At 44.3% G+C, this 72089-nt stretch overlaps 1 long non-coding RNA gene across 2 annotated transcripts; it reads right to left on the bottom strand.

Moving 5' to 3' along the window:
* Positions 1-30043: 30043 nt before the first annotated feature.
* LOC116622701 lies at positions 30044-68413 on the bottom strand. Of its 2 annotated transcripts, none has more exons than XR_004297611.1 (3): positions 68177-68413; positions 30877-31084; positions 30044-30129 (listed from the first exon to the last, which is right to left on the bottom strand). It is a non-coding gene; the product is annotated as an uncharacterized LOC116622701 (long non-coding RNA). The 2 variants fall into 2 exon arrangements; XR_004297612.1 differs by lacking the exon at positions 68177-68413 and adding an exon at positions 64026-64121.
* Between the last annotated feature and the right edge of the window lie 3676 nt (positions 68414-72089).

Genomic DNA, 72089 nt, shown 5'->3' with positions numbered 1-72089 from the left:
TCTTGCAACATCATGAGCATTGGCAATTTATTCCCGTATAGCTCAAAGGTGAACATTCAATTTATACAACATCCCATCTTTCCCAGAAAAAAAAGTTCCTCTCCCATTTAAATCTTTTATAATCTTCTCCCAGTTTCAGCCCTCTCCCCTTACAACTATCACACATGCCGTCAAGGCTGGATTCAGTGTGCTATCCGAGCTTCACGTCTAGGCCAGAAATGCTTGCATTTTCTTCTTCTGGATTCTTGACATCTTTTGACAATACCTACCAGTGACTACTGAAAATGTTCTAGATGGATGCTGGTATGTTCCAAATCTGAACATCAAAGGCATCTCTTCGATCTACTCACTTGTTTCACCTAAATGCATCAGACAAATACAAAAATTATATAAATTTTATGTCACCCAAGGGAAAAAATGCAAAACATTCTAGATAAAAGGAAGTTCTGGTCATTATCAGGCAATTCTGGAAATGTGATAAGACAAGGCCATGTCACATGCCCAGTTTTGGAGAACTAGAGAGGAGCAAATTTGAGCAGAACAGATCTGATTCCAGGCCCAAGATGCTCAGGCAGGAATCCAAGTTAGCTCCCCTAGATCCATAGAAGGCACATTACACAATACTAATAATATTATTAATAACTGAAGACTTTATGTATGATATCTCCCTTCCAGGATTTGTATGTGTTGACATACAATGTGTAAGAGAATATCTTTAAGGAATGAATATCCCTGATGCTGGAATATCGAACACAAAAAACAGCCCAGGAGGCACCCCCGGCACCCTTGAAGCCATGCCACGGTTACATCAGCCACAGTTCTTGACTACAAACAACAGAATCCACTTGGTTAGCTTAGGAGGAAAAAAAGAATTTATTAAAAAGATATTTTAGTTCACATAATCATTGAACTAGCTGAAAAAAAAAACATATTAAGAGTTGAAGCTTCCAGGAATAATGCCCAAAACCACGGAGAACTGATCAGTGGAGAAACCACCTGCTGAGTATAAATGCCTGGAACTGGGATTTACTGTAAGTGCCTCTACCACCAATTCCGCTTGATCTTTGACGAGGGAAAAGCTGTATGCCTATGTAGCATGTGCCAGCAACTCTGAGCCCCACAGCCCCACAGCTGCTGTCTTGTGGTGTCCACATCTGAACTGAAGTTTTATGCTGATGTCTGATGGGCAGAGTCCAGGCCCTATCCTAACACTTCCTGAGCACTCGCTGTATGCCAGACACTGTTCTAGGCTCTTGACAAGAACTAACCCATTGAGGCTTCGCAACAACCCTACGGGATTATTTTCTGATTATTCCTTCTTCTGGATGAGGGAACTGTAGCACATAAAAATTCTATCACTAGTCTAAAGTCATAATCTGTCAGTGACAGAGTTGAGATTTGAACTTGGACAGTCTGGCTCCAGAGCTCAAACTTTCTTAATCTGTTTGTTTTGCGGTTTTTTTTAAGTGATACCTTCACGTGCTCGCATTCTAGCTGCGAGAAAACATGAGTTCTCTTATACATTGGCTCATCCACCCAAATCTAGAAAGTTGTTCAAAAGATGATGGGTAAGCATAAACATAAGAGACAACTACTGCAGATTTCTAAAATAGGTAAGGCTGTTCTTTTTCATGTTAGTATCCCCTGAAAGTTGCTCTCATGGTCATCACTAGAAGCCCATGAATGTGAATATGTACCTATGTGTATGTACTGTTTTTTACACACTGTGACAGTCTCTAAAGACAGGTGCCACTCTTGTCCCCACCCCATGCATTATGTTGCTCCTCTCATCAAAAGGTAGAACATTCTCCCAAGCCCTTTGCATCTGGGCTGACCTTGTGATCATCACTGATCAATGGAATGCAGCAGAGTGAAAATATGCCTAGCCTTTAAAAGGCTGGCACCTTCTACTTTCGCTCTGGGGGAAACCAGTTGCCATGTAAAAAGCTCAACTACCCCTAACCCACCATACAGTGAGGAAGCCCAGACTAGCCACATGGAAAGGGCACATGGGGAACTAAGGAGCCCAGTGGAGAGCATTAAGACCCTGGATATATGTTACCCACAGAACCATCCCATATAGCCCCCCAATCATTCGAACAATCTCTTTGAGACTCCAGACATCCTTGCTCTGACCTGTCCAAATTCTTGATCCAAAGAATCATGAGCAGGTAAAACGGTTAGGGTCTTAAGCCACTAATTCTGGGACAGTTACTCAGTAATAGATAATAGTAATAGATAACTTAGACACTAGCACTGTATCCTCTACTAACTATGTATATAAAGAAACTTTTGCATCTCATTAAGTATTCTTCCATAGCAGTGGTCAGCAAACTCTTTCTTAAAGGGCTATATACTATTTTAGGCTTTGCAGGCCAAGAAGCAAAATTGAGACTATTACGTAAGTGCTTATATAACCATTTAAAGTGTAAAAGCATTCCCAGCTGAAGGACCATAAAAAATCAGGCAGTGCCCCAGATTTGGCCTGTGGGCTACGGTTTGCTGACCCCTGTTCTAAAGCACGATTTTTGATGTTTGCTTTGTACTTCCTCATAGGAACTTCTTGTAACTTATTTAATCAAATCCCTGTTCTTAAGCATTTAGTTTATAACTTTTCACTATTTAGAAGTAAAGCTTCCACATGTGAGGGAAACAAGATGTCCCAGAATGAAGCATGTAGCTATACGGGGGGGTCGGCGGGAGGGGGGGGGGCTGCCCAAAAAACATCATCTATGGGAATGACAGCAGGAAAGGTTTTTATGTGCCTTTTTGTTTTTATAAAAAGAAAAACTTGGAAAGGCTAAAAGAATACATTTTATATCTGGATTTTTACAAATAAAAATGGTTATTATAGTAGGAAAAAAAGTAATGCTTGAATAAACATTGTGAATAATGCATCAATAAATCTTTGTCCATATCCATGGTTATTACCTTCGAATGAATCCCCCAAGCTGGAATTGTTAGGTCAAAAAGGACACACATGATGCCAAAATACCCTCTCAAACCATTAGACTATGTGCAATCCTATCAGCAACACGTAAGAGAGTTCTGCAGCAGGTCATGACTATCTGAAGGGATTGTTTTTAGAAAAACTGTTTGGATTTCATATCCTTGTTTGAGTGTGAGCCTAATAAGTCCCTCCTCCTCCGTCTGGAATGATCTCTTTCTCCTCGGGCTTTGTTAGAATGACCTCATTTGAGTTCTGACTATCACTGAAGGCACGCTCACTGCATCCCTAATAGAGTTTCACAATCCCAGTGCCCGAGAAGGTGCCGGGAGGAGGAGGGCTGCTGGGGATGCTTGCCCCAGCCATTCCCTACCCAAGCACCTCACCCCCCTTCCTCCTTCCACCTCCCAGCAAGAGGTGGCCGACATGGAGCTGTAGCTCCAAGCTCGACAAACAGCCATCTAAGAGCACCTGCTCCTTCCTGCCACTGGGCCAGTGTCTGTCTCTTTTTCTGTCCCCTGGCTTCCCTGTGCTCCCTCTCTTGGCACGTGTTCTCTCAACTCTCAGCCTCCAATGGGCCCCCATGCTGAGCACAGCAGGACAGAGGACACGCGGAACCCTGCTGATGTGGGGCCCCAGACAGGGCAATCAGTCTGAATAGACTCGGCAGGCCTGCAGGCTCTAATCTCGTAACCTGGCTGTCTCACAAAAATTCGCGGCTGCTGACGCCCGTGGCCTCCAGTTATTTTTAAACCATGATAACTGCCATTACCTTTACCTCAAGGGCATGAAAAACAGAGATTTGGCAGAGCTGCCGCTTCTCTACTTCTCCTATCCGTCTCCTCTTCTGGACTGCCCCCTCCACGCTCCCCGCAAACCAGATCCTATACAGTCCTCGAGATACTGTTCTCACGCCACCTTCTCCAGGAAGCCCAGCCTCACCTTCCCCCATCCGTTCAGCTCCTTGGAAGAGCAGGCCTTACAGTCTGTCCATGGCCTTCTCGTCACCTTGGGTTCCCTGGCTTGTCCCGTTCGCTATCATTTTACAGATGTCAGCCTTGTCAGTGCAACCAGATAGTCTCCTTATTGAGAGCATGGAAAAGGATTTCATACTTACCTGTGGCCCTTAAAGCAACTCCAGGCAATGCTGGGCGAATAGCAAGGGGCCCCATCAATGATGCTGACCGATGGGCCATCATTTTAGGATTCCACTGAGATAAACTCCAAACCGCCCGCCCCAGAAGTCCAGAGGTATGATCCATATCCAGCTGCTTGCAACTGGACACCAGTTTTCACTAAGCCTGGAAACAAAGTGGGGAGATGGTAAAATAAGAAAAGTATCAGATTAGGAAGCAAAAAGTCTGACGTCCAGTGTGGATCTCACTCGGGCACATGTGAATTTGAGCTACATCTGTAAAGGGAGGAAAATAATAATACCTTCCATTTCAATAAAGGTTTTTTTCTGACACTCAAATGAAGCACCCTGCTTTATATACATTACTTATCCAATCCACAAACAAATCTGAAAGATAAGCATTATAGTCCCCATTTTACAGATAAGATGATGATGACCTCAAAGTTAAGTAATTTGTCCAACATCACAAACCTAGAAAGTAAGAATTTGAACCCAGGTTTCCTTGATGCAAATTAAAAGAAAATAAGAGGAGAGATATATTTTTCTATTTTTTGTTGAAGTATAATTAACATATAGTGTTATATTAGTTTCAGGTGTACAATATAATGATTCAACAATTCCATACGTTTCTCAGTATTCATCAAGATAAGTGTACTCTTAATATCCATCACCTATTTCACCCATCTCCCACCCACCCACCTCCCCTCAGGTAACCATCAGTTTGTTCTCTGTATTTAAGTGTCTGGGGGGTTTTTTTGTCTCTTTTTTCTTTATTTCTTCATTTGTACTGTTTCTTAACTTCCACATAGGATTGAAATCAAATGTTATTGTCTTTCTCTGACTGATTTATTTCACTCAGCATTACACTCTCTAGCTCTATCCATGCTGCTGCAAATGACAAGATTTCATTCTTTTCTATGGCCATATGCCACATTTTTTTAACTATTCATTTATCAATGGACACTTGGGTTGCTTCCATATCTTGGCTATTATAAATAACACTGCAATAAACATAGGGGTGCATATATTTTTGAATCAGTGTTTTCATTTTCTTTGAGTAAATATCCAGTAATGGGATTACTGGATCATATGGTAATTCTAGTTTTGATTATTTGAGGAACCTCCATACTGTTTTCCACAGTGGCTTCACCAGTTTGCATTCCCACCAACAGTGCAAGAGGATTCCTTTCTCTCCACATCCTCTCCAACACTTGTTGTTTCTTGCCATTTTGATTTTAGCCATTCTGACAGGTGGGAGGTGATATCTGGTTTTGATTTGCATTTCCCTGAGGATAAGTGATGTTGAGCATCTTTTCATGTGTCTGTTGGCCATCTGGATGTCTTCTTTGGAAAATGTCTTTTCAGATTCTCTGCCCCTTTTTAAATTGGATCTCTCCTAGATTATTGTAATCACCTCCTAACTTCTATCCTTGCCCTTCAGGATTGAATTGTAAAATAGTAGCCTTTCAAATATAAGTCAGAACAGGACAGACCTTGGCTCAAAACTCTCCAGTAGCCCCTGACAACGGCCTTCAAGGCTCCACCCAACCTGCCCATTCCTCCTCCCCCTGCCCCTACAATATCCCCCCGACCTCATTTCCTACTCTTCTCCCCCTCGCTTGCTCAGATCCAGACACAGGGACCTCCTTGTCCTTCCTCAAGTGCTCCAAACATCACCCTGCCTGGGGTGCTTGCACATCCTCTCACTACTCCCTGATGGCTCTTCTCCCACATGGATCCACACGACTCACTCCCTTGCCTCCTTCTGGGCTTCAAATGTCTGCTTCTCAGAGGATCTTTCTCTTACTACCCTACTTAAAGTTGCAACAAGCCACTCCTGTTTCCCTGAACTCCCCATACAGCTTCTCTACTTTATTTCTGGCTATTTCACTTAGTATCATCTGACATATAGATTTTTTTTTTCATTTTGAGTATGCCCACATCCCACTCCTGCTCTGCCCTTGAAGGTAAGCATGAGGGCATGGATCTTTTGCCTGTTTTGTCCACTGTATCCCTAATGCCTAGAATGTGCTTGGCATGTAGTAGGTGTTGAATTGATATTTATGGGGTGATTGAAGGAGGCAAAATGCTATTGTCCCCCTAAATCCATTCTTTCCTTCCTTCTGGGCACATGGCCACTCAACTAGTGACTACGTTTTCAGCCACCTTTGCACCTATATGTGGCCATGTTCTTACTAGTGGACTATGAGCAAAAGTTACGTGTACCCCAGTCCCAAGAAACACTATAGGAAAGCCATGCAGGCCCCAAGGAGCAAATATGCTCATACACCATTTCCGGTACAGCCATGGCAAACACAGACATCCCCTTGCAGTCCAAGCCAGGAGAAAAGAACAACTACCCACTAATCCTTACTTTCTCCCCATGTGTTTGAAATGCCATCTTTATCTACATGAATAATGCCCATTATACACTTGGGTTTATTTCTAGACTTCCTTTGTTGCTGCATTGATTTGTCTTCATATTCATGTACCAGTGCTAAAACTATTTCATTATCTGCTATGACTAAGTTCTCCATGCCCTTCATTACACCTTTGTCAAGAGATTCATAACAACGTTTTCCTAAGAAATGCACTTTAGAAACATTCCTTGGGCAGCAGTTTGGAGATGGAGTGGAGGAGGACAAGATTAAAGCTATTACATTAATCCAGATGAGGGATGAGGAGAGGAGTGGTGGCTCCAGGGTAAGAGATTATCCTCCCCCACCTGACCCCCACCCCTCACACCCTGACCCTCACCCCAATAATCTCAGCAATGCTTCCCCAACCCCCAGGCTTTGACACTGTGAAAGTCACTTAGTATGAAGAGACTGGGACAGATTCAAGAGGTATTCAGACATGCAAATGACTTCGCTCCTCCTTGGATGGCAGTGACTAGTGAAACAGAGATGATTCTCAGATTTCTAGCTTTGGCAACTGGTGTCATTCCTGGTATCCACGGAAGGGAAGCAGATTTAGAGAATAACTATAGTGAACTGAGTCTGAGAGTTTGCGGGCTATCCAACAGGCATAGTATCTAGTTGGGGAGAAAATCTGGGGCTTGAGAGTTGGACCTGCCAGTTCTCTCTTGATAATGGAGCATGAATTACAGCTGCCAAAAGAAGATCATTAGAGGAAGGCCTCAAGCACTGTCACCAACTCCCTGGGCTCTGACTGACCAGTAGCATTTCTAACTAGCCCAGAGAGAAAAGCTAGACTGGGTTGCATTGTGTACTCTGAAGCTGGACAAAATATGGAATCTGAATTCAATTATATTGGTAAATCAAATGGAAAGCCTTGAGTCAGCCATGCAAAGCTTAAATTTTATTCTCATTCATATCATGTTCTTATTGTTCCAATGCTCCCAAGCTGGTCCCAAATTTGTTATTGATTTAGTCTATGTGAAAGCTGCTCAGAGTCTTGAAATGAGGCTTGGTTCTTGGGTCATTTCAGCATAAATGACCTTGGAATATTTTTCTGCCTAAAACAGCTAAAGACTTTCTCAACATGTACTGATACAGGAAATCATCATTCATTCCAAGGCTCTGGCCCCAAAATCTTCACAGTTAATCCTTCAACCTAACTTTAGTTTTGGACATATATGTCTCCGTTTCCTCCTTTTTTGCAGGAAACAACATTATCCTATTCAAGTCTAGCATGATGCCTGGTACATGGAAGATAGTCCAAAAATGTTTGTTGGAATGGGCTAAATAAAATATAGATATCAATTCTTATAGTGAAGGGAATGGGAAATAATGGGGCATCAGGGTTGGCGATGACATTTTAATCACAGTATAAGTGGTAAGTAATAGGAATCCCATATGACTCTAATCTATGCCATCCACTATTATGACGATGTATGAATCAAAATACATGGATTATTAGGGTTGTTTTCTCTCTGGCTATAGAACTCTTCATGGAAGGGCAGCTGGCGCCCACTGTAGAAGGTATGTATGGTCAGAAGAAGGAAGTACAGCTCTAATTACTTTGTGATTTCTTTTTTGGAAGAAAAGTATGTTAGGGAAAGATATTGGATTGTCTGGCTGAAACAAACTGTATTGTTTGCTTGTGGGTGTTCACCTGCTATGTTATTCTTCCTTTCTATTATCACAGGTCATTATAAGTTGCCTACCACTCTGGAAAATAGTTGTCCTACCAAGTTCCTCAAATCAGAGCCTCAAAAGACTGAACTGAAGGTATAAGCCCATGCAGAGTAATAATATCAAACACTTAGTGATCACTTACCAAATGTGCCACGCATTGTTCTAAGTGTTTAACATGTATTAGTTTGTTTAATCCTCACAACACCCAATACGGTAGGTGCTGTTACCCTCCTCGCCCCCCATCTTTTACAGATGAGAAACTGAGAGACAGAGCAGTTGAGTAGTTTGTCCAGGCAGCCTGGCTCCAAAGCATGTACTCTCCACCATTATACAGCATGCATCTCCACAAGCAAGGTGCCAAGATGAGGTTTGGATAGGGTTTGGAGTGACTCATACTCACTCCATTTGTCACCGCAAATTCCTCCTCACTCTTCCCAGCCAAGAGTAACATTGGAGAACTGGCTTCCTGCTGGATCAGGAGGCACTTTTGATGCTTGTGTGCTGGGGATTCTGTAAGCCCCTGAGTCCCCTTTTGAATCAATATGGATTATTTGAGTTATTAAGAGCTCGAGGAGGAAACTCCATAGCTTAATGACAGACGAGGACAGAAATAATTTGTTAAAATGCTGAGTCTTCTACCATTTACTTGCCCAGGAAGTTTGTTCTTGTTCCAAGTGCCATCATTTGCAAGGGTTTCGTTTTTTTCTCAACATAATGGGACTTTCTGGTAGCAGCTTGTTACAGAAGACATCCTCCAACTCTAAACTTTCACATTAATTGTGTAAGAGGTGGGATATAAATATGGGTCAACTTGGCTTTACAGAAGGGAAACAGATCCTCTTTTCTCTAGATTATTTGACTTTCCTGAAGCTCTTCCAACAGAAAGCAGGAAGCAAAGGTCACAAATCTGATTTCTATTCTGCATGTGTCACCACCAGGATATCTTTGTTCTGAAGAAGAGCTTTCCACCTTCCCAGAAAGAAGACAAACATGTAAGGATTAGGTTGACTTACTGCAAATGGAATTCTTTACCTCTAAACTTGTGGTTCCCCACCTTTCCATTAAAACAGGTTGGTTAATAATCAAGGTCAACCAGGTCATCTCTTACTCTACAGGCACCAGCATAGCCCCCCAGCTTCTCTCCACAGCTCAAAGCATGGCTGATGGGAGGGGATCCTGCTATTACAGATTCAGACCAGCATTCTTTCCTCCCACCACCCCTTCTCATCAATTTCAAGTTAGACACCATCCCTTCTTAGTTACTCTATTCCCGAGAAGATTGAAGTCAAATGATCTCTTGGGAAATTCCTGACCTGTTAGCTAAGAAGCTGAGGGAGGCCCAGGCCTAAACCCAGAGAGGACAGTGACTCCATACCCTTTGTCACATGTTCTATGCATTCTATTGTAATATCCAAGTATGGCAGTGGGCATCCCACAGTTCTGCTTTAACCTCTAATTGTTCGATTTATTCTCAAAATATATGTTAAGTATCTACTACTATATGGCAGCTGCTATGCTAGGTGCTGAAGAATTGAGGGTGAGAAGACCTGACCCCTGTCCCCACGGAACCAATGGTTATTCCTTATCTTTCCTCCCATCTCAGTATCCCACCCCCTTCTGCCTGAGAGATACCATCATTATTGTCCATCAACTGTCCGCTGTGAGGATCTATTATCTGGAACCTGAAACGAAACAAGAAATGGCTTGGCCAGGTGCAGGGGCACAATTCTAGGACATGACTCTAATTAATGACTTAATTCAATATTTGATATTGGTAGAGTCTTCCTGCTTTGCAAAGATGATCTCTTGTGTCTCTCTTAATGCTTTAATCCTTAGCCAGTAGGTAACATCAGAATAAACCCCCTTGTGGGTTTTTTTGTTTGTTTTTCAGAACATACCATTCTTCGAACTTAACCAAGACAGAGAATCATATTCTGGACATTCTTCCCAGGATTGGCACCCAGTTAGGAATGCTGTTAGGCTTCTATCTTCTTTCATTTAATAAAGGCTCCTGCAGATCTAAGCTACAAGTCTGACCCCATTGGATTAAGAAGAGTGGATTGTATTTTCTGTAGCTCATTTAAGAGAACTGGAACTTGAATCTTTGACCTTCTCTAAGACTACAAGATTGAATTGGATGACTTTATGGAGGTGACTGGGATGAAACTTGACTAAAAGGCTTGTCCCCCACCCCCAACATTGCCTAGAAAATCACACAGCATGTATAGGTTTCCTTCTTTAGACGAGCTAGTACCATGCAAATTTCTAAAGCTGGAAAAGCTAGCTACCATACACCTAATACTCAAATTCTCTTTTTTTTAAATTACCCCTGCTTTCAATAACATCCCCACTGCCCAAGTTTCATGCAACTAAATGGTGGTACGCCATACAATAGAGTACTATGCAGCCATTAAAAATCACATGTAGAAAGGCATTTATCAAGCATGGAAAAATGTTCGGGTATTTCCCCCAGCTCTCCAGTTCTCAATTTTATACTAAGAGTATAAAATTTGCCAAATATTTCGTTCTGGTCACTGTTTCCTGAGCATGTAAACCACACCATTTCCTGTACTGAGTCAAGGTTTATGGTCCTAGTTCTAAGAACTGGTTCATAAGTAATGAACCAGACTATTTCCTGTCAGACCAACAATAAGGAAATAGACTATAATAGTCCATTTCTTTGAGAAGCAGTGAAATGGATGTTTATCCATCTGATGGTCTCAAAGATGCAAACTTCACACTGGCATTTAGAAGACATCTTTTGGGAGGTGACTATTAGTTAATACCTTTGTTTTAGAGCAAGATATAAGCCCTGGCCCATCACTGTACAGCTGGGGTATCCTGAACATGTAACTCAACTCAACCTCTCTGAGGCTCAGTTTCTGCATTGGTAAAATGGGACTATCATAATACTTGCCTCATAGGGTTAGTGGAAAGAGTAAACAAATAGTATGTGAAGAATTTAGTATAGTACTTGCTACTCAGGAAGTTCTCCATAAATGTCAGGTATTATTCAAGCCTCTCTAACTCAATTTTCTCCTCCAGCCTATACTTAAGAAGGGGAAGGGGACAGGGGAGTTGGGAATCTCACCCTCATGAGTAAGAACAGAGCATTGTCACTGTCTGCAAGGAAGTCAAGAGTTAAAGGTCTGCTTTGTGTGATCCTCTGACTTATTTCTCTCATTCAGACCAGCATTCTGTCCTCCCACCACCCCTTCTCATCAATTTCAAGTTATACACCATCCCTTCTTAGTCACTCTATTCCTGAGAAGATTGAAGTAAAATGATCTCTTGGGAGATCATTTTAGTTAAAAGTTCTTTCTCTTTTAAAAAGAGAAAGAAAAGAATACCAAGGATGAAGTTTACTCTTTCCACTAACCCTATGAGGCAAGTATTATGATAGTCCCATTTTACCAATGCAGAAACTGAGCCTCAGAGAGGTTGAGTTGAGTTACATGTTCAGGATACCCCAGCTGTACAGTGATGGGCCAGGGCTTATACCTTGCCCTAAAACAAAGTTATTAACTAATAGTCACCTCCCAAAAGATGTCTCCTAAATGCCAGTGAGAGGGGTTGTCACTTCTCTGTGAGATGTAGTGAGGAAGGGACATCTGGGGGCACTGTTACCTGCTCTGTGCCAAGTCTTAGAGGACTTTTAACTAAAGAATACCAAGGATGGGGGCACCTGAGTGGCTCAGTCAGTTAAGCATCTGACTCTTGGTTTCGGGTCAGGTCATGATCTTAGGGTTGTGGGATCAAATCCCACATTGGGCTCCATGCTCAGCATAGAGTCTGCTTGTCCCTCTCGCTCTGCCCCTCCCCTGCTCGCTCTCTCTTTCTATCTCTATCTCAAATGAATAAATAAATAAATTAAATCTTTTAAAAAGAGAAAGAAAAGAATACCAAGGATGAAGTAAGAGGGAAAGAAGAGAGAACAGCCAGTAGAGACCACAGGGCCTTGGCAGTGGCAGAAAGATATGGGCAATCTGAAGAGGCAGAGATGGGCCTGAGCAGTTGGCCTGGCAATCAGTGGGAGGAGGCCAAAGTAGGCTATCTGGTGCAACTTTTTCCCACTGGGAAGCCAAAACTACTCTTGGACTTGGTAAAATTCCTTGTCCATCGGGCACTTCGGCCAAAAGGGCAAATTTAATTCAAAGAAGTAACAATATAGGGAGAGTCTTTTTTTTGGAGGAAAGTTGTCTGCAGGCGCTGATGCAGAAATGCAGATGGGAGAGAAAATCCAGTGTGTCTGCTCTGAGAGAAAAAGACAGCTGCACCCATAACTCCTCCAAGTCAGACTGAGATCCCTGCTCTAATGGATTACAGAGTGCTCTGGGGCACAAGGGAGGCAGCTCAGGAGTACTCACCAAGAAATGTGAGCCTGTGTAAGGAGCTTCTGCAATCCAGAGCATGATACTGCGGAAGGGAGTGGGAAAGGAGGGGCAAAAATCAACACAAGATTTACAGCAAGAGCATCTCCTTTCCAGCACTGCTGACATGTCCTGGGCTTTTTGCCAGCTCTGACCATCACCTATTCAGAAACCAGAGAGAAAAGCAATTTCCCTCCCTTGGATTCTTGTTGACTTGTTCCTCCTTCTCTCAAAGGAAGGTTTTGCCTTCCTTTGCACTTTCCAAGAAATTACTATCCTGGGCTCAACTGAAAATGAGGATCATCTTATTTCAGCTTGTTTACAAGGAATTTGGGAAAGTCTGAATGATGACAACCCACCCATGACCTGACGGTATGTGGTGTGTATCTCTCTGCCCTGCCCTGTTCTGTGATCTGACTGGGCACCCACTGTGAGTGGCTAAAGGATTAGACTTCCTTCCAGCTGCTCTTAGGTCCACCCTTCTCCTTAAAAGCCCTACATTTCTACTCATGAGATCAAACTCTTTTTCAATTTTTTTTTATTTATTTGAGAGAGAGGGAGAGGGAGGGAGAGAGCACGCTCATGGGGGAGGGAGGTGGTGAGAGGCAGAGGGAGAGGGAGAAGCACACTCCCCATTGAGCGTGGAGCCAAACATGGGGCTCCATCCAAGGACCCTGAGATCATGACCTGAGTGGAAGTCAGACACTTAACCAACTGAGCCACCCAGGTGTGCCAAGATCAGATCTTTTGAAGTCACAAAGATAAAACACTGTCTCATCATGGCCAATTTATATACTTATTCTGAGAATGGAGTCTGGGGAAGGTTCTGCAGGTGCTAGCTGAGCTCTATGCCCACTCACATATTGGACACCAGAGAAGAATATCCTGGGGAAATGGGACATGAGCCCGGTGAGCCTCAGGAGATGGGGAAGAGGGTAAATGGGTGCCAGGTCTACGTGGCAGGATTCATTCATTCAGTCAACATTCAACATATATCAACAGAGCATCCACTACATGCCAAAGGATACAACAAGGAAAAGACGCAGTCCCTCCTGCCAGGACACCACAGTCCACTGAGAGGGAAAGGCAATCAAAAGGTCATTACAATACAGCATGCTCATTGCCACCATGGGAGAAAGCCAATGTGGAATAAAATAACACAGGGGCAGGAAATGACTCCGAGTTGTGGGGTTGAGAGAGGACTTCTGGAAGGAAGGCAGAGCCAGAATTAAGAGATCCATGGCCATCCATAGTGTTTCCCTGGGCTGGATGGCAGAGGATGGAGGGGAAGGGCTGGAAATCAATACCTAAGGTAGCCAGAACTTTATTGGCATGCCACCAAGAACATCCACCTCTCGTTCTTAGCTTTTCTATTCCCTCCAGCTTGCTTGATCTGCCTTCTCCCATCAGATTTGTACACCAAAGAAATAAGCACTATAGACCTCAACGAGAACAGACCAAAGGGCTTTTTAGAAAAGCAACCTCAGTAAAATGTGCCGATTAGTCCCCACGACTCTGAAGAAGCTCCCTGGAAGAGGACAGTGTTCCCCCAGCCGCACCCAGGAGGGAAATTAGGTACAACCGCACATAGACGCTCTTCCCCCCACTTCCCTCTTCTCTCCCCTTTTGTTTTGACCCTTGGGAGAAAAGAGGAAGAGAATTGAGTAGAGGGAGGTAGAGAAAGTATACAAGGGTGAAAATGAAGATAAAGAAATGGTGAGACATGAGCAGTGCTGAGCTATATCCTGCTCACATGCTCACTGAAAATGATCCTCGGGAACTTTCTTAACAGGAATATTTCTCCCTGCTCTCCCAGACCAGAGATAAGGAAGGAAGGTAAAGGCAACACACCTGACCCCAAAGCACTGTGAAGGAGGAGGTGGTTGGTCAAGAAGGTGGCCATGGTCAGCTGTCTCTCTCAAAACCACACATCCTCTCCCCTCCCGCCCCCATCCCTCCTCCTCCCTCCTGCCCTGGTCCAGCTATCTCAGGGGCCTGGAGTTCCCTGCAGTTGCCTCCTTCTCTGACTCTCTTCTGTTCTCTGAGGATGCCTGCAAAGCTGGAGCTGCTCCCCTCCAGCTCCTGCAGAGAGCTAATGGACTTCCTCCTGAGCCTGGGTGGGGCCCGGATGCAGAATCTTGGCCACAGTCCATTTCTCAAAGGCAGCAGGCTCCAGGCTGTCCATTAACAACAGCAGCTAAGATTTCAGAAAGGAGGCTGGTCAGTGTTGTGTGAGACAGAGAAATAAAAGACACACATGATCTCCTTTCTCTTAGCAACAAAAGAGCAACAACAACAATAATCCTCATCCATGAATTCTTTCCCGACAGCCTTCAGCCTCTCTCTGCCTCTGAGTTTCCTTCACACAATTGGTCAACATTTCACAGACACCCTTGTAATATTATCACCCTTTTAAAATAATGATAATGTCTACTAGAGGCCAAACCTTTACACCTAGTGTTTCTATATTTCAAAACCACACAATAAGATTACTATCTCCACTTTACAGATTATAAAACTGAAGCTCAAGTTCATCAAATTGCAAAGCCTGCACTCTTTCTTCTGCTCCGGAATGGCTTATTTCCCCAAGTGTAAGCACACTGAGGGCTTCTTTGAATCCTCTTTAGCATTTAGTAGTGCCCTGGATATAGGAGGTCCTCAAAGCTTTCTGTAGCTCATGAAGAAGTTTGGTTGTAGAGGAAGATGTGATGAGGGTGTAAGTCACAGACACACATCTGCTTTATTATCTGCAAAGCCAGTCTCTCTTCCCAAATGCACGTAGTCATTAGTAGGGGGCTAAATCTAAAGCCTCAATAAAACAGCCAGTTGCTAAACAAAAGCAACTTAGATAAATCTTAGTAGATTTGCATTCTGCACTGACAAGGCATTGAACGCCCCCAAACAGATAGGAGGGGAAAAAGAACGGACGGAGCAGGCACTAAGCCAGAACCGTGTTTCCCAAGCCTTTTCAGGCAATGACATCCCTGTGACCTTGCAGGGATAAGGAAGTCCCCAGTAAATGCCACATGTCCTAAAGACTGTCCATATGCAGCCAAACGAGCTTCACGCTGATGAGCAAGAGACAGAATTTGAGAAAGAGCTACTTCTTATGTATTCCAGTCCCTTCAGTGATCTGAAGAGAAAAATGTGAAAAATAAACAAAGATGAAGGTCGAGCCAATTAACAGAACACAGAGAAGTGGACATAAGGCCCTAGATCCTAACGCTGGCTGGCTTCCCCTCACAACGTTATTTCCTATGAAGACATCCATAAAGAGCCCATGACCAGGTGCAAAAACTGGCCCTTAACCTTGACACAGGCCTTAGCCGCTGGGTCCTCCCGACACAGTGGACCACTGTCCTCCTTGTCTTGAGCTACCATCCTCTGACCTGAACATTCCCTTAGCTTCCATGTCAGAACTGTAGTAGTTTTCCTCAGTAGTTTCCCACACTACCTCCCCCCTACTTGAGGACCCTCCAAAGGGCGCAAGAGAGAGTGACCCAGAGGCCGAAAGCATATGAACCTCTGAGTCAACTGAGCCATTGCTGGTTTTGCCTAATAGGAGGGAGTCCAGACCAGGCCAGGAGGTGAGGTCCTGCAGCCTCAAGATTCACAGCAAGGATCTACCTCCTTTACTTAGAGAAATCAAGTTTGAAATAGTCAACGAGATTATTTTTCCTAAATATTGCCCAACAGATGAAACTATAATCCTTTTCCAACCAAGGGATAAGCTGTGCCTTTCACTGACTTGCAGTGTCTGACCTAAAAGAATGGTCTTGGAATAAGTTGGTAAAAGAAAATCCAGCCTTCACACCTGCCTTGTTTTTATTATTCCCATCCAGCAGTCTGTCTGTTAAGAATGCTCATGATATATGTGGCCTAATTCCTCAGGCACATATCTCCTCCCAGAAGATATCTCAATAAGTGGAGACAAGCTGTGCCTTCCAATAGTTGGAGCGAAAGAAGGAGAAAAGGTTAACAAGAGAAAAGATGGGATCAGGAAAGGGATAGGATAAAGGAGCTCACAGCTCCTGCATGGCCAGCTCCCAAGTGCTGGTGACCATACAGTGACACCCCACCACGCAAGGGCCTCCTGCACGGGACCCCTCTGGCCCTTGCACATCAGACCAAGACGTCTCCCTCATGGACCATGTTGCTATGTTTTCCCCAGACTTCCTCAGAAACTCTTCTGCCATTTCCCATATTTAAATTCCAACTTAATGCAATTTTATTTACTCCTTTCATGACAGTTTAAAATCTCTGCCTTGACACCTTGTCTTGACATAAGCTTCAAGGTAATATGCAGTAATATTTCTGGGATGAGAAGCCCTGAGCTGTGATTAAGTTTGGGTGGTTGAATAATTACCTAAATGAAAGTATCTTTTTTGTTCTGAATCCTGTACAATTCAGAGAGGCTTCTAATAGGCTAAGGGAATGTGCTCCTGGTGATCATTTACATCATTGTCTCCAAATTTGTTTAATCATTCACTCTCATGAGTGAAAAATTTTGAGCATGTGTCTCCAAAATACATCTATATTCACTTATAAATTTTAGACATAAGTCGTTGTCAGTCCATATAGCATGTATTATTAGAGCTCAACTTCTTTCTTATTTTAGATACAAATAAACAGCAATAAAAATTCTGATACATTATTCCTGCAGTACAATAGGTTTTCATGCAGAAGGGATGTTTATACCCCACTTTGGAGGCTAACTACAAAAAGATAGGAGACCACTATGTGATCATCTTTACAGTAATAGTAACATTTCTCTGTCACCTCAGTGGGATCCTGTTCTGAGAGATACATGTACAAGGTTCTCTGAGCTAATAAAAAATGAATTCTCCAGCCTAATCTAATGGGAAGTGCTGTGACGTAAATAACCTCAAATTGTTATCCTAGCCATTAATTTCAACACCCTCTCCTGCCTTTGATTACATGCTTTTCAGAACAATAAAGGTGCAGCAAAATTGACTGGTTTGCTTTCCACCTCCATCCCCTGGTTTACCCCCTTAGGGAAATGCTAATGAGCCAGGACACTTGAGAGACAAAGGAGGACAGCCATAGACCAGGCAGCAGTGTTGAGATCATCACATGATGTCACAGTCATTGTTACCCTCAGACCGTGGAAGAAGTCCACTCTGTCACCAGGACTCATCCATGTCACTGCAGATGTGTCTGTTCATAAAAAGGGACAGGAGTTGAAAAAGCCTGTTTCAGTGAGAAAAGGCAAAAAGTGAGGTGTCAATATCAGCCAAGGTCACCATTCACTGTAGACATACCGTGCCTCTTGGGGGGCACAGGGGGAGAGGGGTTGAGCTGGGTCTGTGGGGCTGCAAAGATGGACAGGACCCAGCCCTGCCCTCAAGGTGCTCACAGTCTGTAAAACCACTAAACTTAAGAAGGAAGGGAGATCCTAAATGTCTTGTGGGCAGGCTCTCTGCTCCCATAGCTAGTTATCTCCCTGTGACCTTGGAGGTAGGCACCACCATACTTGTCCTGCCAAGGGGTAAGGGGGCAACCGCCATATGGACCTTATATAAGCTACACAAACTGTGACCAGGAGGAACTCCTCATACCAATTATTAGAGTATTAAAGAGGTGATACAAACATCCATACTATAAAGTCTTCCTTATCTGAGTAGGGAGAAGAGCAACATCCCAAGGCACTTACAAAGTTAGACTGTTCAAATGCCCATGGAGACCTAGAACAGGGTCAGCCTCCCTTGCTGAAAAGCCTGTAAGCAAATGCCAAATACTACAGAACACTAGGGATTGTGTGAAACTTGTCATTCAAGCCATTTTTCTAATAAAAGCTCCACAGTGTCTTTGGGATCAAAAACAAACAAACAAACAAACAGAGAGTTGGCCAGGCATCAAGAAATACTCAGTCTCTTTGCCTATGAAAGCTCTTGAACATCCTGTCTTCCCTTTCTCGTGCCTGTGACTGCTCAGACCAGGCCTTGTCCTTCCCAATGGACAATGATTAACCTCCCAACAAATATTTACCAAACACTGCCTTGTCACTGTCCTGAGAATATGAAGTGAGCTAAACAGACAAACACCGCCCCCTGCATGGAGCTCACATTAGCATATATACATTATATAAGTGGCAGATGCTGTAAGTGCTATGAAGAACAATAAAGCAGGGAGGGGGAGAGGGAGGGAGCTGACCAGAGGAAGGATTGCCACAGCCTGCAGAGACCCCTGTGGGGATGAGAGTCTAAGGCTGAGGGATGACCCAGGAGTGCAGGAATTGTGGTAATTCGTGTCAAATGGGCTCAAGGACCAAATGCACTCAGGTGCGGTAGTTGTGGTGATGCTGTGTGTGTTGGGAAAAGAGGAGTGGAATAACCTCAAATTGTTATCCTAGCCATTAATTTCAACACCCTCTCCTGCCTTTGATTACATGCTTTTCAGAACAATAAAGGTGCAGCAAAATTGATCGGTTTGCTTTCCACCTCCATCCCCTGGTTTACCCCCTTAAGGAAATGCTAATGAGCAGTGAAGTGGCCAGGACACCTGAGAGTCCACAGGGCAGTCTCAGTTCCCTCCTTATTCCTGGAAGAAAAAAAAAAATATATATATATATATAGAGAGAGAGAGAGAGAGAGAAGCCAAGGGAGAACCATTGTCATTGAAACAACAAAAGAATATGTAAATTACTCACAATTATCACTGTCGATTACCTTAGAGTCATTATTTTTCATGATTTCAGCAATTTCAGCAAATGACAAGTTACTGCACAGAAGCACAGACTTTCCCAGCCTGAGCAATTCATGATGCTCTCTTCCCTCCCCAGCCCAAGTCCACTTTGGACAGCAACCAAGCAGTCCTGGGCTCAACACGCCATCTGGTGGTCAGTGCTGGGAATTCTCTAACCTCCCCCCCCCCCCCCCCCCCCACCCCCAAGACCTTCACTAGTTAACCCTCCCAACCGTTTTATAATCTATTGACTCAGGGGTATGACAAGAATGCTCTCTCCCTCTCTTATCCATCTCTTATCACTAAGAGTGTAGAAATTTCTACCACAAAACATCAAAGGTATTCAACTCTGGATCGCCTTCTCTTGTGTCCAATATTTTCTTAATTCTCTTAGAAAAACTTAGAATTCCATACACAGAAAAATCCCAATTAGAATAAGACCCAACGTCTTTTCCATGGCCATTCTACCTCCCTGACTTCTGTACCCCTTGTTAACCCCAGTCCTTGAAGATGCCCAAGCACATCCCTGCTTAAGGGCCTTTGCCCTGCATTTGCCTCTGTCTGGAATATCCTTCCCCCCACGTCTACACTGACTGCCCCTTACTTCTTTGAGGAATTCTGTCAGTTATCAGCTCCCTTAAAGACATATTCTTGACCACTGAATCCAAAATCTAATCTCTCACTCCAATCTTTTTCTTCAAATCACTTATCACTACTTGACAATTATATATATATAATATATATATATAAATTAGTCATTAGTTTATTGCCTGAATACTCCTATAAGAAAGGAAATTTCTCAAAGGCAGAAACTTTATTCTGTGCACAGGTAAGGACCTGGCACATAATAGGAATTCTCCCCAACTTCCACCCCCCCAAATAATGTAAAATCTATTATCATCGCCAATATGCATAAGATTAATGCCTGCAGCAATAACAAAAGAAGATAAATTTATAGACTTTCAATGTAAATCAGATTTACAAAGAGCCAGTAAAACCCTGAAAATTGCTGAGAAATCCTCTTCAGAATCTTCATATACCTCTTATCCCTTTTTAATTAAAAGTGTTTTCCCTCAGACACTAGCATTAAAAATAGACGTGGTTTAATCTTATTTTTTCTGTTTTGTTTAATCTGTGGCCTGGTACCATCATGGTCTTAGCTATTAATTTCAAATAGCTGTATCCCAGTTGCATTTTGAGATATACATGTCTGGGAGCCTAATCACCAGTAAGTACACTATTTCTATGTGAAAATAGCCCCTTCTGGGTTCCAAATCACCAACTTGCAAATGACATTTTAATTATAACCCATCTGCAAACTGGGAACAGTCTTAAGGTTGCCTTTCACATTTTTAGGATCCCAAGTTAATTTTGCCATGAACTTTTCCACTCTACAGCAAGGAAAAAATTAAATGCCTGTAGCAAAATCAGCAAGGAGGGATATATGTGGCCCGAATACAGTTAGTTCCATTAGGAATGGGATTCAGAAGATCCCATGCTGAGCATGACAACTCTAGACAGCTGTGCCCATGGGAGCAAGCCATTCTTACCTTCAGGGAAGGAACAGAAGGACTCGTAGATGCCTTGGGCTCACACGATAAGGAACTAACTCTGAGACTCGGCATCTCTTGCGCAGCTGGTACTGCACTAACCTCACTCCTAGGCCGGCAACACAGTCAATGAAAAGTGTAGAGCAAGAAAAAAAACCTTCCCAGTTTGCGATCTATTCATCACTTTAGTTTAAAATAGCCTCTCTTCTGTTGTAAAAGTTTTTCTGCATGTAGATCCCCAGGCTTTCTGAGCTCCTCCCTTCCCAATTCACATTAATAAATTTCCAGGAAAAAAAAACAAATTCCCATGTCACACGCTTCCAACACTTTTCTTGAGTATCTGGTGTGTGGCTGGCTCCAGGCAGAGGTCGAGTGTGGTCCCTGCGGTGAGAGGCTGCCGGGCTGGTGGCACACTCAGGGTCCCGAGCAGTGCCTGAGATCGAACGAGTGAGTGGGTGACCAGTTCTGCCCAGGATGTCAGAACACTGGCTACGAAGGATGAGTACAGTTGGACACAGGATCACGAGAAGGAAGAAGTCCAGACAAGAGGAGCACCATAGGCAGAGACATTGTCACACTTCAGATCCTCTGCTATGACTGAAACGTGGAGCAAATATATGTGGATAGCAAAGACCATAATGGGAATGATATCATGGCATGGGAAAGGGGACTCAATCGGCTTGTGTTGAAAACCATGGCCTGGCTTCAGGGTGGAGGAGCCAGTAAATAAGGTTTAGGGTAGAGACGCGAGACTCGCTAATGACAATAGCAGCTAACTGAGTGTTTGCCAGCATGCCGAGTATGTGCTTAATCCTGTCCACAACGCTATGAGGCTGGTACTCTTCATGTCCCCCATTTACAGATAGGAGATTGACACCGAGAGAGTCTTCCTAACATCACACAGCTAGTAGATAGCAGAGCCAGAGTCTGAATGCAGGCAGTCTGACTCCAAAATCCATGCTTTTGTAGTAGTAATCCAGGAAAGGATAATGGTGACCTGGACCTGGATTAGTAGCACCAGGGAGTGCAGCAGGTAGAACAATGCCCCCACTCCAATGTCCTCATCCTAATGCCCAGAACCTGTGAGTTAATTACATGGCAAAGGAAGAGTAAGGTTGCAGATGGAAACTTTGAATTCACCTGAAACTGGGGAGATCCTGCTGGACTCTCTGGATGGGCCCACAGGGTCCTCAACTGTGGAAGAGGGTAGCAGCATAAGAGGACGAGAGAAAGGAATGAGATGATGAGAACAGGGTCCTAGCCTGTGACATTGGTGGATTGGCAGGGGGGAGGAAGGGGCCATGAGCCAAGGAGTGTGGGTGGCCTTTGGAAGGTGGAAAAGGCAAGGAAACAGATTCTCTCCTAGAACCTCCAGAAAAGCAGCTCTGCCAAGACCTTGATTTTAGCCCAGTGAGGCAGATACGTCAGACTTCCAACCTACACAAAGGCAGGATAGCACAGTTGTACTGTTTTAAGTCCCAATTGTGACAGCAGCCGTAGGAGACTAACTCAGGGTTAAAATCACAGCGTTCGGAGAGCCAGTAGATAACCAACGGCCTGCATAGGTTTCCACGATGGTGTAAAAAAGGACATGAACTCGGAAGGCTCCAGTTAGTTCCCGGAATCCGCAGCCACTTAACGGAGTCTTCATCCTCCAAAGCTTAGCGCCTGGCATTTACTCCGTGTTCATCTTTCAGCTCCTGTACCTGATGTCCCTCCTGAGGCCTTTCTATTTGCAGCAACAACCTCCCCAGCCACTCTGCATTTTCTCCTTGCTCCACTCTCCCCTTCCATGTTTACCAAATTCAGAACTTCGGTAGACAACCCCCCCCACCGCGGTCCAAAAAAAGTATCACATAATCTTTGTCTCCTCCTACCTCCTTCCGGCACATTTTTCCTATGTTGTCTCAAGAAATGGACCCAGAACCCTCTTTGATGAGATTTTGTGTAATTAAGAATATAATAACGAGCTGTATAGACAGAGACATCCCCTGGGGGAGCTTCTATCTTTGGGCACCTCTGAGCACTAACAATCAAGTGGGACCTGGTGGGACCCCCTAACCTAGCGAGGGAGCAGGGGAGGAAGGAGGGCTTCGGGAGAAGACTCTGGTATCCATATTGATGTCTGCAGAAAGCCATCTCCCATCACACATCTTAGCTTTTCTGCATTTTGATTTTGCAAGCAGAGAAGTGTCTGACTAAACGGCTATGACCTGAGCTCAGGCAGGCTTGACTGAGAAGGTGCTTACACTTTGACAACATCAGACTCACAGTCACCTGAGATGACCCAGCAAAGGCAAGGAGAGAAGAAAACATAAAGGGGGAGGATACTAGCTTTCTGATATCTAAATGTGTGCTGCTGAGGAAGTAAAAGCTTTTGTGTAATGGAAACAGACATGAAATTTAAGTCACAAATACATTTTGGAAAAAAAGAGTTATCCTGTTTCTTCCACTTGGCTATAAGTTTGTTTTATGTGTATACAGAATGACTGCATCTATTCACAAAGCAGTTATTGAGCTGAGTGCTGTGGCAAATACATCAATGATAGAGTCCCTGACATCACAGGACTTATCATCTGTTTGAGAAAACAAAGCACACAACCTCAAATACCATAATAATAATAGTAGTAGTAGCTTCAATAACTTTTTTTAGCAATTTTCATTTATGGTTTCATCTATGGTTAAACCCCAGAAAGCAGTGCAACAAATAAGTCTGCAAGATTTCAGAGATGGGAAAGAAAGTAGGTCAGACAGGGCCTGGAAGCCTGCATGGAGGAGGGGATATGTGCATTAGACCCTGAAGATGGGAGAGAGAAGTGGAAGGAAATTTTAAACACGTGCAAAACCAGATAAGTAGAATCTTCATGACAAGGCTCGGGGGCTGACAGTGAGTAGACCAGTTTGGCCTGAGTGGAAGTTGGAAGGAGGGATGTGGCCAGATCACAGAGGACTCTCACGCTTCTCAAAAGATGTACTTGTGGGGGGCATCCGAAACCACACATGACCAGGTGCATTTTTCCGAAGTCCCAATTTTCTCTGACACTTTGGAAAGACAAGTTATGTCTTTTAGCAGGTTTTAAATATTACTTTCATAACAATGCAAATGCTAATATAATTTTTTTGCAAATTTCCGTAAGTTTTTAAGATAAAAACAACTCAACTTTGTCACTTGCAGCAGGACCTCAAGCCCCTGAATGTTCATCTTCCTAGACTCGTCCTTCCCACTCACCGCCAACCTCAGTCAATTTGCTAAGTTGAAATCAAGTGTAACCCCTCATTATTTCCCCATCTGACTCCTCTCCACACTGGCTGACGCTGCCCTTCTCTCATCCCACTCAGGTCACTGCCTTTTGTCCCTGGCTGGTCCTGTGCCTCCGTCATTGCTCCCTCTCCTTCCACGCTACTTCAGCCTCTCCTTTCCCCCTTTCTCAGGCTCTAGCTACACCACTCCCACTCCCCCAGCCCACCCCCGGGGTCCCCTGGAAGGCCACACATGCTGTACATACACTGCCTACCTAGTCCACCTGACAAACAGCTCTCCTTTGAGAAAACATTTCCTGCCAGTGTTCTTTGAGCAACCCATCTCTTTACACCTCGCAGTCCTTGCAGGAACCAAAACTTCACTGAGTTCTCCTAAAGGGGATTCATTTCCTTCCGTTTCTGGGATAACTCATCATCCTCCATATTTGGCAGCCCTGTTTCCCAGCTTCCTTGAGAATCGCCACAAATCTGCCAACATCTTATTATCTGAGAAAATATTCAGAGGTAAAAGAGGGCACCATTTTCTTAGATCTTGCATCTTCCAGATGGCCATCCCAAAGCACAAATTGTTTAAGTTGGCTCAATGAACATTATTGACTCACTCTGATGTTTCATGCATTGTTTTAGGCACTAAGGATAAAGGAATGAATGAGACCCCATCCTGCACTGGAGAAATTAACAATTTTGTAAGTATCTCTATTTCAGGCCCATTCCTAGAGCCAGTTCTTAGCAATCAAGGGATCGGGTTCTCACTCTCTCCCTGGATGCACCAGGAAATAGGCCAAGGAGACCCCCAAAGAGAAAGCTCCCCAGCTAATCTAACCACGTGGAGAGAATGCAACATCACCAGCACGTGAGAGGTGGTGGTTTTGCTCTGAAACAGCGGGTCCCTGGGGACATCGCTTCCTCTTTGGGCTGCGAGAGCACCTGCTTTTTACAAGGTCTCTTGCCATACTGGACAGGAACAGCCAGGTATTTAAAATTTAAAAACAGCTTGATTTCTCTGAACAGGGGCCTCTGAATATAAGACTATTAACTTGAGAATTATAATTAAACCTTCCGTATTCCCTTTAGCTCTAGACAGGTTAACGTGGCCGTCCGTCGTTTATGGCCACCCTCGCCTGGGCTGACTTCCGACCCATTGCTCTCCTGTACCTACCCCGCTCCCACCCCTTTAATTATTCTGTTCCCACAGGACAGGGCCAGAGCGATTGCTTTCAAGCATCAGGAGACAAGTTTCTTTCTCCCAGAAATCTTCCTGGACTCGTGTGTCACTCTTCTAGCACTCCACCAAAGGAGGTTTGTCCAAACCAGATATCTTTACCTGACCCTATTTGTCTCTTGTTCACAATTTTTAAGCTCCTAGAATCCCTGTGAGATGTCGGCCAGCTAGAGAAAGCTTATAGAGTTGCTGTCACGGGCTGCAACAAGTTAGCAGCTATGGGCAGAAGCAGGTAGACTGCATCAGTGTCCGCATAACTAAGCAGTAGGCAAAGGGAGGAAAGAGACACTGGAATATGAATCCATGGGTCCAAATCTGGAAAGTTGTAGGAAATACTGGGAATTGGGTCAAAGCGCTAGCGTATTTGTGTCCCTGAGAAAATCTATCAGCCAAGAGGCAACAGTGTTTCTTGAGTTTCATGAGAGAAGTTGCTCCAACAGCTGCCCAAGAGGATCCACCATCTTGGAAGCCAGAAGGACTCCAGTCTTTCTGGTCAACCCCACCACCAGTGTTCAGCAGCACCTCTAAGTGAAAAGAAAAGAGCCTCAGAGTCTTTGCCATTATCATCTGGCCAAATGGCCCATGGACTTCTCCTTAATGCAAACACTGAGTCACTGAGGATGGAAGAGGACAGTCATGGGTCCTGTGTACCTCTTAGAATTCTCTTTCTTTTATTTTGCTAGTAGCTCCCAAATTGATTAATTGATCTTGTAAATCCAACTAGACTAAATTCCCAAAAGGCAAAAAAAAAAAAAAAAGTTTAATTATCTTTTTGTGTCTTCCCCAGCACCTAGAGTCATTCCAGGCACAAGATGGCCTGAGACCCCCTGATGCTACTCCTTGCTTACTTCCCTCTGCACCCGCTTCCCTAACCGACCAGCTCTCATCTGACCCTCAGCCTTCTCAACAAGTTCCTCCACAAGGTCAATACCTGCTTAAAGCGTAAGCACATCCGTACACTTCAGCTGACCCAGGCCCATAGATCGACAGGGCATTATTCTAAACTCGTGTAAACGCTCTTATTATAAACATGAGTTAGTTCTCCACCATGTGTCATCCTGTATTATCCTCCGGTAGCTGCACGCACCTCTGTTCTGCCTCCCAAGGACCCGTCTGGCATGGTGGTAAAGAGCTCTCTGAATTTACGTAGCTAAGTGTCAGCCATATAATAGCCGCCAAGGGGGCATCAACCATTTCACTTCTTGTTCCCCCCTTATTGTCTAAGGCAATGAGAGATGTCTGATACATAGATACTGACTGATTGAACAGCTTCCCCAGAGTGGCTGCATCCTGCCAGGGCTGGTAAAAGCATTTCTGCTCAAGAATTCTGATGGAAATGCTTTGTTATGGCCGCTGTTTAGGATCAAGTTTTGAAACATCATCTCGTGGCCCTCCTCTGTTGTCTCCAGAGTTACATTACATATTCTTCTAAACAAAGAAAGAATCCCCAGAGCTGTTCCAGTTGCTAAACGCAGCACGGCTGCTTCGATGGGTCAGCAGCTCACCGTGCCGCGGGGCCGGCAGCGTTCACTCAGCGGGGCCATGACCAGACACCCCGCAGCACCCCCCAGAGGCGCCGCTGCTGCTTGGGGACATGCCTCGCAGCCTGGAGTGTCCACAGCCTGATGCTGCTGACGTGCAGAAGAGCTGCTTTATTCCAGGGACTTTGAGCCCTTGGCCACATCCCATCCTCAGAACCTACAGTTCGGGAATCAGAGCACGTCCCTGCCAAACAAAATCCTCAGCAAGGCAGCCTGGTGACCATCTGGATACCAGGGCAAAGCAATGCCAAGCTGTGTCCCTCAGTCTGAAAAGCACCCTTTTTACTCCTGACTGTGTCCCACCAAGCCTTATGCAGGGTGAGGGGGTGTAGGCAGGGAGGACCCTTTGAGCAGGGCACGTCTGTGAGCCCCGTAGGGCTTAAATTTGCTTGTTTGAGCTGAAGGGAAAACAGAGACTCTGTTTTATCTTGGCAAGTCAGTGGGCTCCTCCAGAACAAAGATAATGTAGGGTTCTAGTTACATCCCCAGTGCCAAGCTTACACACAGTAGGTGCTCAATGATTCTCTGGTGACTGACAATGATTGATGAGTCGCAAGCCCATTAAGCAGGGGTGTAACATTGCATTCCCCACACCACCACCTGTCACCCTCCCTGTCTCCTCTCCCCTCACCTCTACCAAATGCTGCCAATGCCCCAGGAGTAAAGGAAGAGCTCTCTCTCTCCCCATTGGATCTCGGTTTATTGATGTTGCCCCTGAGAGGCCAGAAGATGGGGGCTTTGATGGGAGGCACATGGCTGTTCCAGCAACTAAATGAAGGTCATAAGCACATGTATGTTGGTTATGATCCTTCTGAAGGAACTACCTCAAGTCCCAGAATGATGCAGGCGGCATGGCTCTTTTCTCTGGGTGTGGTCACCACGCGCTTTAATGACTGAAATGGAAATCAGAGTGAAGGGGTGTCCTCAGTCCCCAAGAATGCCTGCCACACACACACACTATTTAACTAAAAGAGAAATCAGCAGTTAGTTACTACTAATGATCAAAGTGAGACAAGACCAGAGATAAGTAACCTGCCTAAAGTCACACAGCTGACTAGTGTCCTTACCAGATTCCTGAATTCCAACCCAATGATCTTTTCACTTAATTATGAGATTATTTTGTTGTTTTGTTGTTTGTTTCCTTGCTGGCTTGCTTCTGTTTAATATGTCTTTGAAGAAGATCCAACTTCAGAGTTTTCTTCTCTGAAAAACTGCAATATTTCCCAAGTAAAACCCAGCTCTTCCAGGTAAGGGGCTCGTTCTCCCAGAATCCTGCCTCCCTGACGTTCCCCAGAGGGACACTGTCTCACCCAACAGGGCAGGAGGACCTGGAGCCCTCAGCTGTCCGTGTGATAAGTGATGAGTATGATCCCCACACCCGGGGAGGCTGTGACTCTTCCCTGTCTCGATCTAAAGCCCAGACATGTGCAGTCAGCGTTCGTGATGCTGAGGATTCTCCAATGCAGACGCAGCGACTGGTGTTAAGGTCAGGGAGGGGTGCTGTGCACATTCATCTTGGTCAGTGTTCGAGCCCAAGCCCAGCAGGGAGTGTCCAAGTGAGGGGACAGTTATGCCTGAGGAGCAGTCCTGACCAGCCATTTTGCTGTGGTCCCTCGGACGTGGGCTGCAGAGAGCGGGCTGCAGAGCCTCCGCTCATCTGCATCCAAGCCCAGGCACCAATCTGTTCTAGGACGAAGAGCGCCGCCTGCTGCCTCTGAACGCCCTCTGCCTGCAGCAGGGATACTTCACGAAAACCGCAGTGCTGATATTTTTAAGCAGTTCAGTGTCTGAAGCGGTCAGATTCCCCACAACAAGGGGAAAACACGGCACCTATAAAATTGGTCCCCATACCCCATGTCAGACAGTGAACCAGTGACCTTCCCCGGGAGAACCCTGGCAGAGCCCTGTTAACACGCGTCTTTCTCCTTCCCTACTGTGTGCACACTCCCCTCCGACTCAGAACGGAAAGAAGCCTTGGAGATTTCTAGTTCAGCTGTGGATCTGAATGGTAAAGAGCATGTCCAAGGTCACACATGGCCTCATTTTATTCCAACATGGACTTCTCTCACACCAAGTACGGGTTGGATTGAATTCACACAATTCAGATTTCTTTGTCTTCGCCTGCAGTAGAAATTTTGCAGAATCTTCTTCCCTGCTGCATTGATCTCATCATGCTAGCCCCAGCTACAGCCCCCTCTCTCTCCTGCCTCGGGCTTTGTCGTGCAACTATTTGTCTTCAAATGTCATCTCCCCTCGCACAGCCCAAGTCCCATGAAAGGAAGCTCTGCGGCTGAATCTCTGCGTCCAGGAGGGCTTGCCACCAAGTTAGCTCCCCACATGCCACTTTCTTCTTAAGGGCTTCAGAAACTGATCACTCTCCTGGCCTCTTGAAAGCTTCAGCAGTAACCATGTTACAATATATAAATGTATCAAATCCACATGTTGAACACCTGAAACTTACATAAAGTGTCAATTACATCTAAAAGAAAATAGATTTTTCAGCTGTCACCACCTTCTCCTCTCCTGGGGGCCCCATCTCCCCCAGACTGACTGAAAAGGACACAAGCTTCCGAGGTCCTCTGGTAGCCTCTCTTCCCTACTCACGGTCCCCCAAAAATCACATCAGCCATTTTTAATTTAGCAGTTTTATTTCTGATCACTCCAACAAATACATGATATAACAAATAGAATGATTTTACCAAAGTTTCCCCCAAAGCTTCTGAATGTTCATCTTTTAAAATAAAAGAGAAAAGATCCAGTCATGAATTCTACTTCTTTTGGCTCTCATCCCACCCCCAGTAAAGAACGTTGCAAGGAGAGCCATCCCTTCACAGCCTGGAGATGGGGAAAAGGCCAAATGCCACAGTTTCCACCAAGGGAGACTCCACGGCCTCCCATAAGCCCCTCAGTGTCTCACTCTTCTCATCTGTAGGATGGGCATAATAAAAGTGCTTACTGATAGGAACACAGAAGGATTTACTGAGATAAGAAGTTACTTAGACCTCAGTCAGTCAGCACTCACTACATTCATTTGCTCAACAAACTCCACATGGTCATCAGGCCCATCTTGCTCCTCACTTGGTCCCCAGTGTGGTGTGTGGCAAAAATGAGGTCTGCAGTCAACAGGTGTTTGATTAATTAGGCAATTTATTTCTCAAAACAAGCTATTGATAAAGCAAGAGGAGAAGGAAGGACAGAACTCTTGAAGGGAGGTGACAGGGCTCCAGACTGAAATACAAGCCACCGTAGTTTGGGGGGAGTTCCAGGGAGTCCCGGGAGGGAAGCTGCCTCGGAAAGGCTGGGAAGAGAGGGAAAGAAACATCGAGACCCCTACAGTTCATTTCATGAAAGATGCCATAAGTCAAGGACGCTCGATGGGGAAGGGACAGGGATGGTCTCTTCAGTAAGTGGTGCTGGGAGAGTTGGCCATCCCCATGCAAAGGATGGGATGAGAACCCTGTCTTAACACCACTCACAAAAATTACCTCGAAATGGATTAAAGACGTTTAAGCGTAAGATCTGAAACTGTATCTACCTTAAAGTTACACAACAGGATATATCTCAGTTACATTTCAATAAAACTGGAAAAAGTGAAAAAATAAAGTTTAACAAAAATTTTTAAAGCTGGGCATGAGCGAAACCCACGGCCTTGGGTTCTGCTTGCACGTCCCGCCCACAGAGCTTCGCCCACAGGCCTGGGGCTGATTCGCTCCCCAGAGCGTGGTGAATTCCAGCCCGGGGTTAATGCCCCCTGCTGGCCTTCCGCTCCCCACACGGGCTCCACGTGCTGAAGGACCCCCACTCCCGCGCCGCCCCACCTGCAGTGTCATGTGCGGGGGTGATCCCCGCTGGCTGGAGGATGAGGCTCCTCCCTGGCTCCCAGGTTCAAGTCTGCGCGGCGCATCCTGCCCACAGCGCTTCCCTGCGGGGTTCACCTGACTTTCTTCTGACGCGCAAGCAGAGGCAGCTCAACTCTGTTCGCAGCCCCAGCAGGTGCACTTGGCGGGGGAGGAGGGGGGGTCCGCAGACACATTCCATTACTCACCCTGTGCTGAGGCAGCAGAACCTTCTCCTTTGCCAGGTACCGAGGACGCCCATCGGCCAGGCAGCCGGGAATGAGCAGCGGGGGATATAAAGGGTGTCTTTTGAGCAGCAGGCTGGCTAGCAGGTGAATCATCTGGAGACACTTAAGGGGAGGCAGGTCCATTTTGTTCCACACAACATCACTGAAGAACCATTTGGGCTTTCACACCCTAAATAGGCAAAGGAAGCCATTTAGCAGAATGCTGACGCCCCCCAGACTGGCATCTTGGACAAGCCCTGGAGCAAAGCTCAGGGAACGGAATGATGCTTTTTAAACAGGACCCTGAGTTTACAATCTGTCTCAGTTGTGCCACAACGGTGACGACCACGACATGGTCTCATATGCAGCTCACAGGTAGCTTGTCAACCTCCAGCACCTCGAGATAAAGCTAATTGTTATAAAAGTTAGTACCGTGAAAATACATTTTCTAAGTGACCACATATTTTTTCTATCTTTTGATTGTTTTAATAACACTATAACCCTTTAAGGCAAGTTTTTTAAGTCCCAGGGGTTCTTTCTGTGCTCGTTTGTGCCTGGCCAGTGTGGATCGGGCAGCGCATCTCCAGCGGCTGTGTCCCCAGACACCCAGGCTACACGATGCCTCTCTGGTGAGTGCTGCCCGCTCGGCTGCATCATGAAGACCTGCAACTGTGAAGGTCACTGCTACACAACCGCGGTTCTCAAATATTGCTGGCGAACTTAATTATCCAGAGCACTTGTTCACATTAGAGACACCCATGCCCATGCTATACCTGCTGAATCTGAATCTGTGAGGTCAATTTTATGCTCCTAGGTGTTTCTGATGCTTTAACCAGATCTCAGGTGATTCACCCACACAGTAAGCACTGCCCTAAGACAAAGGCTATGACCTCCTGGTAACATGAGTTAAGGTTCTGAATGAAGAATGGAACCCAGAGCTGTGTCCCAAGAGCAGTTGGCTGATCAAGACCCTCCAAACAACCTTGAAAGTCTTCTCTGCTACCCACTCCTACATTGTTGCCATTGTGACTGACATCGGAGGTGATGAAGGGGATAACCCCCAGACAGAAGCCCAAGTCCAAATTCCAGTCTTGCTAATGTTCAGGCAGGGCAGCCATGGGGAACTCGCTTAACCCTTCTGACTCACAGTTGCCTCATCCGTAAAGTGGAGAAAGCTCAAAGATCCCCAAAGATCCTCCCAATCTTCATGTAACTCTCATCCTTCCCCACCCATTTCACACATATATGCAAAGTCAAAGTTGGAAAGGATCTTAGATTACCTGGTCCCAGCTACTTCCTCGGAGCCACCATTTTACACATGGAGAACCTGGGTCACCAGGCTAGTTCAGTTACTACCCTGACCCCAGAAGTGCAGAGCCCTGACTAGAACCCAGAGCTCCTGGGGCTGAGTTCAGTGAGTGTTGCACTATAGAGTAACAGGGAGCATCACTCCTAGGTTGGGTGGCCCAGAAAGCACACTCTGAGACAGATATTTGTCCACGGGAAGTTTACTGGGGGTGCACTCAGTAATTATCCAGAGCACTTGTGCACATTAGAGACACCCTTAAATACCTTTAAGGGAATGAGAGAAGCAAAATTAGGCAGAGGGAGAAGTTGATTGATACAGGAAGCTCAGAAGCTCAGAAGACTTCCCTACAAAGTTGTCCTGAATCAAGACAAAGGTGCCAGACCATATTCCACACCAACCAGTCATTGGATATGGGCTTCCCTTGGGGAGGAGCTATGACCTCAGTCTACCTTCAGATGAGCTTAATTCCTAGAGGGGGACTCAGATGTGAGTCCTTACAGCCAACACTCTTAGCACTTGGGACCAAGATACTTGGTCCCGTACAGGAATTCTGGGCAGCATTCCACAGCATTCTGTACAGAGCAGCTTTGTGCCACCTGGATCACTTACTTCTATGATAAGTGTGACCCTTCTGGGAGCAACTTCTATACTCTTCTGGTGGTTCTATTCACCAGGGGGAACTACCAAAGGAAGATTAATGGGACAAACCACTATTACCACATCTGATCTTGAGGCTACAACTGAACCTCACCATCTGTGTCCTCTTCTATCCATTCTGCATTCCTCTCACCTTGAGCCAACGTCTCTGTTGTTCTAGGTAGCTTACTTGGTGGAGTGACCCAGACCCTCATCCCTAAGGAGACCAAGCCCCTGGTCACCACACGACACCGTCCTCTGGCATGGCTGCTACACTTGCCCATGTACCTCGTATCAGGCACGGGAGTACCAAGAGATGCCCCAGTGGCTACCTGAGAACCAAACATTCTGTTCCTTCCCCTTTCCATAACAATAGTACTACTTCCTCCTGATCACCAGGGTCAGTGGCTCCTGCCCAAGCGGCAACTTCTTTCCTTGCCTGCTAATCTGGTACCAGAAGTTGGAAGAGATCAGATGGCCCCTGTTATATACTCTGATGAAAGCACTACCTGCCCCCTGGAAACCAGCCTCTTTAGACCCACAGGGTCTGCATCTGTGGGGATGGGGGGTCACTGGGAGGGATGGTAAGCAGGACCACTCCTACCCCTTAGTTCCCAGCCTCCTCTAGTGGTTGTTTATCCAGGATCTACAGTATATACCATACGGATTGCCCTGATCCCTGCCACCATGGAGCCACGGCTCCATTCACATAGCCACTGCTCAGACACTGAGGTGGCCAGAGAACAGAGGTTCACTGACGTCAACGGGCTGATTCATTTTGTCTGCTTGGTTGTTCAACTGCCTCTCCTGCCACGGCTTCGCCTCTGGTGCTATTAACATGAAATGCAATGACCCTAACCCTTTAGGCCCCCTCCCAGCAGTCCATCCACATGCCTCTCCCCCAGTCCCCCATGCCCTAAATCTTTCCATCTTTTTCTCTGCAGACCCCTAACCAGCAGCCACACCATTCGCTATTTCTCGTGAGTCTGTGGATATTATTACTTCAGCCCAGACTCTTTCCACACAGACAGGATGGCCAGGACTACCACTCAAAGCCCTGCCTTTTGAGAGGCTTTCCCCTCACTTCTCTCTTTGTGGGCCACTGGCAAGTGGGGCTGTAGTCGAGAGCAATCCACTTCAGCTTGCACCCGCATGCAGAGTCAGGCCATCTGTCACCCACACTTGACCTTTCTCCTCCCTAAGCTGTTCATAAGTGAGGCTCCGTTGCAGCCATAGGCATCTGCAGCTGAAGGAGAGGCAAGAGTAGTGACCTGAGGTCTGAGCCACTTGCTTGTGTAGCTTCCTGGAGATCCCTGGCCATGCCTGTGCTTGATACGGGATGAGCCGCTTGGATTTTACAGACCCACCTAAAAGAACACAACACACTCCCTTCAGCTGCAAGCAACTCCCGACAAGGACTCGGCTATGAGTCATCAGGAGGTGACACTCTGGCAGCAAGGGAATGGGTACCTCGACCCTGACGGGGAAATCTGGACAGTGCACTCAGAATCCTCTCTGGCATCCACTCAAAACTTCCTAATAAACCCGTGAAGAGGAAAGAGATACCTAATACCTTGCAGGTCAAGAAACTGATGTATCTCAAGATTAAACACCATCAGTTGATGGCAAATCAATCCAGCATTAGAACAAGAGTCCCCGAACCTGCACCGTCCAACAGAAATGTCGGGTGAGCCACGTATATAATTTTAGGTTTTCTGGTAGCAACATTAAAAATAGTAAAAGGAAACAGATGGGGGGCGCCTGGGTGGCTCAGTCGTTAAGCGTCTGCCTTCGGCTCAGGTCATGATCCCAGTGTCCTGGGATCGAGCCCCTCATCGGGCTCCCTTCTCCGCGGGAAGCCTGCTTCTCCCTCTCCCACTCCCCCCTTCTTGTGTTTCCTCTCTCGCTGCGTCTCTCTCTGTCAAATAAATAAATAAATAAATAAATAAATAAATAAAATCTTTTTAAAAAATAAATAAATAAAAGGAAACAGATGGGATTAATTTTAGTAATTTATCTTATTTAACCCAAGAGATGCAAAATATTATCGCTTCAGCATGTAATCAATATCACAAATTAATGAGATATTTCACATTCTCTTTACCATGCTGTCTTTGAAATCTGGCATGTGTTTCACAATACATCCAAACTTGAGCTAGCCACACTTCAAGCGCTCGGCAGCCACATGTCGCTAGCGGCAACCGTATGGGAAGCTATAGTTTTAGACTCTATCCAATTCTCTTCTCTATCCTCCCTGAGATACTCCTTCCGAATTGGCAGGACCAAGAATCTGGGAGGGAGATGCTCAGACAAGAATCCTGCCTCTGGCGGAGATCTATGTCCTTGCCGTTTATGAAGCTTCCAGAATCCCCCCTCCTTTAGCACAACATGTTGTTCGGCCCGCATTTAGCTTCACAGGTGTTGCTACCACTTGCTGGGAAGGTTCAGTTTGAAAAGAAAAGAAAAAAAGCGGTAGTAGGCAAATGTTTAACTCCATCTCTGTGTGTACCCCATAATTTAATGCTAAATCCAGCTCGATTTGGTTTCTGTGGCAACCAAGAGAACCAGCTCTCCACAGCTCATATGTCCAATTTCTAAATGTAGGGTGCCTACAACACACTCAGCATCCCAAATGTCTGAGCTCTGATGTTCTCAGAAGCCCCTGATTCTGAGCCTGATCCACAGGTACAAGGATACAGTGCAGGAGCTTCGATTAAAGTCTTTGCCCAACATAGCATCTGTAGGAAAGGTAGGACGAGGCAGCTTTCTATCCTAGCAATCTTTAGAAATGGGAAAGCTCTTCATTGGTCTGGAAAGACTTGGAAGAGGGACTTTGTGAAGGTAGAATGAGGCGTTACGCCTGCTGTAGTTATTGCCAATCCATGAAGCCTTAGCAGATGCACCTGTTCTGCATGGATGGGCCCCTTGGGGCACTTGTGAGCCCTCGAGAGCAAATTTTCTTTCTTCTGTCTCTTTCCTTTCAGCAAGCAGCACCCATGGGATCCAGAGGGAGTGGATTTATATCCTGGCTCCAGCACTGACTTAGATGCTTGAGATGCTTCTTTGTCTCTGGGCCTAGAGATGTGAAGTCATCCTAGAAAACCCTCTGCCATCCCTGGCCAAAGCCCCAAGATTGGAGGGAATGATTTAAGGATCTTCTGGTAAGTGTTAGCCCCTCCCCGTTCAGTACGGAGTCCCTTCCCATTGGCTTAGAACCCCAGGACAGACCTGTTTCCTTAGAAGCCTCCATATCAGTGATCTCCACAATTTTCTGACCACAAGCCACAACACAAAATGCCATGGGTCACATCATGACCCAGGACACTGGTCTACCCATATCCCCAACGAGTTCCTCCAATCTACTTTCCACACTCACTCTATCCAGAGTGACCTTTACAAAACATACATCGTATCTACTGCTCTCACTGCTCTCGTAATAAAAACAAAACCCCATTCCCTGGGCTGAGGAAACCCAACAGGACCCAGACCCCATCTGCCTCTCTAACCTCATCTTGTCCTCAGCCCCCTGCACACCCTCACACTGTGCTGTTCCAGCCCCACTCTCAGCGTGGCTAACCCCTATTCATCATTCAGATCTCAGCTCAGCCATCACTTCTTCCTGATGTCTCTGGCCAGGCACAATCTTTCATTTATGAACATTAGATGTTTCTCATGTGACACACTTGTGACACTTGAATTTGGCGGCAGGACTATTTGAGTAACATCTAGCTCTCCCACTAAACTTGAAGCTCTAAAGAGCAGGAATCTTTTCTGATTTTTCCCAGCACTATACCCTGGTGCCTATTACATTGTTTGGCATAAGGTAAAAGCTCTATAAATATTTGTCACATGAATGAATGAATAAATGAATTTCAAGTGACAGCTCCTGACAATTGGTAAATTTCTGTAGAATTCTCTGTTGCAAAGATCCTAATGCTGAGGAGACTGGGCTCAGTTTCAAGAAGTGCTGTGATTGACTGACAATGGTTAACACAGGCCCCTGATTAGGAAGTAGCCACATGACTCCTGATTATTTGCCCTTCATGTTCTAGAATCGGATTTTCTTGGGTAAGACCAGACTCTGAGCAGTCTCCTTAAGTCGACCGAGGGCTGGACTGGAAGCCCCAAACCCATCCAGATCCTCTTGGCATCCCCAAGAGCTCCTCTGACCACTTTTGGTTTCAAGTTCTAAACCTGAAATATCTTTCCATCTTCGGGTCACCAATCCTCCCTCCTAAGGAGATCAAGGCAAGAGGGTCCAATCTTTACAAAATATGTTCCTAACATCTGCAGGGAAAATGATGTGGTTGCAGATCCCCTAGACTAACCAGGGCAGGGCAACCCAGCTCCAAGACAGAAACTCTACCCTGAGTGAAGACCAGGATCAACCCAATGGCATGACCCATGGGTCCCCTCCGCACCCTCCATCTACCCAGGCCTGGCCTGGAAAGGGGCCCCCACTTCCAGATTGGCAGGCCAGGTGTCTGTTCCAGCTACAGAATCAGCTATCCCATTATTTTGCTTGGGATGGGTGAAGGAGGAGCCAAGGGTCCAGGGAGAGTCTGCTATTCCATGGTAGGGTAGCATTTTGCTTGTTGTTTTTTTTTTTTTTTCCTTTCTTCCTTTTCTTACTGCTCTTCTCTGCTACCTAGCTGGCTCAGTCTTTGGGCTTCTGCACAGCCCCGCTGATTCCAGCCAGGAGAAGTGAGGAACAGCAGCCCCACGCTGGGAATGAGAGGATGTGCCGCCCCGACTCTCTCCACCGCCCACACTGCTCCGAGCAGTGGTCACTTCGGACCAAGGGCCTCCTGCCTCTGCGGGCCCAAGGAGGCCGTTCTCCCTGCTGCTCCACACGCTCTGGGGCTCTCCTTGCGGCCAACAGCTCTGACTGCAGCTTTACGGCTTCTGCAGGCAACAGTCAGCCCTTTCTCTCATACTCGGCCAACGATGTAGTTTGGGATCTGTTTTCAGGGGGGATTGTAAAAACCTACACATTAAAAAAGTAAAAAGCTACACATGCCCTAGAGCTGGGCTGCATGTCAGTGGTACCCAGCAGGCGGCAGCCCTTTACAACTGTCACTCGGGGGCTTCATTTCAGGCTCTCAAGACCTGGGGACAGAGGTGATCCGATCACCCAGTTTTAAGGGCTGGAAGGGTTCAGTGACTAGCCACTATCGGGAAGAACTGGAACTTGGACTCAGGACCTAAAATCCCGACTCCCTTCCCTTGCTCGGCACGCTCCCCGTCTCGGGCGGTGGCAGCAATGGCCCACCCCTGGGGATCTCGGTGACTGAGAGGTCACGGCACCCTCCAGGAAGCCTCCACCGCTCAGATACCAGAACGTGACCCGAAGCTGGGAGAGGGGACAGAGTTTGTGTGTTAGTTGGTTTGGACAAGGAAGGAGCCGGGTGACCCGAGAGCAGACAGCACAGCAAACTGGCGGGGCTGCCTGTGAGTGCGTGCTCGCCCACGTGGCCCATACGCTGTCAGAAAGACCGGGTTTGAAATCCGACCCTGCCTGTGTGACCTCGGGTTGCCTCTCAGACCATCAGTCTCTTCACCCATGCTCACCTCTGCCAGGTTGCCGAAGGTACAGCGCGTGGCACGAAGAATGCCAAGACATACGGACGCTTTTACTGTCCTTATCAGTTTCTCTAAGTCGGTTTAATGCAGGCTGAGATGCTGCTACCGTGAGACCCTGTCACTCTTGGCTGCCTTGACAGAAGACGGTGCAGGGGTGTCATACCCTACAGTGGGGGCCGGGGTGGAGTTGCCTGTCCGCGTCGGAGCTTCAGCGTTTATGATCTGTCAAGCGTCGGTGTTACTGTCCCATGCATGTTGTGAACTCTTCAGGGCACAGCCCCCGTTCTAAACAGCCCTACGGGCGTAATTCCCAGTTCCTACCCCCAGTACTGGGCAAGGGTGGGCTCGGCACAAACTGTATGGTGTAAACAGGGGTCCCACGGAGGATGACCCTCGGGGTTCGGTCCCCTCTCTGACCAAAGCTGTGAAGGACTCTGGGCTGGCCTTACCTCGTCCCGGGGACACTCACGTAGCACAGTCCTTAGGTGTGTTGCTGGAGACCCCTCAGCTGGGACAGCCACGACAAAATCACACAAACGCTCTAGGTGCCAGGCCAGAAACATGGCCCCCGGAGGGAGAAAACTAACACTCCCTGGGCATCTTCTGTAGGTCAAGGACACAGCAAGTGCCCATTCTATTTTGCCTTCATAGAACTTTTAGGAGACACCCCAATTTTCCAGACAAGGAAATGAAGGCCTACGTGGGTTAAGTAGCTCATTTAAAGTGGAAGAGCCAGGATTCAAACTGGATTAACTCCCAAAAAATGCTTTGCCAACTTCACACCACCCCCAGCCCGCGTGGGTTCAAAAAAGGCAAGAGGCTTTAACTCTGCCACCAAAAAAAAAAAAAAAAAAAACCCTGAGTTCAATTCACTCCTGTCTACTGAGCCCCTGGGGGACGCCCAGAGACCTGGGGTGGGGGGGTAGGGGGGAGATGTGTGGAAGTGCCTCCTGGAAAGGCAGGAGTCCTGCTGCCTGCCTCCCACCCCACTGCCACAAAGCCCCCCTGGTGGACACCTCCACTCTCCAGGGGCACTTAGCTTCAGCGCCCCTTCTCCTGCCTGCGGACAAGCAGTTGTCTCGGGCACATTGCGCCTCTCTGGGAGGCTGAAATGACGCTTCCGGAAGGCACGGGCTGTGTCTCAGAAACCTGTCAGGAAGAAGGATGCCAGTAGAACTCTCTCTCCCCGTTTGCATGCTGATTTGGGTCCATGCAATTCATTTGTACGCTTATTGCCTTTCCATGTGTCCTTCCCTCAGGACTTCGCATTTCCCCATGTGCAATACGGCAATGCATTGCCACTCTTGCTTTCCAGAATAATTCTGGACTCGAGTGTTGCTGCCTGCAGTTGCAGGGCTGTCAGCAGAACACAGCCCTCTGTTTGCCAGTAAGACACGCCTGGAAACGAGTTCCTCTGGGTACGGTGTCCCGAAGGGTTGATATGCTGAGGAGGGATGCCCGGGGCAGGTCTGAGCACAAGCGGGGGTGCCAGAATAAACATTCGCTGGAGGAATTATTTCTAAAACGATTTAGGGATAGAGGATTAGAGAGAGGGAGTGTGAGGGAGTGTGAGTCTGTTTTGTTCCAGGCATTACTACAGGTGTTAGGGATGTATCACGGCAAATAAGACATATATAAGATGGCATATGAATGGTGTAAAGATGACAGAGATCGTATATATATGAGGATAAATGAATGAATTAAAGTGGTGACAAAATGTGCTCAGATCAAACAAACCAAGACGAAGTCTCCCTCCCGGTCCGCCACCACCTGGAGAACTTCCCACTGCCTCAGTTGGAGGGCAGCCGACCTTTCTCTTTCAAAAGCTTTCCTCCTCCCCAACGCCCTCTCCAGCCCACCCCAAACAAGCCTACTCAACCGTGTGGGAGAGTCTCAGAACACCACATACCCGCCAATGAAGCAAAAGGCACGTAAGGTCACATTTCTCAGCGCCCCTTGGTACTGGTTCACCCATCAGTGGGGTTTCTGAAACTAGTTCTAGTCCCCCAGGCTAAATCAGAGCACTCTGATTTAACAGTTCTGGGCATTTAAAACACAACACAAAACAGAAACAAACAAAACCACACAGCTCGTTTTCTAGGCCTTAGATTCACACACAGTCCTCAGAAAAAAAAAATTCCCGTCCCTGCAACCAGCCACACCAGTCTGGGCCTGACTTGTCCCTCAGGCATCCCTGCCCCTGGCCTCCCAGTCCCCAAATCCGGTCCTGGAAATTCTCCTGCCCGCAGAATGTTTTTTTTAAATTTACACCTTCTAAAAAAAGAAAAATCTTATATGGCCTGACCTCACCCCAGTGTCCCTTTCTAGAGCTTTCCTTCCCAACCCAAGTTCCAGCCTTCCCACCCAGGTGATTCTCAAGTCTGACCTCATTTCAGGCTCAACATGGGCAGTCTTTTCTAACAACCATTCCAGGATTACACACTTTCTCTGACAACATCACAGGATTTAAATACAGTTTCCTTAGAACTGAACCCATTGGTTGTTTTCTGTTGGTGGCCTGAGTCCGTCCAGTCTGATAACTTCCTGGGACCCAGATCACTGATGCAGCTGGGATCAGCATGTCTGATAAAAGGCAGCTGTCACTTCACATCCTATAAAATGTTTCCACAAAAACTGCCCCCAAATGCTAAAATCTTTCACTAGGGAGAGCTGATTCATGGAATCTAAAATAGGATTTCTGTAGAGCCAAATAATTCTGCTGAGGAAAATAAAAAAGGAAAACTAGTACTGCCTTCTTCAAGTTGTTCCTTTGAGGACAAGTCAGGGCACACAGCATTGGAAACACTGGATGACCAGTTTGGATAAAGGGAATGTTGGAGAAGAAACCCTTGTGGGTCCTGAAAGTCTCTGCAAAAATGCACATCTCTTGGGTGTTCACTGAGACCCTCTCCAAGGCAAGAACTATCCAGCTGGAAACCGAAACTGGAGCCCGCCAGCCCTGCAGAGACCAGAAGCTCTGTGAACCCGCCGATGGTATCTGTTTCCTGCCATAAATTTAGCAAAATACTTGGTGACAATATCACCATAACCTCTTTGGGACACAAGACTTTGGATCTCATACCTCCCTGCCTTCCTGGGCACTTTTCATCATCAAGCCTTCTCTCTTATACGTCCAACCTCCTTCTGACAACTGGTTTCTTCCAGTTGACTTTTAATATCTAAACTTTTCGCAAGAAAAATGAGCTTAACTCAAACTTTCCTTTGCTTGCTCCTCCTCTCCCTGCCCTTCAAATGTTCATTTTCCTCAGGGGTCAGTCCTAAGAACTGCATGATTCTCTGCTCTCTTCTATCTCCGGAAAACCTCACCCATAACCCATTGCTTCCATTACCCACCAATGGTAATGACTCTTAGGTTTCTCAGTTGACCTCAGCTCCATGCCCATCAGCTCCTGTTAGATATCTCAAAGACACCTCCAATTAACCCATTAAGGCACCTCCCATGTTTCAATCCCCCAAAGAAACAAACAAAAAGGATAATACTCTCTTTTTCTAATATCTCCTGACTTCTGGAATGATATCATCCTTTAGCCATCAACCCAGAAATCATCCTTGGCATCTTCTCCCTACTACTTCCCATGGCCGAGCTATCACCAAATCTTATCAATTTACCAACCCCTCAACTCTCCATAAGCCTCCCCACTTCAGGCCTTTCACATGCTGATCCACTGCCTAGAAAGCTCTTGCCTCCTTCTTCTTCTGGTCACCTGGTCTCAGGTCAGTGATCACTTAGGTAGGGAAGCTGTGCTGACATCTCTGTTGAGGTCAAGTCTCCCATTTACAGCTGGACCTCCAGCGACCTTGTTACTGTTGCAATTTTGCATCTGTTGGCGTAGTGATGTGATCGCTATGTCTCCACAAATATTGTAAGCTCCTGGAAAGTAGTCTGTATTTGTGCACTGCTGCCTGGTTCACACCTACCCTAGTTCCCATCACACAAATATGTGCCATACAAGTATTTGTTTAAAGAATAAATAAACAAAAGAGGTTTCCAAGTTGTTATGAATATGACTGGAGTGATTCCCCAGCACACTGTCACCCTCGGACCATCATCATCTGGAGCGGGTTTCATCAAAAATCATTCTGTAATTAAGAAGCTAAAGAAAACAAAGTGAGAAATGAGCAGATGCTTTCTTCTTATTCCTCATACCAAAAAAAGTAAATTAATTAATTAAAAGAAAAAAAATCCTAAAAGCTTCTTGGGAAATGCCAAACAAAATATGAGGTGACCATGGAGGGCTTGATAGTAAAGGCAGAACATGGCCTCAGCACCAAGAAAGGGCTACAGAGATCTGTGTTCCTGAAGCCATGCTCAAAAGACCCTATTTTCTTAAGGCCATGTTTATTCAATCTTGCTCAGTTTGCTAAAAACTAATTCCCAGACAGCCAATTCCATAAACTGACTTTTGGGCAAACAACCTTGCTTCCATATTTCTCCAAATATGATCTGTGCATTGCCTGCATTATCACCCCGTGGAATGCTTATTAAAAGCACAGGCCATCCCAGACTTATTAATGGTGGGGTCCAGGAATCTGAATTTTAAATACCCTAGATGATTCTCATGCAAGTTAAATTTGAGAGCAGGACTGTGGTTCTGGAGAGTAGACACCAATGATTTGCAAATACACTGAGCCAGCCTTTACTTGTCTCTTGGCAACCCCCAAGCAATGACAAGAACCTGCCAAACACTATAGTGAAAACCTCACTCCTGGGGAAGCAAAGATATATCCTGCTTTCTAAATTCTGTAGGAACAGTTTGCTTTAGAAAAATATCACGTGGACACCAAGGAAGTTGAGGGAAGTTGTTCCTGCTGTGGAGTTGAGCCGTTCTTGCTTGTGAGAGCCTCTGGTCTGTGGGTTAGGTCCAGAATTGACCTTGGGAAGCAGGGCCTGTGGGAGACAGAGCCTTGCAAGGTTTTGGCATTCAGGTGCTAGGACAAGGCTTCAGCCATGGACCACCTCATGACCCTGCGTGGCAGAACACTTCCACATGGACCAAGAGGGTCAGGAGATAGAGAGAAGTCAGGGGAGAACGGCTCTGCTTGAAACAGGACAGAAAACCCCATCCTGCAATAAATCCCTGTCTCCTATATTTATTTCGCTTCAGGTAGGAACATTTATGAATACAGTTGTCTCTGGGAGGCATTCATCAATAGAGGTGAAAGCACCATCCACCATAGGAGGTGGACCATTATAATAACAGGTCTTCTTTATGGTGTGGTTACTATATGCCCAGAACTCCACCTTCATGGACTATAATTCATGTCCATGAAGAAAAGCAGATGGAATTATTGACACCACACAGAAAGGAAAAGAGTCTGCAAGCTTTAGTCATTTGCCCAAGGTCACGCAGCTAGAGGAGTGGGGCTGGGATCTGAACCCAGATCTGTGCACTTTCAGCAGGACAGGTGGTAAATTAAATTTATGCAACATCATGACTAATTCCATTCCATCCTCATCCCAAGTCTCCTCCAGCAGGCTCCTGCAATTCCAGCTTCCCCTCCTACTTCCACGTTAGAGCTCTCTCAACCTTTAAGCTCTGCCCAGATCAAGCCAGAACTCGATTTCTTTTTTTTTTTAACCCCAGCATTATTGAGATATAAGTGACATATAATATGTGTAAGTTTAAGGTATACAGTCTGCGATGACTTGATACCCGTATATATTGTGAAATGATTACCACAGTAGGGTGAATTAACACCTCCATCCCCTCCTATAATACCTTTTTGTGTGTGGGTGGTGAGAACAGTTTAGATCTACTCTCTCAGCAACTTTCAAGTATATAACACAATACTATTAACTGTAGTCATTATGCTGTACATTGGATCCCCAGGACTCATTCATGTTATTACTAGTAGTTTGTACCCTTTGACCAATGTAGTCTCATTTCCTCCACCCACCTCCCCTAAAGAGCCCCTGGCAACCACTGTTCTACTCTCTAGATAATGAGGATTCACAGGACTTTCAAACTATTTCTCCAGGTCCCTATTTCCAATATTCCCTTCATGTGTCTGGCTTTTCTTTTTTTCCCCTTGCATGCATCTGTACCTTTTCATCTTCTATATAGCTTTGTCTCAGTTCATACCCCAAAGGGAACATTAACCTTTGTAACCAAAACTTACATGTACAAGCATCCACTTTTTTAACAAGCACAGGATGTGTCTTAAATACAAGCAAACATTTTATGTGTTGGGCACTTACCATGTGCAAAGTACTATTCAAAGAGGTCAGAGACACAGACTCTGCCCTCAAAGAGTATGCAACCAAATGCGAATGGACATAAGTAGCACAAATCAAATGGAAAGTAAAAAGAATTACAAAGAGTAGAATATTTCCATTAGCTTCATTTTAACATCTCTACTTCCACATGTACCTCATCCTGAATCAATCAACCCAATAACATCTTGGCTGACCTCTTCAATACAAACCTGCTTCTATCCCAGCCCACCTTGCCTGACCTTTAAAATTCACCTTTATCAAATGTCTCCTCATCATACTTCAAGTCCTCTGCTCAAGGACCTCTGATAGACCACTGCTGTTACTAGATCAAACCCACTGCACTTATAGGACACTGGAGACCATCCTTGACTGACTGACTTCTCTCGCTGGTCTATGAGTGATTCTGGTGATGTAGCCCTATGAAAAGCAGAAAGGAGAATATCTTGCCTGGCTTCAATGATGTCATGGCTCAGCACAGGGAGCTTGCTTACCCTTGCTTGTGTAATAGATGGTTTTCAGACTATTGTGAATATAGTTGGAATGATTCCGCATCCTGGAGAGGTTGTGCACAGATTGCGCTCCGTGCATTGAATCTAGTTTTCTCATCAATTTACCTTGTGCTTCCCAGAGCTATTTTTCTCCTATGTCTATCTCATTGGCAGAGCTTCCATTACCCTGGTTTTCATCTTCTTTCACCCCAGACCCATGATCACTGCTCATCTAACCATCTGTGGATGCACCAAGAGGAAGACTACAGTGGAATAGTTGCAGTCAACCTTGGAACAAACGTGAGCCATTAGCTCTTGTGAATAATTTATCTGTTTAAGTTAGTGTATTGAGTTTGCTTAAAGTAGGATCCCATCCTAACTTACCAAAGGAATTTCAAATCTGTTGGCTGGCAATCAGCAGAACCAGGCTGGCCCCTAAAGTGGGCAACAATTAAAAAAAAAAAAAAAATAGAGTTCCCTGATGAGAAACTCCCACTTGGATCTTGTTTGAATAAACCAGCTGTGAAAGACATTTGGAAATCACTGGGAAATAGGAATACAGACTAAGTATTTGCTGACATTAGGAAATTATTAGTAATTTTGTTAGACTAAAATAGCATTATAGTGATAGGGGAATATGTTCTTTAAGATACATACTAAGTATTTAGGTACAAAATAAAATTGTGTCTATAATTTACTTCAAATTCTTCAGCAGAAAGAAAAATGGGTAGGTAGATAGATAGATAAGGTAAATATGACTAAATTTTAACAATCGTTAAAGCTAGGTGATAGGGGCGCCTGGGTGGCTCAGTTGGTTAAGCGACTGCCTTCGGCTCAGGTCATGATCCTGGAGTCCCGGGATCGAGTCCCGCATCAGGCTCCCTGCTCAGCAGGGAGTCTGCTTCTCCCTCTTCCCTCCCCCCTCTCATGTGCTCTCTCTCTCTCTCTCATATAAATAAATAAAATCTTAAAAAAAAAAACTGACTTTATAAAAAAAAATCTAGGTGATAGATATATGGGTGTTAACTTTATTATCCTCTTTCTACTTTTCTGTAGATTCAAACATTTTTTATAACAAAAGTTTTTTATTGGTACCAAGGCAAGGAAAAGTAATCTAATATTTATGCGCTAGGCCCTTTATAAACACTTTCTCTTACATTATCTTATTAAATATAATGATAACAAGTGAAATACTAGCCCCATTTTACGACTGAGTAAAGATTGAGGCTTAAAGAGATTCATTAGTCGTACATTCAAAAAACATTAAACATCTGTGATAAACCAGACACAGTTCTTGCCCTTGAAAGACTTATTTACCATCCAGCAGAGGCAATCAGCTACGTAAGGTATAATGATAACTTCTGCTACTTCCATTTATTGAGCACCTAGTATGACAGACACTTTAAATGCCTTAACTCAATCTTCACAACTACCACCTGAGGTTAGTAGTATTATCACTCCCATTTTATAGATGGGAAGACTGAGGCCCAGAGAGGTTAAGGACATTACCCAAAGTGTCATACAAAATGTACAATAAAGTATCATGGGTGCCATGACAGACATATATGTAAGATCCAATAGGACACAAAGGAGGACGTGATCATTATTCCTGAAAAAGAAGCCATCAGGAAAGGCAACAGGTAGAGGCTAAATAATGTCAATTCTACCTACCAGGTGACATAACTGGAATCGGAGCCATGGTGCACCTAACTCAAGGTTTCTCAACCTCAACACTATTGACATTTAGGACTGGGTAATTCTTTGTTGTGGGAGGCTGTCTTGTGTGTTGCAGGATGGTTAGCAGCCTCCCTGGCCACCACCTACTAGCTGCCAATAACCACCTCCTGCTGGGTCATACAGGAATGATTCAGACATTGTCAAATACCCTGTGGGGAACAAAAGTCAGTCCATAAACTACTTTTTTATCTTTAGCTAAGTGTAAATGGGATCCCCAAAGAATATCTTGTCCCAAGGTCCTCCAAAACCACCATGCGACTGTCACTTCCTCAAACAGTATTGATCTGTGACTTTTCTAACATAAAAGATGGGTATTTAACCTTTAATTAAACTAATCTCAAATTTGGCTATGAAGTCATCTCTAGAGCTAGAGAAGAAAATCATTTCTACACAAACATGCCTTTTGCCAGACTCCACTTTCTGGAGCTAAATTTACTTTTAGTCAGAGGAGAAGGTTCCAAAGGTATTTTGCCTATTTTCCTTCCTGAATTGTTATGCTTCTGAATGTTCCCAGAATTTGAGAAGAGGATTCTAGTCGTTTTCTCATTACAATGTTGAAGAGGTCTTTTGTATATATCCAAGAGCCCTGACAAATTCTTTATGTAGATTTTGAAGGACTTTCCCATTGAATCAGACATCTTTTCAGCAACTAGAAAGACAAGAGGCACAAAGAGATCCAGTCATCACCCCAGACATTGAAATCATGAGGATCAAGTATATTCATGTGCTTGCTCTTCAGGTACGTGAATGACCTTGCAAGCATCCTTCAAATTGGTGTTTGCAGACTATGTGATTGATAACGACAGTTCTGGAGGCAGGAAACCAACATGAAATACAGCTTCCCAGCCCTATTCCACTCACCAACCAACTCAAACACCGGTCGGTCCCAACAGCACCAAAACTCATGAGATGTTAGATCAGTTCTTCTGAAAATATGGCAGGCAGATAAACATCTAGAAAAACTGAAAATGGGAGCCAGCCCATGTTGACTCACATCAAGGATTCTATCATCATTACTGGCAACACAGGTAAGTGGAATTAGGGCTAGAGAATATTTTTTGCAAGACACCTGTCTCTGGATGTAGACTTTATTTCCAATTAAGCCTATCTTTCCATTAGAGTTCTTATCAGGGCTGACACTATGTAGAGATCCAGATATATCTTCTTACATCTCAGGCTGATTTTGTGGGTGTTCAGAGTGGTCTGGTAGATATCCAGCTCAATTCAGGGGACCGGTTGGAATAGGGTCCCCTACTTCTCTGCCATCTTTTCCTGAATCTCCCTGATGAGCTGTCTAAAAGAGGCAGAGTTCAGAGCTGACACTATGAAAGGGTGAGTGAGTGATTGTTTGGGTGGAGTGATACCCAAGTGCTAAAAAAAGAACTTCGAAAAATACTTTTTTCATCCCCTGACTGATCCCTGAAATTTTTTTAAAGCATACTTCCTTTGGCTTAAGGCTTTGATCTCTGACAAAATGAAACATAACACAGAGAAAAACTCTTGAAGTGGTTATCGGACATTTACTCTATAGGGTGAATAAATTTCAGATACTAGAAAGAGGTTTGAGGGGGGATACGGCAGTAAGATAGATAGATAGATAGACAGATAAACAGACAGACAAATGTATTACATGTATTTCCCAAAATATTTTGGGAGGAAATATCAGTAAACCTGGCTTAGAACATTTTGCAATCCCATTCTCCCATCCAAGTACTAACCAGGCCCAACCCTGCTTAGCTTCCGAGATCAGACGAGATCGGGCGCGTTCAGGGTGGTATGGCCGTAGACTTGCAGTCCCATTCTTTCCACCTCAGAAATAAGAACAATTACACAACAAAATAAGAAACATTTTCCAGATAATTTGCAAAAGAAGAAAAGACACCTTACCGATAACTTGACTGTAATGGATAAGGAGAGAAAAACAGAGGGAAAGCAGGAAGGACAACTAAGTATGCATCCCCTTAACTTCTCCTACAGCCTACTCTAGATACTTTGCATTCTGTGTCCTTTGTACTTTCAGAGGTCAGCAAGCATTTCCATTAATGACACTTTCTCATGCATTGCTGGCAGAATGTAAAATAGTATCACTGCTTTGGAAAATATTCTGACAGTTTCTCAAAGAGTTAAACACAGAATCACCATTTAACCTAGCAATTCCACTTCTAGGTATATACCCAAGAAAAATGAGAACATATATCCACACAAAAACTTACACACAAATGTTCACAGCAGTATTTTATATAATATCCAAAAGTACAAACAACCCAAATGTCCATCAACTGATGAATGGATAAACAAAATGTGGCATATACATACAGTGGAATATTATTTTGCAACAAAAAGGAATTAAGTATTGACACACACTACAACATGGATGAACCTTGAAAACATGAAGCTAAGTGAAAGAAGCCAGACATAAAAGACCACATGTTGCATGACTTTGTTTATATGAGATATCCAGAAAGGGGAAATATACTAAAGTAGATTAGTGACTGCCAGGAGTTGGGGGCAGAGGGGAATGCAGAGTGAAGGATAATCGGTACAGGTTTTCTTTTGGGGGTGATGAAATGTTCTAAAATCAATTGTGGTGATAGATGCACAACTCTGTGAATATACTAAAAACCATGCAATCATACTCTTGAAGTGGGTGAAGTGCATGCTATATGAACTATATCTCCAAAAAGCTGTTCTAAATAAACAACATTTTCTATTCCCCACTTCCTTCTGGCTGTGCCCCTCTTCCCAAACCCAACACATACACCACAGGCTTCCTCCTTGACAGGGGTAACAAAAAAGGAGATTCAAGATTAGGAACCTAGAGTACACAGCCATTAAGGCCCTTTTCAGATCTCAAGAATATAAAATATCTATAGATCATTTACTGTATTATCTTATTGCTGCTATGAAAAATTACCACAAACTTGGTGGCTTAAGGCAACACAAATTTATTATCTTACAGTTCTAGAGAGCAGAAGTCTGAAATGGTTCTCACTGGGATAAAATCAACATGTCATCAGGGCTATGCTCCTTCTAGAAGCTCCAAAGGAGATTCTGTTCCCTGTCTTTTCCAGCTTCTAGATGCTGCCTGCATCCTTGACACATGGACCATTCCTCTGTCTTCAAAATCAGCAGTAGAGAACCTTCAGATTTTTCTCTGACTCTATTACCCAGGATAATCTCCCCATCTCAGATTTAACATAATCATATATGTAAAGTTCTTTTGCCTTATAAGGTAACATATTCAAAAGTTCCAGGGATAGAACATGCCTATCTTTAGGGAGCCATTATCTTTAGAGCCTACCACATCTACCATGTCAAGCAAGTGGCTACAGCATTAGAAGGGACAGGGGACCTTAGGTAGAGACCATGGAAGAGAAAGAAAACAGGATAACTAGGTCCTCCACAGCAAATGCCTACAAAGATCACAGACTCAGTTCAAGTCTACCCCAGGCACATGATCGGCCCCTCCACCTGTCTCCTTATGGATGTAAGCAAACAATCAACAGAGATAGTTTCAATTTTTCAAAAAAAGAGGAAGAAAAAACCAGATTTGTAGTGGTCCTTGAAGGAAACTTAGGAGCGCTTAGAAAAGACAGCAGTGATCTCTAGGAACAAGGACCAGTTCATGAACAAAGATCAAGACCTGACAGTTATACCTTCCTTTTTCCTTTGAGAGGGACACTCCAGTTGAGAAATATGGACATGCAGCATATCTGATCTACTTCAAAGTGTCAAGTTTGAGAAATTTGGCCTACAATGTAAGGCAATTCTCTACATAAACAATGGACTAAATAAACTTTGTTTAAAGGATATTAATGAATGGATTGGTGTCATCTAGTAAGTAACATTGCATTACCAGCGGCTTAGAGGAATGAGTATCATGCTTGTGGATGATGGGAGCAGAAGGGAGACCATGAACAGGATGCCTGGGTGCACAGGTACAATATAGTCGGATTAGATCCTGGGCGCACTCGAGGACAAAAGAGGCTGGATGCTAGGTTGAGACCTGATCATCAGGGGAAGTGGCATGCTCAGAACTCTGCTTTAGATGATCTGTGATACTAGAAAAATAAAAGATACTGAAATGGGTAAAACCTAATGTGAAAATACCAAAGTTCAAAAAGGTTACTGGACACAGCCGCTTAGAGACTAGAGTAAAGATGCCTAAACACCTGCAGATGGATGAAGCCACAGGGAAAGGCACCAGTGGGCAAGGAAGTGGTAATAAAGGAAGACAGGAGGCATGATTAAGGAGTAAAATTTCAGGGAAGCTATGAAAGGACAGGGTCAAGAGGACAAGTGACAAAAGCAAATGCAAGATGACAAAAGAATGATTTAGTAAATTATAGCACAGCAATCACATAATAAGACCACGGTCATTAAAATGAGGTTCTCAAAAATATTTAATGGCATGGAAAATGCTCTCGATAGAATATTTTTCAAGTGTTCTTCAAACTAATGTACAGTAGAACCCCAATTTTGTGATTTTTTTTCCTAAAGTATGGCTAGGAGAAAAATCAGAGACCTCAACCTTAACAGCATCCATCTCTGGGAGGTAGGATTGTGCGTGATTTTATTTTTCTTTCTCACATCTCCACATTTTCCAAATATTCTACAATGGACATGCATCCCTTTCAAGATCAGAAAAATAACTCAGAGCACAGGGAGAAGGGTTGGTACTTTAGGAGGAAAGCTATCTTTTTATCTCAGACAATATAGAAGAAGTTCTTGCTAAACAACGTGTGTGGGAGCAGAAATACTTGGAGAAAGAATGGGAAGTGGTGTCAATGAGGGAACTCATGCTAGACAGATGTTTCAGTCAAATCAAGAAGTCCATAATATTAGAGGGTATTTCTGCAAAGAGGCAATTTTCCCCTTAAGTAAAACAGACATTTTTATTTTGTGTTCATTTGGGAACTTTAGAGCCTTTTAAATGAGGACTGTCTGGGGGAAGCATGCTGAAATTAATCTACAGTCCAGCTTCTCTCCAAACTTAACAAAAATCATTAGGAGCCACATGAGCCTCTGCAGGGGCTGACTACCTACGTGAATAAAGCAAAGTGGGGCAGACCTCTCCATTTCACTAGTGATCACGCCCAGCCACTGTGACATCAGCTGTCACTCACTGGCAGTCTATGTGCCCTACAAATTACGCAATCAGCAGTAAGTAACAGCCCACGGCCTGCCAGTGGTCAAATCTGCCTCTGCTCTGTCATCTGAAAAATGAAGGCATGCTTTCCACATCTGAGGGTAAGGCAATAACACTCAGATGATGTAAACATAGGAATTACCAAAGTGCTTCACCACTCTGCCCAATTAATCCAGCAGTCTGTCAGTGGCACCAGGAGGATGTTTCCTGCTGGAGTCTGGTTTTCTCCATTGCACACATCCTAACTCCCTGTTAAAATGGTCTCTCAAGAGATCTGTGGGTCCAGTGCCGTCACTTCACAAGTAAGGAAACTGAGGCCCAGAGAGATTGGTTGGCTTCCCCAAAGTGTCCCAGCTGGCTGGCGGCAGAGGCAAGGAGAGGAACCCGGCCCACAGACACCAGACTGCTTCTCCTTCTCTCTCTCCCTCGCCCCTCTCATCGGCCCTTGGGAGAAAGGGGTGCCGGGATGGTGGAATGGGCAGCACACGCATCATCCAGTGGAAATGGTGAAGATACCAACTGGGAAAGCAGAGCATTGCCACAGGAGAAGCAGATAGGCCCCAGGGACAAAAAAAAAGAGGTGCCACCCAAAGGAATGTCAGTCCTGATGATCCATAGTAAAACCTCTGGGATAAATCCATTTACATACTTCCTAAAACCCATTTGGATCTTGAGCCAGTACCACCTCAAGAATTATCACGTGCCATATATTTACTACCAATTTTTTAAAATAACACAGTACCACGGGTCCTTTCTGAGAACCACTGCCCTGGCATTCTCATCAACCTAGAGTATAAGCCAAAAAATAATAATAATAATAATAAAATCCCTGACCACACAATACTGATGGATACACTGAGCTCAGACTAGGTGGCATTTGGCACAGCCATGGTGGCAGAGACTAAAAAGTCTAAAAATTTGGGTAAGCAGAGGATTAAAATGAGGTATTACAATTGTTAAAAAGAGAACCACAGGCCCAAAATGTAGTCACTCATGTCAGGAGCACCTCATCAGCAAACCAAGACTTAATACCTAATCCAACTGCAGTTTCCACCCCCCACCCCCATGCCAGGAACGTGACCTTTCACCAGCCAACGTCGGAATTTCATGGTTGGCACCAGGAAATGGACTGATAGGCCCCTTCCTATCATTAGAAGTGCAACCTGGCCTAAAACAATGCATCCTTTACTACCAATTTCCTCTTCTCTATTCCCTCTGTGCCTTTAAAAACCTTTCTTTTCTACAGCTCGAGGGAGCTCCTTTCTATTTGCTAAATGGGACGCTGCCCAATTCATGATTTGTTGAATAAAGCCAATTTGATCTTCAAATTTACTCAGATGAATTTTGTTTTTTAACACAGTGAAATGGAAAGCATGTCATTTCTTAGTTGAGTCTGTCTCAAAATGGGATGCCTAATTTTTTCCCTACAGGATCGTTTCAAAAATAAAAAGAGATTATATATGTAAAGCTCTTAGCATACTATTTAACATGAAGTATTCAATAAAAGTAACTACTATTATAACTACTGAAGGCAATCAGTAATTACAGTTTTAAGAAGACAGGGAAACTGGTAATAATTTTTTTAAATTTTCTATAATTTCATTCCTTCCAGAGGAAACTTTTAGCTACAAAAAAATAAAAAAATAAAAATAAACTAGCCAGAACGACATTCCTAAAGATTAGAGATAGACTTTTTTGCTGCTGTTGGCCCACTTAAACCCCGACATCAAATGGTATCAGTCCCAGGCTAGTAAATCTGAATGCACTTGCTTTCAGAGTGGCCTGCAGACAGAAGGAAGCAGATGGGCAGCCAGGCAGTTACCTATAGATACTGCACACCTTGCCCCAGGCCATGTCGACCAACCAGACCCTGGAGAGAAGCAGGTACCACACTCCATTGACCTGGTGTTTTTCTAAATGGTATTAAAGAGGGGCGCCTGGGTGGCTCAGCCACTAAGCGTCTGCCTTCGGCTCAGGTCATGATCCCAGGGTCCTGGGATCGAGCCCCGCATCGGGCTCCCTGCTCCGCGGGAAGCCTGCTTCTGCCTCTCCCTCCGCCTGCTTGTGTTCCCTGTCTCGCTGTGTCTCTCTCTGTCAAATAAATAAATAAAATCTTTAAAAAATAAATAAATAAATAAATAAATGGTATTAAAGAAGCCTATGGAGAAAAGTGCTTCTTCACTTGCTCTATAGGAGTGTATCCACAGAATCAGGTTCAGGGGGCGCCTGGGTGGCTCAGTCGGTGAAGCGTCTGCCTTCAGCTCAGGTCATGATCTCAGGGTCCTGGGATCGAGCCCCACATCGGGCTCCCTGCTCTGCGGGAAGCCTGCTTCTCCCTCTCCTTCTGCCCCTCCGCTTGCTTGTATTCTCTCTCTCTCTAATAAATAAATAAAATCTTTTTTAAAAAATCAAGTTCAAAGTAAAAAAGACAGTCAGATGTCCCTGATGCCCTTTCAGTGCCGAGTGTATTAATATGCTAAACAGCAAGCTCAGGACGCCGACTCCAGGGTGTCTGAGCTGCCTCCCCAGCGAGCCTGCAGAGACGCTGCAGCCAAACTCTGCAGTGCACCTTTCCAGCAGACAGGAAAGCTCTGTAGAATATTGCCTATTTGTCACAGCAAGAGACAGCTGACACTTAAAATACTCCATCGGTCTGAGGTCCATGGTAAAATGGAGTCGAAAATTAAGGTATTTCCTACAAAATGCATACCCAAATATCCTGAAATATTGTGTCATGGATTAACGACTGAATTGCCAGACTCCCCAGCCTTCCTGCTCCCTGCGTTGAGCGTGGAGGCCACAGGGGCACAGTAACAAAGCCTTCAAAGGTCCCCCATGTGTCACATGTTCTGAGAAGCACACGCACGAATGACTTCACTTCATTTTCACAATAACCTTGCCAGGTAGGAATTATATATCCATTTTTAAATTAGTAAAGGGAAGCTCAGAGAGTAATTTGTTCAAGTCCCCATAACCAACAAGTGGCACAATAGGATTCAAGCCCACCCTTTGTCCACTCTGTCACCCTGTCTTCCCCACTGCCAGCCACTAAATCACTGCTTCCTTAACCAACTCAACGACCCTTCACCACACGTTGGCTGAGCAGGTGTGCTGGGAATTGTGAAAGGTGCTGCAGGGGTGCCAGATAAGACAGAGATGGACCCTATCTTCCAGAAATTCACAGTCTAGTCCTAGAGAGGCAGGCATGTAAATAAACTACTACAGTGCAAGATTTGAAAAAGTGCAGCAGCTGAAGTAGGAAAAAAAAGAAACTTTTAGTAAAACTTGAGGACATTTGATTTCCAGCCCACTGTTCCTTGCATACACACTTGCAGGTTAAAATGCAGAACATTATAGAATAGCAATCCTTTGAAGAAAACTGGAGATTATGTTGCCTGGTCTCTCCTTCTGCAACTGAGGAAATTCAGCCTAAAAAAGGAAGGCAATTGGCCGAGATATGCAAGGTTCTTGACTCAGAGTCCAGCGCTCTGTCCAGTACAGCAAATGCCATCCCAGGTCATCACTGACTCAGACAGCTGGAAAAAAATGGTGGGTAGCAGCCCATATACATGGTCCACTCTTTTTCCATCTCACCCTCTCCCCAAGGGAAAAATATATAAGCTAGCCTTTGGGAGCAATATAAAGAATTATAACCTATGAGTGAAAATAAAATATTTGGAACTTCTGCTTATCTTAGGAGGTGGGCGGAGAGAATGAAGGAAGGAGAATATGGATCATATCGGTGCTGGGTGTGTTGTGTATGACCTCTGTGTGCAAGAAGTTGAAGGGGTGCTAAGGGTACTGTTCTCAGGCAAAACAAAAGCTTCAACTACCTTGCCCGGAACCCTTTTTTCCTTTGATACTTTTGCCTCCTTCCTTTGAGGTCTACAGACTTCGACATTTTTCCTCTACATGAATTTGTTTTTTGTTAAACTCACAGTTAGCACCCGCTGGGGTGAATATTCACACCTGTCCACGGTCCAGTAAGATCCTTACAGGTTATGTGGCAGCCGTGAGTGCGTGCCTCGCAAACCTCCAGCTACACAGAGCACAACGGACAAGGGCCCCAGGCCCTGAGCTCTGGAATCCACTGCACGCATGCCCTGCTCCCATCTGTGATTGAGTGCGGCAAGGATGCTAAAGCAGACCCACTCCCGAGAGACACAGGACTCCCCTGGAGGCTGGCTTTGGCTTGAGGACTCTCAATGGCCTTCTTGAACAATTCCTTGGACTCACGGCAGTCTAAGAAATTTCTCCCAACTTCTTCTCCCCTTCTCTCTCACTTGGGATCAGATTTGCATTTTGATTTGTCAGATCTCTTAGACTTTCTGACTTCTTTCTCATGTTTCCTCACAGGTATTTCCTCTAATAAAATTCTGGCACATTTCATCTTGTCTTGGCATCTGCTTCTGGGAGATGCCCAGACTAACACAAGTTAAGAGAGGGAGTCCACTGGACAAATGAGGACAGCACCAGTCCACCATCAATCCCACCAATACTGCACCTTAGATTTCAGCCCCTGTTATGAGCGGAGCTGTGTCTTTCTAAAAATTTCTATGTTGAAGTTCTAAGTTCCAGTACTTCAGAATATGGCTGTATTTGGAGATAACATCTTTAAAGAGTAATTAGGTTAAAATGAGATCATTATAGTGGGCCTTAATGGAATATAACTGGTTCCTTACAAGGAAAGATTAGGACACAGCATGAATAGAGGGAGGGCCATGTGAGGACACAGGGACACTTGGCCATACACAAGCCAAAGAGAGAGGCCTCAGAAGAAATCAATTCTACTGACAACTGGTCTTAGACTTGTGACCTCCAGAGCTATGAGAAAATAAATTTCTGTTGTTTAGGTCACCCAGGCTGTGGTACTTTGTTATGGCAGTCATAGCAAAGTAATATAGCCTCCTTATATTTTATGGCCTGAGGAGCCTTCCATTTTCTTTGAGGCAACCTAACTGTTTCTCCAGTCCAGTCCTGTGTGGGATCCCTCATCAACCTCACAGGGAGCCCCTTCAACTTCTTGCACACAGAGGACATACACAACACACCCAGTACCCTGATAACAGGGCTTCACGTTAAAGGGTCTTGATGATCTGTCTCATATTAAGGATAAGCAAATGAGAAACACATTGTCTACTGCTCCTGGCACTGAGGAGTCTACAACAGAGTTAAGAATGAAATTTAACACCATTCTGGCTTTACAATAAAAAAATTCAACAGGGCCATAGAAGGCTGGGAGAAAGCTGTCGATGGATGAGCAGCAGTTAAAGCAATACTCTAGCCTCTGAAGAACCAACAGCTGAAGTGCCAGAGGTTTAGAGAAGGAAGTGCTCATCCACCCAAGGATCCTGTCTTGGGACTTCATCACTTTCCAAAATGACTCTGAATTCCACAACCAACCTACACCCACAGTGGAGGGTATGAATTTGTTTGAACTTTCAAGAAGTCTTTTGGAATAAGTTTCTCCTGAAGAGTTTTAATTTCACTAAAGATTCTCTCAGAGTGGATGCATAAGAATGAATTTCTTGTTGGTAAAGTGTTTTTTTGGGGGGGGAGGGGAATCTCTTTTCCTTTTATGCTACTATTTTATGCCATTTTACCAAGGTTCCCAATGGCTATCCACCTGTCTGTGCAAGACGCAAACTAGGTTCATGAATGCTTTTATCTCAGCCTTTCCCATTTTGAGAACACTGACTTCTGACTACACCCTGATCCTCTATTTCCCTTCACAAGCTACCAACCACCTCATGCAGAAGAATGCCCCTCAGAACCATTTCATAACCCTGTCACTTTCAGATTCTGGTTCAGAGAGATCAAAGGAGATGTTGCCCGACTATGTAACTCAGATCTAGGCTCAGTAAAGGCTTTTATGAATTGAAAAAAGTGCTGTGCATATAGATAAAGACTAGAAAGCAAAAAACTTTAATGCAAATAATTCTGTGAAGGTGATGAGATAAAGGTGTGTTTGTGGTTTTAAAATTTTCTTTAATGTGGGGCACCTGGGTGGCTCAGTGTGTTGGGCACTGCCTTTGGCTGGGGTCATGATCCCAGGATCCTGGGATCTAACCCTGCATTGGGCTCCGGAGCCTGCTTCTCTCTCTCCCTCTGCCACACCCCCTACTTGTGCTCTCTCACTCTCTCTGTCAAATAGATAAATAAAACCTTTAAAAAGTGAAATTTTCTTTAATGTATGAATGAATATAAAATCAAAAATGGATAAACTAGTGTAAAATAAAAATTCATCATTGCTGACTTGTTTCTTCTGAACCAAGACCAGGTCTAGAATTTTAGTGGGACAAAGTCCAAAATCTTATTTCTGGCTCTAGATTTCTTATCCAAGGTCCAGTTTCCTCTTCTTTGCCACTCCTGTTCTCTCCGATCCTTTTCTCTCCCCTTATTTGAGGTTATCCCTGCGGAACTGAAGAGTGCTGAGATATGATATTAGGAGTATCCTTGTTATTCACTTTTCCTGGAATGAAAAGTGTCCTTCTCCCACCACCTTAAGGTCTGCTCAAATGTCAACCTCTCAGTAAGGTCTTCCCTGATCACCTTATTAAAATTTACAAACCATTCCCCAACCGCCAGCACTCCATAGATACCCTTTTCTGCTTTATTTTTCTTAGCTCTAAATGTATTGAGAACCAAGGTTTTTCTGTTTTATTACTGCTCTTTTCCCAATATCTAGAACAGTTCCTGGAATATTCTTAGAGACTCAGTAATTATTTGTTGAATGAATGATGGAAATAATCCCTTAGTGTGGGAAATCTGGTTGGGGCTCATTGTCTCTTTTTAACACCTCAAACCACTTTATAGCCACTTGCTGCCAGAATCCCATCATCCAGCAAGGGACTCTCTTGGGTGAAATACTGGCAATCTATCTCAAGGCTGGCCACCTTTCATGATGTACAATGAATGGATCTACAGGAAATATACGCATCAGTAACAGAGATGCATCTTCTTTCTTAATAATAGAACTTGCATGTTTATCTGCCCAACAGAGAGAAAGATTATACTTACTAGCCTCCCTTACAGCTAAGAAAGACCATATAACTAAATTCTGGCCAATGAGATATAAGCAGAAGTGTTGTATGAAAATCCCAGGAAATAATCTTAAATAAGACGAGTACACTATTCTTTATTTCTTTCTCCTTTTTGATGGCCAGAATATGAATGTGATAGCTAAAGTTTGAATAGCCGTGCTAGACCATGAAGTAGAAACCTAATGCCAAACATTTAATAGTGGTATGATAGAAGGAGCCTAAGTCCTTGATGATTGTGGGCCATCTGCACTAACTACCTATATATTTTTCTAGAAATGTATCTATTTCATCTAAATTGTAAAATTTGTTTGCATAGTTATTCATAATATTCTCTTATTGTCTTTAGAATATCCGAAGGATCTGTAGTGATGTCTTCTTTTTTATTCTTGATAATGACTATGTCCTCTTTCTCTCTTTTCTTGATCAGTCTTGCCAAATGTATATCAATTTTATTAGTCTTCAGAGATTTGACTTTTAAATTTGTTGATGATCCTTTCTATTGATATCTTTTCTATTATCATTATAATTGATTTCTTTCTATTGGGGGAGTGTTATTTAGCTATTTTTTACATTTTTGAATGTGGGAATATAAGTCTTTCTCTAGGGTCGCCTGCGTGGCTAAGTCGTTAAGCGTCGGCCTTCGGCTCAGGTCATGATCCCAGGGTCCTGGGATCAAGCCCCACATCGGGCTCCCTGCTCAGCGGGAAGCCTGCTTCTCCCTCTCCCACTCCCCCTGCTTGTGTTCCCTCTCTCGCTCTCTCTCTCTCTGTCAAATAAATAAATAAAATCTTTAAAAAAAAAATAAGTCTTTCTCTAGATACTGCTTTAACTACATCTTGCAAATAATCATATGTCATATTTTCATTATCATTCAATCTATTTTCTAAATTCCAATTTTTGTTTGTCTCATGGGTAATTCAGAAGTGTATTTTTTAGTTTCCAAAAATATGTGGATATTCTAGTTATCTTTCTTGTATTTATTTGTAGGAAAATTGCATCATGGTCAGATTCTATACAAATACAATTCCTTTTCCACCCATTATAGAATAAATTTTTAGAAATATCCTGTGTGTGTTTGAAAATAACTCTATTCTACTTTTCTAAGAAATTGTTCTATAAATTACCATTAAGTCAGGTTTGTTCAATGTGTTATTCAACTCTTTTAAATTCTTACAGATTTTTGTCTAATTACTCTATCAATTACTCATAAATGTGTAGTAAAATTATCCACTATGATTGTGAATTTGTCTACTTATCTCTGAATTTTTGGTAATTTTTACTTTATATATTTGAGACTATGCTATTTGGAGTAAATAAATTTAGAAATGTTTTATAAACCTGGTGAATTGTCCTTTTGCCATCAACTAGAGATATGTTTATTTCTAATAATGATTTTTTTTCTTAAAATCTGTTTTATCTTAATATAGCTACTTTGGCTTTTGGTTTTGGTTTCAATTTGTAGGATATATCTTTTTTTATGATATTAGTCTTTCTGAATATGTTTTACCTGTGTCTCTTGTAAAGAGTATATAGTTTCCTTTTTAAAAAACTGCTAATTTTAATTAGCATATTTGCTCCATTTATACTTAACATAATTACTGATACATGAGCACTTATCTGTCATTATATGCTCCTTATTTGTTCTGCCTATTCTACATTTTTTCCCTTATTTCCTGCTGCATTTGAATTGATTATATTTTAATTATTCTGTTTTCTCCCATCCAAGTGGTTTGTAAGCTATACACTGTTTTTGAATTCTCTCAGTGTTACCCTTGAAATTATCAGATGCATGTAGGCTTATCAAAGTTTAATTAATTAATGTTAAATTAATATTCTTCCCATCATCTTGACAATGCAAAGAACTTAAACATTTTTAACACCATTCTCTAACCCTTATCTAATACCCACCTGCATACTCCTGCTGTCCTGCATTTAATTTTGTATTTATTTTTAAATTCCAAAAGGCATGACGATGATGATGATGATTTCTTTATATAATATTCATGTATAGCAATATTCATCTCCATTTACCCACATATTAACATTTTTATTCATCTTGAATTTTTCCTGCATTTCCAACCTTTCATCTGGCATCACTTCTTTTTTGCCTGAAGTTTACTCTTTAGTATTTCCTTTACTGCTGATGTGCTGGTGACAAATTCTCTGTCTCATTTTGTCTGGAAATGTCTTTATTCTCCCTGTTTTTGTTCGTACTTTTATTCTCTCAGCATTTCGGACATATCAGTCCTCTGTATTTGGGCCCCAACTGTTGCAAGTAGGAAGGCAACTGTTGGCCTGTTGCTTTTTTCAAGGTAATCCAAGGTATTTCCTTGGTCTTTCTTACTATAATATGCCATGCATGGATTTCTTTTTATATATTCTGTTCAGAATGTATTGGGTTTCTTGAAGTGATGGATTAAAATCTTTCATCAGTTTTGACAAAATGTTCAGCCATTATCTCTTCAAATATCAATCCTGTTCCATTAGAAAAATTTGACAAATGCCATATTTCCCTCCCCTCTTTCCAAGATTCAAATTAAATGATTGTCTTACCTTCTCTTTATATTCTCCATGGTTATGGAAGATAGTCATATATTGTTTTTAGTGTTTTCTTACAATAAAGATCATCATTATTAGCGTTAGCCATTTGCATTTTTTAATTTGCACTTTTTCATTTTAATGTTTCCTCCCAGACCAAAATGAAGTAATTGCTTTAGATGCTTTGAAATTACTATGCTTTTCAAATATTTATTCTTTTCATACAATTAACTCCTCCTCTCTCTAATGCTAGCAACACTGACAATGGTCTTAGCTGGTCTTACCGGACCTTACCCAGATCCCTGAAGCCTTGCCATGCGCATGACCTCATTCTCCCTCCCAGAGTCTCTTAATCTTTAGCAAAAGGGCAACTGAAAAGAAACCTTAGCATGCCTGGTTTAGGGAGAAGGAAAAAGGGGATACAAAAGGAAGGCACCAATTTGCTACAGAGAATTAAGATAAAGGTTTTTTTTTGTTGTTTTGTTTTGTTTTTAAAGTTTTGTTCAAGTAACAAGTGGCTTACCTCTAAGCAGTAATCCATTAAATTGTTAACTCACTAGGATGGGTTACTTTCTCAAATTCAGGACAGTAATTTGGTGGGGAGTCGGGGGGGGGAGGCAGAGAAAATGGGACAAGTCAATGGCCAAGTCAGTAGATGTTGGGTGTCTGCAGAGTGGAGAAGGAGTCAGAGCTAAAAACAGACCAGAGGGAAAAAGGCACAAAAAGTTATGGGTGGGGATGACAAACCAAAATACCAGACTCACCCCATTTTCCCCAGCCCCTCCATCTCCTGTTTCTGCAGCAACACTTTTACCACCCCTGAGGGCTCCTGCCCAACCAATCCCCCTTACCCACTCCTCTCAGGAGAACCCTGTCTCTTCCATGACAATGAAATCCCTTCATCTACTACCACACCTCTCTCCTTTACTTCCCTGCCTTTCCCTAGGTCCCCTTCTCTCCTCCCCGCTACCCCCTCCTGGGCATCAGTATTCACTCACACTGGAGGAACTCTTTCTTGAGCTCCATACTCAATGCCCACTTACTTGTCACCCCCATTTGTATTTCTCAAAGGCACTTAACATCTTCCCCACTCTCTAAATCTGGGTATCCTATTATGTATTCTCCTTTTCAGTAAATTGTCCCCAAGTCTCTCTAGTCACATAATGCAGAAATTGAGGTTCTTTCTTCATACCTACTATTCCTCAAGCCTATATCTGGTTCATCTTCCTAACCTGATGCCCAAGCTCCTAAAACATTTCTCAAGTCTGTCTCTATTTATCTTCTTAGCCACTACCCAGTACCTGCTGACCCATCTGCCTACATGGACTTTGCTGTCCCATCCATTTCTATAGCAATCACCAAGACCTCTATGAAAATGCAAATCTGACTATCACTCTTTTGCTAAAACTGCATCAGTGATTCCTTAATGATCTTAGGAAAAAGAACCCAAAATCCTTAAAATAGTGTAGTAACAAGAATCCTATTTTGAAACATATACACACACCCACACACTTTTATCTTTTGCCTTCCCAAAGAAGTTAAAGTATCCCTAGATGGCAAAGCATCTATCTACTAGGGAGAAATTAGGACTGAAAAGGAGGAATGCCAAAAAAGGGAAAGGGAGTTGATACCCACATATTTAATTTCAAAATGGGGTTTTGCAGCAAACAAATAGCCGTGCAAGGGAGAACTTTCTGAATTCCTTTATCCTCTCTTTTGGCTTAATTCAGAATCAAGACTGGCTGTCCACATCACAGGGTTCTCCACAGCACAGAGAGGGTTCCCCTTGCAAAAGCCATATGGGGGAACAAAACAGAAACACAGCAAGAGCTGGGGTCGGGCTGAATCATCCAGGGGACAATTGTTGGGCTCTAACCAATTACAGGGAGGGTTGGAGAGGAAGGGGAGGGAAGGAGAGAGGCCCAGCTACAAGGTGCATAGGCAGCCCACCACAGCCACCAACATCAGCAGACCACACGGCGGCCAGAGAGACAAGGGTCACTGCTGCAGAGACCAAAAGAGGCAGAGGACAGTCCAGGTCGCTTTAGGGCTCCAAGGCCCCTTTGTCACTTCTGCTACAAGTACCAAGTAAACCAAAGTCCACCCCAATACTCTTAGGAGCCAGCCTGAAAAGTTGCAGGTAAGGGTAGCCAAATCTAAGCATGTTTACTCAAAAAAAGGACTATTTATATTTTTATTTCACAGTAAGTTTTGAAACTGAAATTCTTGCTCCTCAGCAGATGGAGCTTCTGAGAAAGACCAAATTAGATAACAATCCCCGCCCCCCCCACACACACACACAAAAGGAAAAAGAGAAGGAGGGCAGGGGACGTGGGGCCGGAAGGAGAGGCAGAGGAAGGGGAGAAGGAAGAAGTGGAGAGGGAGGGAGGGGACCATCACTGCTCCTCACCTGAGCTGCAGGTTAACTGGCACCTCTGGCTACAATGTCCTGGAAGCCCTGCGTTCCACCTGCTGGCAGCCCCACCAGCCACTTCTTGCACCCCTCTCTCCCTCACTCCATTCTCAAGACACACTGGCCGCCTTTCCTTTTCTCAAACCAGCTGTGGTCCTCACACCTCCGGGTGCTTTCCTGCACAGCCAGTCCCTCTTCCCCTGGCCACCACTACATCCTACCCAGCTAACAGGACTCTTTGGCCCCGCCTCACTTTCCCGAGGAAGACCCCCCACTCCCTGGCCCCACACTCCCAACTGCACCAGCCCAGAGGCCCCCAGCTTATGGCCCCAGAGCTCCCTGAACTTCTTCCCATTGCCGTCTTCCCTGTTGGCAATCACGGTGTGGTTAGCTTGTACCATGAATCCTGCCAACCCAGAGACTATAAGCCCCATGCTGGTAGGACTGCTTTGCTCACCATTGCATCTCCAGGGTCGAACATACAATGGACATTCAATTAATCTTTATTGAATAAAAGAACTGCTCAATAAATGAATGAGTAAGTGAACAATACAATCCGTTCAAAAATGTAATAGGCTGCCTTGTGAGAAAAGTGGCCTCCATCCCCTCACATTCAAGCCTGGTGGGATGACTGCCATCGGGGACACTTTAGCAGCAGAGCCTGCCCTGGATGGATGGCCGAGCGCACACCTCTCAGGTTTCATCCATCTCAAAAGTCTCATACCTCACTGTATTTACGCATTCCCAGAGTTAGTGCAATTTCCTCAAACCATGAGGGTGTCTGAGGCAGATGGGCCCAACGTGTGCCTGAGACCAGAGGACAGCTTTCTTCAATGCAGAATGAGGAGAATGAGCGTCTGTCTATGCCCCTGGTGGCTTTGCAAGCTGGTCACCTCAAGGTGGTGTGACAGTGTGGTGGCACGGAGGGACCACCAAGGAGAAAGATCCCACAGACCTGAGCCAACTGCATTAGTTAAAAAGTCACAGAGCAGTAAAGGAACCCAGAGGGTAAACTCTAAGCATGTGTCTACCTGACTTTATTCCCTTCTGATTGTAAGCTATTTTGAGGGAATGTGGACACCTTCCCGATCCCACCACTACCATGTTCTGCACACAGTGGATACTTGACATACATCCAATAAGTGAAAGTGAGCAGACGATCTTCATCAGTGGGTATCTGTTGTTGCCTCCCCATCAGCTGCTGCTGCTCAAAGTGGTGTGTGTGTGTGTGTGTGTGTGTGTGTGGATAGAGTGCATATGTATGGATGGGGGTGGGAGAAGCAGCAAAACTGAGGCACCAACTTATATCCAACATACAAATGTTTTATGTCAGCATCAGCAGCAACACGGATGCTGCACATACCACACGCAGAGAAGGACCCTCTTACAGACACAGCCCACGACGCAACCCCACTGGCCATGTCTATATCCGAAAGGCTAATGATGTTTTCCCCGAGTCTTAAACTATTTTGCTTCCGAAAACCTTATTGAAATGAAAATGCTCTTGGAAGGGGAAGGGCTTAAGCTTCCATGCTTTGCATTTTAGAGAGGATTGTGATGGGTAATTAAGAAAGGCCTGGATCATCAGACATCAGATTATGAGTGGAACAAGCAAGATAAGAGGATGGGAAAACCCAGCATACGGAGAGCTGCCGGGGGTGACCCTTGTCACCTGTAAACATCATTTTCACAAACTTGCTTGCGACGCCCAGAGGATAACTGCTTCTCCTCGAAGGAACACTGCCAGTCTCTGAGATAAATGGATGTGCTCAGTTTGGCTTAGATTAAAAGAAAGTGTGCTGGGCTCACTTGAAGTTTCTCTGATCAAGGACAACAAGCAGCATCTTGGAGGCTCTGCGGCATTGACAGTTGCAGTCTGGCCATTTCCTGTTGTGAGAGATAAGGAGCAGCAGCAGGGGAAGCCACGTATTACTGGTGGGATGAGGTCTGCATCACTGCTCCAGGGAGCTCAAGACCCCCGTCCCCACCCCCCGCAGACAGCCTGTGCAATATCAACTTTGGGGAAGGCCCAGGGATGTGGGTGTACAGAAAGAAATGAAGGATGAAGAGAGGAAAACAAAGAAAGACAGAGAAGGAGAAGGACAGGTTAAGCATCTGGAAAATTACTGCAGTCTCATAGCTTTTGCTGTTTCAATGCCAGGATGAGTCATCAGCTGGTTGCCTAGGCAACAGCTATCTTCCTCCTGCTGCTGATCAATTTCATCTGCACAAATGTCCCATGAAACTGTGAGCTGTAAAGATAATATACCCGAGGGGCGCCTGGGTGGCTCAGTCATTAAGCGTCTGCCTTTGGCTCAGGTCATGATCCCAGGGTCCTGGGATCGAGCCCCCGCATCGGGCTCCCTGCTCCGCGGGAAGCCTGCTTCTCCCTCTCCCACTCCCCCTGCTTGTGTTCCCTCTCTCGCTGTCTCTCTCTGACAAATAAATAAATAAAATCTTTAAAAAAAAAAAAAAAAAGATAATATACCCGACTCACAGAGAGTCCTGCCAAACGAGGTCTGCACTTCAAGTGTCTGAGCCAGACCTATGTATGCCTAACCGTCGTCTCTGTATCCCTCCCCGGCCCCATTCACACACACACACACACACACACACACACACACACACACACGGCAATGAGCCAGAACAGGAGTCAGGGGTACAGGCAGGAGGAGATTGTCACCTCTGCCTTATTCTGGTTATCCCAGGATCATAACTGCCCGACCTCACTGTACCCCCTTAAAGACGGAATGGATACGTGGTCACGCTCTCATTTTATGTCTCCAAACAGTTCCCTGGTTGATGAAATACAGCCACGAGGGCAGTCAGGAGCAACTCGAAGGGTCAGGGCAGGGGACAGTGGCCTCTACCCTGAGTCCTCCAAAAACATTGCTGTCACCTTCTAATACTTTCTTTTTCCTCCCAACACTTGTCACCACATACAATACACTAAAGACGTAATTGCTGGGGCACCTGGGCGGCTCAGTTGGTTAAGCATCTGCCTTCGGCTCGGGTCATGATCGCAGGGTCCTGGGATGGAGCCCCGGGTCGGAGTCCCTGCTCAGCGGGGAGTCTGCTTCTCCCTCTGCCCCTCCCCCACAGCTCGTGCTCTCTCTTGCGTGTGTGCTCTCTCTCTCTCAAATAAAGAAAATTGTTTAAAAAATTAAAAAATAAATTTAAAAAAACCAAATACATACATAATTGTTTTTGTCTTACCCACTAGAGCATATGCTACTTTTGGGTAGGAACCTTATTTGTCCTACTCACCACTGTATCCTTATCTCCTGGCCTAACTCATCATCCTGCACATAGTAGGTGCTCAGTAAAAGTTTGTTGACTGAACAAATGGATGAATAAATGAAGAGCAATATTTTTGGACCACCTCACTGATAAGGCCACCCTGGAAAAATATAGTCAATCAGTATAGTCAAACCCCCTTCTGAAGGGGCTAACATCCTTGGGACTTCTGCCGACAAGACAACACCTACAATATGACAAATCGGGAAACCATCAGTGTCTGTGTTTTCCCCATTCTCCCCCCACCGTTTAGGGTGTGAAGAACTCAGGAAAGACCTTGTTCCAGCACAAAGCCAGAAGAGCTGCCAGGCCCGTTTATCTGTCACCAACGTTGTCTAAAGAATGACAACATGGCATGCCCATTGCGTCTATTTTTTGTTAGTTTCATCTTCATAACCACCCAGGTGATATTTTATAATTCCCATTTTACAGTTGAGGAAACTGAGACTAAGAGAGATTAAATATAAATAAATACATATATACGTACGTACTTACATACATAGCATGTCATGTCATGCACGCAGCATCAGGCAGCATCAGGATGCAACCCCACGTCTGAGTTCTAAGCCACACCTGGTGTCACCTGTCTGCTTGCCACACCCCTGCATCTATCCCTCTCCTTTCAGTCAGATTTCCGACCCTGCTTTCTCCTTCAAGCAGCCCAGAATGTCAATTTTAGCCTGAAGTGTTTTGCATTTTGTACTGTGCTCCCTAATTTTCCAAGTATCTTGGTGTAAATTCTATCATTTAAGTTTCAAAACAATGTTGTCTGCTAAGCAAGGGCTCATCATCATTTCAGATATAGAAAATGACAAACAGAAAGGTGAAGTGACTAGCACGACACGACTTACCTAATCAGAGCTGGGATTTGCACATCAGTGCTCAGATGCCACTCTCTCTCCAGCCCAAATGTGCTCTGGAAAACAGCATCTGAGGGTGCTCTCGGTGTGATCGGCCTCAGGCCCTGCCTGCACCCTAATTTGGTTCTGGGCCCCCACCAGTGCCCAGAGCTGTCCCTGAGAAACCTCAAGCTGGCAAACATTGATCCACCTTGTCAGCTAATTCTAGCACAGCCTGCCCTGGGGAACCTCAGGAACCTTCCTTCTACAATAATAGGAAAGCAACCTAGGATTTCAAAGGAAATCTGAATATCTGAGAAAGTCTAAATGTTGTAGCTTAGTTTAGAAAATGGTGCCAGATATTTGTACTAATTTTATCTTCACTCTTTCTCTGCCCTGATCCCCTTAGCCTCAGTCTGCTCCCGACCCACCCCCTTTCCTCTTCAAAAAGAAATAACGTTGCATCATCCACCATGCAGTAAAAATACTTTAAATTATAGCCCTATGGTTATCATTCTGAGAAACAAGGTCGCAAAGTATTCTTACCAGCTCTCCCCGCAAATAGTGCCAGGCTAGGTGGGAATGAGTAATTAGAAGAAACACAATTATACATTTTATATTTTTTAAAGATTTTTATTTATTTATTTGACAGAGACAGAAATAGCGAGAGAGGGAACACAAGCAGGGGGAGTGGGAGAGGGAGAAGGAGGCTTCCCGCGGAGCAGGGAGCCCGATGCGGGGCTCTATCCCAGGACCCTAGGATCATGACCTGAACCGAAGGCAGACGCTTAACAACTGAGCCACCCAGGGGCCCCACAATTATACATTTTAATCCAAACTCTTATAGGATGTCCTTACTGGCCAGCAACTAATGAGCATATAAAATGAAACATACTAATGATCACCAAAAATGATGAGTCTTGCTTTAAAGTGGTTTCTATGAACTATTCCACCTGCTTGCCAGAGCAGTTCTTTTTCTTCAGTATGGCTTCCTTTCTCTATGATTTGTCTCTATGGACAATTTTCCTGTCTATATAGAAGCCATATTGTTCTTTCTGTGTCTGAACCCGTGTGTTTTGTGCACATGTCTGCACATCTGCGTTAGTGGGGGCTGGACTGAGTGAGGACCTCCATGTGCCAGGCACTGTACCAGGTGCTTTCCATATATAAACCCATCCCCACCTCCAGGGGGCCCATGATGGCAGTATGATTGCTAGTGTTCTTTTGCTTTTACAGATGAAGAAACTGAGGCTCAAAGAAGTTAAGAATTTGCCTAACAATACACAATAATAAAAATAATCCTATCAATAGTCCTAGAATAGTACCTGGATATCAGCACTAAAAACATCCACACATTCCACAGATTCACTCAACACTTTTATTTCAGCATGGGATAGACTTTCTTCAATGAATCTCAGTGAGCTTTACCACTAAATGACCAGGAGGAGAAAACTGTGTTGAATCTTTAATAAGTCTCTTCTCCCCACTTACAAGATCAACAATGACAATGGAATGTTCATTTTAATTTTGTTTTGGCCAAAATTAATTCTCACAGTTTAACCCCTCAAAAGTACTATGTAATGTGCCAAAATTATTTACAAAGTCGGAGACCTTTTAGATTTTTCAAATCCACCCATCCCTTCAATTATGAGAGCAGGATGATAACTATTTGTTATTTTTCTAGGAACAGGTCATTATATTAATTCTAATAACAATACATGAAACAATATTGGAATATTTAAACAATTTGCTTGTCTTCAATGATTGAGCTTAAGAAAAAAATTCTGATTAATTAAAAATTAAGTCTAATTCTTTTTTTTTAAGATTTTATTTATTTATTTGAGAGAGAGTGAGTGAGAGAGAGAGCACAAGACTAATTCTTAATCAAGCCTTGCATATGAACATATATCTGGAGAAAATTAGGCCAGGCCACAAGGAAATCATCCTGCTGATGTCTTCCTTAATTACTCATATCTGACCCACAACTTGGACATTACTTCTGCTACACTCTTGTGCTGACTAATTAGATACATCATCATCCAGTCCATTAAAAGCATGAGGATGGTTACTGGTGATTTTATAAAGAGCAAAATATTCTCAAATTACTTGTTTTTTCAATATTAAAATTTATGATTAAAATCCTTTACTTTCTTTGGAGCTATGCACTTTGCCTTACTCTATAATTGTGGTCAGAAAGTTGAGAATAAATCATGTTTTTATAACATAAACATATTTTCCCATTCATTCTTTTTTGTGTGTTCTCATTCACTTATGTGATTAATTTATATGGGCATTTTCCTGAAGAAATGAAAGTTTTATTAAATATAAATGGCATAAATTTGCTATTTTAAAAATTTAGGATTTTAAACATGGTGGCCTCAAGAAGATTTGAGAAAATTCAAAGACAGGACAGTAAGTTAGGACAAAAAGAGGCAAAAAAAAAAAAAAAATCACTGGAAGCTGGGGTCTTGGCTGGGTAGTATTATTGGAGCAAAGCATATATATGGCCAAGTGAAGAGATATGAGGCTGCAGAGATAAGCAAAAGCCAGACCTTGAAAGGCTTTACTAAGGAGCACATCCTGAAAAATCCACTAGAGGGTTTTTGTGCAGAGTGACATAATCAATTTGGAAACTGACTTTAAGAAACATGACTCAATCAGCAGAATGAAGATGTACTGGAGGGTGAAGGCAGGAAGAATGTTTATAGTAACCCAGCCAGAAGCAGTACAGAACTAATTCAAGGCCATTAGTGAGGATGGAGATGTGGTGGTGGGTCCAGGAGAGTTTAGAGAGATGGAGGTTCCAGGAGGTTGTGACTGGTCCCCCAGGAAAGGGAGGAAGTACTAGTTAGTGAAGGAGCCAGCCTGGAAGAGGATAACTAAGGACAATTACATGCTGTACCATGTAAGAGGATAAGAAACACCAGAGAAGGTGCATGTCTGGCCAGGGATTTAAACTAACGAACTTCCAATGCCTGTGTACAGCTAGTGGAGCTGCCCCACAGAGAGCTTGGTGGGACTAGAACATCAGAGGGAAGTCTAGCTGGAGAGAATCAGTACTCATCCGTGGAAGCTGAAGCTGGCTCTCAGTGAGGTCGCTCACTATGTAGGTATGGAGCAAGGAGAGAAACACTGAAGTTTAGGTGGGTGAGTGAAGAGGCTTCCATGAAAAAGATAAGGCTAGGAAGCCCAGGAAATACTGATTACCTTGGAAGTCAAAGGGAAAGAGAATTTCAGGAAGAAAATGGTCCACACAGTCAAAGATTGCAGAGACTAAAAAGTGCTCTTTGTTTTGCAGAGTATGGGTGACTCCATTTCAGTACAGAAGGGAGAACAGAAGCCAGAATGTAACAGATACAAGAGCTGGAGTAGATTGCAAATGCAACCACTGGCATTTTCAGGCTCATTATTTTCCAGTGAACAGGTTTTCAATATTTTTTTGTTATAAGACAATATACCCATATGATATAAAGCTTAGAAAATAAAGAATACAAAAAAATTCACCTGTGATTTATATATGGTGACAAAACCACTGTACTCGGTCAATTTTCTCCCGGTCTTTAACAATGTGAATATATTTCACTTCAAAATACTACCTCTTAAGAAACCTGAAGGTGAAAACCTACAAAAATTCCAACATGTCCCCCAAACTTATCTATAGTTTTCCTTAAATATTTGTCTTAATTCAAAGCATCTTTGCAAGAGCATGGCACCAAATAATAGGCCTCGCACTTAAAACTGGAACCATGTGTGAGCGCTGTGAATTGTGCAAGACTGTTGAATCACAGATCTGTACCTCTGAAACAAATAATGCAATATATGTTAAGAAGAAGAAGAAGAAGAAGAAGAAGAAGATAGCAGGAGGGGAAGAATGAAGGGGGGGAAATCGGAGGGGGAGACAAACCATGAGAGACGATGGACTCTG

Source organism: Phoca vitulina, unplaced genomic scaffold (assembly GCF_004348235.1).
Source record: "Phoca vitulina isolate PV1807 unplaced genomic scaffold, GSC_HSeal_1.0 scaffold54, whole genome shotgun sequence".
Classification (NCBI taxonomy): domain Eukaryota; kingdom Metazoa; phylum Chordata; class Mammalia; order Carnivora; family Phocidae; genus Phoca; species Phoca vitulina.
The sequence above is the reverse complement of the archived record's forward strand: the minus strand, read 5'-3'. Positions and strand labels throughout refer to the sequence as shown.